This window comes from Mytilus edulis, chromosome 6, assembly GCF_963676685.1.
Source record: "Mytilus edulis chromosome 6, xbMytEdul2.2, whole genome shotgun sequence".
Lineage (NCBI taxonomy): Eukaryota > Metazoa > Mollusca > Bivalvia > Mytilida > Mytilidae > Mytilus > Mytilus edulis.
Window position 1 is genome coordinate 82,911,476 of NC_092349.1, and position 60,127 is coordinate 82,971,602.

The 60,127-nt window shown below is 34.3% G+C and overlaps 1 protein-coding gene across 1 annotated transcript; it reads right to left on the reverse strand.

Annotated features, from left to right (window-relative positions):
- Nucleotides 1–805: 805 nt before the first annotated feature.
- On the reverse strand, nt 806–52,759 carry LOC139528673 (argininosuccinate lyase-like). Its single transcript, XM_071324786.1, has 20 exons — nt 52,680–52,759; nt 50,945–50,997; nt 50,433–50,540; nt 43,814–43,900; nt 43,279–43,362; nt 37,531–37,685; nt 37,214–37,291; nt 36,607–36,684; nt 34,836–34,888; nt 32,250–32,312; nt 30,088–30,202; nt 27,003–27,087; nt 26,398–26,457; nt 24,817–24,900; nt 24,119–24,199; nt 23,462–23,568; nt 22,845–22,985; nt 7,454–7,703; nt 2,867–3,239; nt 806–1,062 (listed from the first exon to the last, which is right to left on the reverse strand). Exons 2-20 carry the CDS (start codon nt 50,966–50,968, stop codon nt 893–895), a joined length of 2,196 nt encoding a protein of 731 aa, XP_071180887.1. The 5' UTR covers nt 50,969–50,997; nt 52,680–52,759; the 3' UTR covers nt 806–892.
- Between the last annotated feature and the right edge of the window lie 7,368 nt (nt 52,760–60,127).

The following is a 60,127-nucleotide window of genomic DNA, read 5'->3' on the forward strand; positions in this document are numbered from 1 at the left end:
CAATCAAAATTCATCATAAAACTAAATTATAAATGTATTGGACAATAAGAACCTGACAAAATGATGGCAATATATCATAAATATACACCAATGTTTTCTTTGTAAAATGGTGAATTTCCAAACACTTGAATCAGACATGTATGATTACCAATATTGGGTGATAAACATGGAATAAAGATAATGCAATACATTTCTTCCTTTATATTTTTTTTAGATTCCTTTAAATTCTGATTATATAAAGACACTGTATATATCTTATTTATTGTAATATATTTCTCAAAATCATGAAAAATGCACTAAATTTGTCCATGCAACATTTTGCTTTGTTTGGGAAAGAAAGTATGAACCATGCTATAAATCATGAAATGAAATTATATACAACATACATAATTAGTGTATTATATTTGAAATATATATGATTAAAGTTTTATTCAAATTTTATCTCAATTGACTAGGATTGTCAGTTTTCTGGTGAAGGTAGGTGGTTTTCTCCTGTCATTCTGGCTTCCTTAACCAATAAAAACTGATTTTGTAAATGTAGTTTAAAATGGCAATAAAACACCAACAAACATATTATCTTCCAAATGTTATCAACAATATAAAAATCAGATTATTATTTTGTGCCAATTAGACTAGGCAAGAGTGCCTAAAAACAGACCAATATTTCTGAATAAGATAACTTAATCAACAATCATTCTAAAAATTATTTTCTTTAGTTCGGATGTTTAAGTTGAACTCAGGTCAGAGGTACATTTAAATATATCATTATTTATTACAGGGTACAGACAATAATAGCAAAATACTACATGTATGTAAGATTTTTCTAATTTTTTGGACGTTGACAAATACATACAAACATGTCTGCAAATAAATAATCTCAGCTTAGAATGCTTTACTTTCGTAAAATATTCTTCATTTGTTTATTCTGATTTTCTAGATTCAAGTTGAGTTTGTCCATCTGAGGATTAATTCTATCGTCTATTTGCTGATTCTGTCTCTCTATCTCATCTCCAAGTCCCATAGCAAGTCCTTTCAGTTTAGATATTCCATCTGACATTAAACCTTGAAAAAATAAAATGAAAATCATTTTTATAAAACTATGAAATATTACAATATTATGTTGTCAGAATCGTATAACATCATCAATTAAAGTCATATAATTACATTAGATGTATGTTTCATTATAATATTTTATTTTGATTGGCTAACTGCACATTACGTGTTATTCTGTAAGCAGTTGCATTGCTCAATACAACATTTCATTCATGATAATACGTGCTCCAACAATAAAGTGCACAGGTGAATTAAATAATAAAATATATAAAATTCGTGTTTTCATAATCATACATTGTAGCTAAAAAATGTAATTATAAGTATTGAATGTTTCTTTTTGTAACTTTATAGGGTTGTAAAAGCGTTGACCGTGCGTACATTTTTAGAATGAAGCGCTTCTGCGCTTCATACAAAATGTACTTCGGTCAACGCTTTTACACCCCAATAAATTTACAAAAAGAAGCATTCAATTCTTAAATGAAAATATTTTTCAGTGATTATAAATGTTATTAAAAAAATGCATTTAATCATTGCATCCATTACTTTATTAGTCCTCTGCAGCTGGGGATGTACTTTACATTTATTATGAACCCATGTCATTCATGTATAATCAACAAATAATATATCATTCAGTGCTTGTTTACCAGGTTATAATGCAATCATAACTAACTGGTTGTTATCTTGATAAACAATCCTCATAGCATCAAGGAAAAAGAATATAATAAGTGTCTTTTATCTTTTTTATCTATAGGTTGAACCCTGAACAGTTGGGGCAAATTTGGACATAATATTCAAGCTTGATACTATCTGAATTTGGACTGTGATTAAATCTTTGACATGATATAGGTTTCTGACACAACAAATGTCAAGATTTTACAAATCTGTTGTCCAATACTGAATGTACTGTGCAATTAAAGAATTCTTCTTAAAACTTTTCAAAAATTTGAAATATGAAAAATTTTGAAGAAAAAAAATTGGACCCAAACTTTGTGACCCATCCCCCCCCCCCCCTTTCCTTGGAGCCATTACCCCCACACTCGATCCCAGCCTTTTCTTTGTAATATGGAACCTTGTAGTACAGTTTTAGAGAGATCCGTACTGTTAAATACAAGTTATTGTCTGGAAACTAGAAAAATGCTTGTTTTTGGCCCCTAATTCCTGCATTAATTGGTCAATAACCCCAAACCTAATCCCAGCCTTCCTTGTAAGATATGGAACCTTGTGGTACAATGTCAGAGAGATCTATACACTTACACAATAGTTATTGTCCAGAAACTACAAAAATGCTTGTTTTTGGTCCCTTTTTGCCTTTAATTCCTAAAATATTGGCACCATAACCTTCAAGATGAATCCAAACCTTCTACTTGTGGTATTAAAAACATTGTGGTACAATTTCAGGGCAATTGAAATACTTATACACAAGTTATTATCCTGAAAGTAGAAAAATGCATGTTTTGGGCCCCTTTTTGACCCCTACACATGTAATTCCTTAACACTTTGGACCATCATCCCCAAAATCAATACCAACCTCCTTTTGTTGTATTGAACCTTCTTATTAAATTTAAAGAGATTCATTAACGTTTTCTAAAGTTATTGTCCGGAAACCAAATGTATCTTTGGAAGACGACACAGACAACATCATACCATTATAAGGTCCAAAAAAAATTTTTGCGGTTGTATAAAAACATCAGTGATCAGCTGCATGTATTCAGAATGATATTCTGAAATTAAATTTATTGCCACATGCATGTACAATGTACTAGTGCTAAGAACTAGTCAATCTATTTCTTAGAGACCTTTTTTTCTTCCTTACCCAAATTTTCATCTACTTCCTTTTCTCGATGACTGTTGGTAACGGGTTGAATCATTTGTTTTCTTGAACCAGACATAAATTGTTTATCAAGATCGTCATCTTCAAATGAACCAAACCCAGATGTGTCAACACGCTTTTTACTTTCATATTCATTTTTAGAATTATCCACTGTGTCCCTTAATTTACTTGGTCGTGGTTCAGGGCTACTACTAGCTTGTTGTTGATTGGCTTTTCTCCCTGACCACCAGTTCTTGACCCCACCAAATACACTTTTAATATTGTTTATGTGTTTTTGTGTAGCAGTCATTTCTTGGTTCATCTCTGTTGTCTTTCTTTCAATATTGTCTAATTGTTCACCTTGGCGCAAAAGTTCCTGAAAAATAAAATCAATACTAATCATACATGTCATAGTGTACATGTTTTACCCAATGATCATGATGTTACCATAATGCTATATACATGTATGGTTTACAGAGTTATTATCTGAATTGATTTTGTGAGGTAACAAGACAGTTGGACATCAAGACATTTCTGCATCTTATTCCAAAGACAACAGACCACTTTTAAGTTATGTCTTTCAATGGAAAAATTTGTAAATTATGGGATAGAGGTGCACACAAGTATCCCTGCAGTGTGCATCTTTATCAAAGTTCATCAAGCATCTGTGTGATCTCCATCATTCAGGATTAACTAGATATGAAATTTGTTCCATAGATTATGCATTGTCATGTAGATACTTTGATAATCCCAATTCTGTCAAGACAGCAGTGCTGATTATCAATTAAGTGAGAATGCTCCTTAATTAATCTCTGGAAATATTTTCACTAAAATTGAACTTTTTGCCTGAATTACATTGAACTCAAAAGTAGTCTATCTTGCATTGTTTCTCCATCAGGATTTTTTTTGGCTGACACAAATAGGCACTTGTGGGAAGGTGTCACAGCATAAATTATCATAGGCTTTGAAGACCTGATAATTATTTAAATTAAATGGGTGTAGTTTATTGAGTGCAAAACTAAAATTAAGAATGGAAATGGGGAATGTGCCAAAGAGACAACAACCTGACCATAGAAAAAAACAACAGCAGAAGGTCACTAACAGGTCTTCAATGTAGCGAGAAATTCCCGCACCCGGAGGCATCCTTCAGCTGGCCCCTAAACAAATATATACTAGTTCAGTGATAATGAACGCCATACTAATTTCCAAATTGTACACAAGAAATTAAATTAAAATAATACAAGACTAACAAAGGCCAGAGGCTCCTGACTTGGGACGGTATTGGGATCGTTCGCCCTGATTACATGTTCGCCCTAGGTTCGTTCGCACTGAGATTGTTCGCCCTGGTAATCCGTTCGCCCTGGGTTCGTTCGTCCTAGTTTGATATATTTGGTATATATTTGATAGTGAATAACAAGTGATCAATGTACAGCAGTCTGACTGTTTTTTTGGTATTTGTTTTGTTAATAGTAATTCAATTTAGTGCTTTCAAATATTCGTTTAGGAAATATATGTGTGCGAAGTGCAGTTCGGAATTGATCTTGTTATTATAACTGTTACTGAATATTTTTATATTGTTAAAATGTATCAATAAAGTTAAATATATAAATAACTTTAGAAGTCTTTAGTTTTTTCATGTCAAATACTTTGTAGTCTTTGAATTCACAGAAACTTAAGTTATCCTCGTAGCAGCAAGACAACATAATAACTTAGTCTTCAGTTGTTATACATTTAAAAATACAATGTAGTGCTGAAATTCACAAAAACTAATTTCCTAGTAACGTAATTACATACAGATACTAACTAAGTTCTCAATACCTCAAGTCACAATATCTTGTAGTCCTGAAATTTACAGGAACTTATAACCTAGTAGCAGCTAGCTGTAGACAACATAATACATCGTAAATATTCGTCGCAATTGTAGACTGACTTCAACATATTCAATTAAATACACACAACACAACACTAAACTAAAAAATAAAAGGCAGTGGCTATTTGACCGGCACCGGCTAAATAGCAAATTTGCTATTTGACCGGCACCGGCAAAATAGCAAATTTGCTATTTAGCCGGCAATGAATAAAACTTCATTGATGTAATAAGTAGAAAATAAAGAAGCTTAATAATAATTTAAAATCATTTTATCACAATATCAAGCATTAACAATACAGTACAATAAAAAATAATAATATTGAAGATGTGTAAAATCTATGGTTTAAATATCCTGCCATGCTATAAAAATAGTGTTATGTAAAACTACACCGTACATCTTAAAAAAGACAATATTAAAAGTTGTTTGCTACGAATTTCAAAAGGACACATGATTTAACATTTGCAATTGTTACAAAACCAATTCTTTGCCTTTGGAAGTTGTTTTAATCTAGCACAAGATAAATGTTGCCACTCCAAACAGGATTTAACATTTGCAATTGTTACAAAACCAATTCTTTGCCTTTGGAAGTTGTTTTAATCTAGCACAAGATAAATGTTGCCACTCCAAACAGGAACTTCACATTACACTGGCTTCCTTTGAATCTGCATCATGTGTGCATATGTTGCATATGTAGGTAGGGTTCTTTTTCTTCTCTTTATAAACGCTCTTAATAGCTTCTCATGCATCTTTTCGACAATAATTAAATCAATGTTTACAATAGCCCATTTGCCAATTACCGATTTGATTCTATTATGACACACTTTTTAAGACTTTTGTTTGTTTGTTTCTCTGTCCTATATTTTCTCCTATTTATCTGTTTATTTATTGTAACCCTGTCGTTTAATGTTATAATTAACCACGTAATTAACACTGCCATTAAAGCGGGAGGTTTGGCATGCCACAAAACCAGGTTCAACCCACCATTTTTTCATAAAATGCCCTGATTTCTTTGGAACTTTTCTTATGAAATGGCACACAATTGCTTTTTCGGGTACTCTTTTTTTGAAGACCGATGACAGTTTGGGTCAAACCTTTTGGCCTTCCACGTTTCTTCATATTTGGTGGAAGTGATATATGCGAAACACACGATCCACAAAGTTCAACTGGAATCCAATAGGTGTTCTTCTTGTTGAGCAGTATCTCGTTCTTCTTCTTGCGAAACTAGTTTTCGTGATTTTTCGAATATTTGAATATTATCAGTATCATTTTCTTTATTGTCTGTTACATTTATATCATCATCATGTAACAGAATTTGTGTCTCCCTGTGTTTTGTGCTTTGAGAAATTTTTCTCACTCTTTTTGGTGTACATATGATAGAGCACACTGCTGACTGGCAGTGGCGGATCCAGAAATTTTCATAAGTGGGGCCCACTGACTGACCTAAGAGGGGGCCCGCCCCAGTCACGCTTCAATGATTCCCTATATAAGCAACACATTTTTTTCCCAAAAAGGGGAGGAGGCCTGCCCCCCCCCCCCCCCTAAATCTGCCTCTGACTGGTATCATCAAATAATCTATGTGATGTCCTGACTGTGTTAATCTTCCAACGATCTGACACTGCTTCAACAAACAAATTTTCGTGATTAACTTCTCTTAGTTTGAGTATATGCCTACACGGGAGAAGCACACTTTGATGAAAGATACAAGAGTAACTTTTTGAATTGACCCTCATTTGGCCTTGGCTTGTTGTAGCTGTACATATAATCTCTCTTTCTGCTCCAGTTTTACTTCAGACCTGAGTGAAAACTGTTTCAGGATATATGCCGAAGCATATGGTGTCACCAACTCTTGATATCTATATTCAGGTGAATCATTCCGGAGAATGCTGAAACAGTCCTCTTTTGAAATATACCACTTGTCTTGAGGTCTCGTTCTGTTCGCAAAGAATTTAAGGCGATCAGAAAGTGTTCAGCAAAATCTGGTAATGTGGAGTAGTGATGTAGTACAGATTTTTTATAAATATTTTTTAGTAAAAAATATATTTAGTAATATTACATACAAATGTGTTTTCATGCTTTTAATTAATATTATAAAGTTATAAATTATTTATTTATGAACATCTTCAATAAAAAATTTTATTGTACTATATTTTTAATGCTTGATATTATGATAAAATGATTTTAAATTATTATTAATCTTTTTTATTCTCTATTAATCACATCAATGAACAGTTTTATTCAGTGCCGGCTAAATAGCAAATTTGCTATTTTGCCGGTGCCGGTCAAATAGCAAATTTGCTATTTAGCCGGTGCCGGTCAAATAGCCACTGCCAAAATAAAAATCGTAAATATTCGGCGAAATTGTAGACTGACTTCAACATATTCAATTAAATACACACAACAACACTTTACTAAAAAATAAAAATCATAAATATTCGGCGAAATTGTAGACTGACTTCAACATATTCAATTAAATACACACAACACAACACTATAATAAAAAATAAAAATCAGGGCGAACATACCTGGGGCGAACAGGTATCAGGGTGAACGGTCTCAGGGCGAAACGGAACTAGGGCGAACAGTAACTAGGGTGAATCGAAATCAGGGCGGAGGGACCCGGATTCACTTGGGACAGGCGCAAAAATACATGTATACTGCATTCAAAAACAAATTATTTCAAAGACGAGGAAGATGTTATGTTGTTCATGGTGTATGTTACCTCTCCAGTTGCAACCCCAATTCTTTCAGATTCATCTATAGACTGTAACATTCTTCGTGTAGATTCTAATTGTCTGTCTTCAGAGGCATGAATCTGTGTTAAAACTTCATTTCTCCTGTTTTCCGCGTCAGACTGAAAAGGATTTTGAGAAGATCCAGAATCATACCGCGATCCAAAATTTCCCTTATCGTCTTCTTCTGTAAAAAATGGATTTGAGCTGTTGTAACCAGCCATTTCTTTCCTTTGAGATTTGTTAAATTATGTATAATTTCTAATTTTACAACGTAAACACTGGGAAATCAGTGAATCATTTTTTCCTGATTGATTCTTTTTTGTTTTCCAAGCAGAAGAGCTAATTCTTCGGTTTAACATATTACCAAAAATAAATTTCAGCTAAAACGGAAAGGAAAGAATCATATATCTAGCTAGTAATGGATATAAATAAGGACATATCATCATGATGATTAATGATAATTTTGTTTTTCATTCCACCCTTAAATACTTAAAAATAGAGAATTAAACATGTTGCTGTATGATAAATAATATCTAAAATGATCCTCAATGTTCTATTTTTAACATACATGTTAAAATAAATTAACCGGCATCATGAGTAAATGAGATTTTAGATTTTAATGAAACATCTAAAGATGAACCTCGTTTCTTTGTTAACTTTTTATCATCACTGACATAAATAAATCTTGTCACATATTTTTATCTTTTAACAAGTGGACATCTTTAAAAATCAGTATTAATTTAAAGTTTTGCACCACAGCTGACCGTCAACTGTTGTAAATTTGTCAATTGAAAATAACTGTTTCCCTGATAAACTTAAAGAAGCCCAAGTGACCCCCGTCATAAAAAGAGTGACCCATTATTAAAACAAATTATAGACCAGTTAGTGTCTTACCCATATTTTCTAAAATCTTTGAAAAAATATATGAAATTCAATTAACTGATTATTTTGATAAAATATTTAATCCATTTTTTGTGTACATTTAGACGTGGACATGGATGTCAGTCTACACTCCACAGAGTGTTAGAAGACTGGCGTGAAGCTCTAGATAAAAACCAGTACATTGCAGCGGTATTAATGGATCTTTCTAAGGCTTTTGACTGCCTGCCTCACAATATTTTGCTAGATAAATTATCAGCATATGGTTTAACCCCCAATGCAGTTGCTCTTTTAAAGTCCTATTTATCTAATCGAAAACATCAAATTAAAGTCAACAATGTTCTGAGTGGTTGGGCTGCACATCCATAAAGGCGTATCGCAGGGTTCGATACTAGGCGTATCGCAGGGTTCGATACTAGGGCCAATGTTTTTTAACATATTCATAAATGATATTTTTCTTTTTGTTAAAAATGGTAGTTTATATAACTATGCAGATGACAATACTTTGTCTTTCTGTACTCCAGATTTCGATTCATTAATTTCAACTTTGAAATCTGATTCAAAAATACTTATTGAGTGGTTCAGGGTGAATAAAATGCAAGCAAATCCTGACAAATTTCAAGTTTTGGCTGTTGGCAAAAAGACCTTTGAAAAAATCCCATCTATACATATTCAAAATTTGAACCTTACATGTGAAAAAACAGTAAAATTATTAGGTATTGAAATATACTACCAGCTATATTTTGATGTTCATGATAGCTCAATCTGTAGGAAGGCATCACAGCAATTAAATGTTATAAAACGTTTAGGCTCAGTTTTGGATAGACTTAGTAAACTTACTATATTTCATACTTTGCTTCTTAGTAATTTTAATTTTTGCCCTTTGGCATGGCATTTTTGCACTGAGAAAAATTCCAAAAAACTAGAAAAGGTGCAGGAAAGAGCACTCCGTTTTGTATATATGAGGATTTTACCAGCTCCTACGAGGACCTCTTACTTAAAGCCAAGGTGCTCTCCTTGCAGATCAGACGGATAATTATAATTTTCCGCGTTTCGAAGTATAGAGGAAATTATTGTACTAACGGTTCTTTCAATATATGTATGGACACGTGATATTAATTGTAGTATCACGTGAATGGTCATTTTTTGGCGGGTTAATTTCCCTATCAGACCATTCTCTCGCCAACTTCGAACTGGTCAAGTTCAGATTTAATGTTGGTTCATTATTGTTTGATTTTTTCTTGTTTTTTGTACTATATATTGGTATTTTTGTTTGCTATTACACATTTTGATGATATTTTGTTTATGTAAAAATAAGCTAATTTTCAGTATTGTCCAAGTACACCTCTCGAGACGATCTTCCGAGCATTAGGGTTTGGACACAGGTTTCCATATCGACTAAGGTAACATGGTTGTTGGTTTTTCCTGGCCGGCGGGTTCGTTTATGACGGAGTCAATGTTTTCGTTTTGTATTGAAAGCATTGTTTATATATATATATATATTATTGAAAAATATTATGTTTGTTATGATAGATTATAATAAAATCCGGTGTCCTTCAAGTCTCGTGGGCGATCGGCAATTATAAATTGTGTTTGATATATTTATTGTTATATATAAGTATAGTTTGTACGAACAATGGCTCTAGAAACTTTTAAAATTATAAACAACATAGCTCCTGCGTGCTTACAAAATTTGGTGAATGTAAAAAAATCTAAATATTCTTTCAGGTATGTAAATATTCTTGAAATTCCACAGGTAAAGTTAACCCGTTACGGTAAAAAAAATTGGTTCAAATTTGCTGCTGCTACTTTATGGAACAGGCTTCCAAACCATTTCAGGACTGAAAACAGTTTTTCACATTTTAAAAGTCTTGTTTAGTCCTGGAACGGTTTGGAATGTCGCTGTTCTGCTTGCAGGTAATTCTTGAGCTGTTTATTTATTATTTATGCTGCTTTTGGTTGCTCTGGTCTAGCAGGTTTTTACTTCATTCGAAAATTTGTTGCATATTTTTATTGCATGCTGTGCCTATGAGATTTTCAACTTTGCATTACAGGTTGTTTTATATGTCGAAATGCACTGTTTTTATGTTATTTATATGTTTTTATATTCGGTCAAAAACTCCTTAGAGCTTGTGTTGCTTATTTGTACTTATGCCGAATAAAAATAAAGTTTTCTTATCTTATCTTATCTTATTTTATCCATTTTTGGAATTTTAAAATCTAATGTTTAAGCTCATGGCAGTATGATCTGTACAGTGTAAATACAAGTTTTACCGTTTATCCTTATTATATTTGTTTTACTAAAACAAAGTTACATATTTAAATCTAATAAAATTTTAATATTTTATAAAAAATACGCATTTTTAAAAAATATCTAAAACTAGTATATTTTTAATGCGGTGACCCTGCAAATATGGTGGACTATACACCTAGATATCTATCATGACTGATTTATAATTACAAGAGACATACTTTATGTCTGTTATTACTCAGTGGTTTATGAAAACTTGACTATCATGATGAAAACAACGTTTTAAAGAATTCTTGTGACGGACACTGTTATAGATCGTGTCAGTACCAAAATACTGACCACTAAACTGCTGAAACCAGCATGCAGCCATATCGAATCAGTGCTGTAAAAAAAAACCACAAAAAAACCATCTAATGAAGGAGCTCAAATAAGAATAGCCTGCCTTACAGACAGTAATAGAGATGAGTTGAGAAGAATTAGAAGGGAAGAACAACTCAAGAATAACGAAATCAAGAGAGCGAAATATAGAGCAAACTTCATCAAGAATCGATACAACTACACAAAAACACAGTTGGGTTGAGAAAGAACAGTACATCTGCATTGTAGTAAGGAAGAAGTAAAAAGTATCTGCATGAAACACACTCAAATAAAGAAAGATAGACACCTTTGTGAAATTGCTTAAGAGTGAGAGAAGAAGAAAAGCCAATAAAATTTGAAACAAAGGCACCAACATGGAAAGAAGTGTGTGGTAAAAAAGTCATGAACAGGACCAGCACCTGTATACAGTGATGTACAATAAAAAGGAATGTACAAAGGTACTTAGAAAACTATGGCAGTTATTTCGAACACTATGAAAGAAAAGGGCCATGACTGATAGCTAACAGAAGGCAGAAGGGTGCTTTGTACCAAAGAAAAAAGATTCGAAAGACTTTTCATAGATTAATAAAATTGAGATTGGAAATGGGGAATGTGTCAAAGAGACAACAACCCGACCATAGAAAAAACAACAGCAGAAGGTCACTAACAGGTCTTCAATGTAGCGAGACATTCCCGCACCCGGAGGCGTCCTTCAGCTGGCCCCTAAACAAATATATACTAGTTCAGTGATAATGAACGTCATACTAATTTCCGAATTGTACACAAGAAACTAAAATTAAAAAAAATACAAGACTAACAAAGGCCAGAGGCTCCTGACTTGGGACAGGCGCAAACATGCGGCGGGGTTTAACATGTTTATGAGATCTCAACCCTCCCCCTATACCTCTAGCCAATGTAGACAAGTAAATGCATAACAATGCGCACATTTAAAATTCAATTCAAGAGAAGTCCGAGTCTGATGTCAGAAGATGTAACCAAAGAAAATAAACAAAATGACAATAATAAATAAATAACAACAGACTACTAGCAGCAAGTTAACTGACATGCCAGCTCCAGACTTCAATTAAACTGATTGAAAGATTATGATTTCATCATATGAACATCAGGAACAATCCTTCCCATTAGGGGTTTAGTATCATACCATCATAACATATATGAGAAGAACATAACCCGTGTCATGCCAACAACTGGTTTTTTAATAAATGTGTTTAGTTCCGATGCAAAGACCCTATAAGTGAATCAATATTAACGCCAAAATAAGCAATCTTTAGTGACCTGACAACAGTATCGTAACTATATCCCTTCTTGATAAGTCTATTTAAAGGTTTTGTTAGTTTCTGAGGTGAATACAGACATTTCTGTGCTTTATAAAGAATATTTCCATAAAAAATTGGATGTGAAATACCTGAACGTATAAGAAGTCTGCATGTTGAGCTATATTTACGAATGATGTCCTTATACCGATGATAAAATTTAGTAAATGTTTTGACTAGTTTGTGATAGCGAAAACCCTAATTTTTCAGTAATACATAAATTTCTCTCGTTAAAATCTAAAACATTGTTACATACACGAGCGAATCGTACAAGTTGAGATATGTAAACACCGTAACATGGTGACAATGGAACGTCACCATCTAAAAATGGATAATTAACGATAGTAAATGAAAAATCATCTCTTTTATCATAAATTTTAGTATTAAGCTTTCCGTTAGTGATATAGATATCAAGATCGAGGAAAGGGCAGTGGTCATTGTTAGTATTAGCTTTATTTAAAGTAAGTTCAACAGGATACATTTCTTTAGTATACATACTATAGTCGTCATTATTGAGAGCCAAAATGTCATCCAAATATCTAAAAGTATTATTAAATTTGTTTATCAGATGTTGTTTCGATGGGTCTTTGCTGATTTTTGTCATAAATTGTAACTCATAGCAATACAAAAACAGGTCCGCAATAAGTGGTGTACAGTTAGTCCCCATTGGAATTCCAATAATCTGACGATATACGGAATCTCCAAAGCGAACAAAAATGTTATCTAGTAAAAATTCAAGGGCATATATAGTATCAAAGCATGTCCAATTGACATAGTTTTTTTGTTTATTGCTACTAAAAAATGACCTAAAAGAGTTTGAACATATATATTCACATTCTGACTTTTTAAATGCCCATTTAATGAGGTGGGTGAATTTTTTCTTAATGAGAATGTGAGGCAATGTGGTATACAGGGTAGAAAAATCAAAACTTTGAACAGATTCAAAATCACCAATATAAGCATGCAATTTATCAAGTACTTCCAACGAGTTCTTGACACTCCAAAAGTAATCAATTCCACTATTTTCGAAGGCCTTATTTGAACAATTTATTATCAGGTTTTTGATTGTACCAAGTGTACTGGTAAGAAGAATAGACAATTTAATAGTGGAACAATGGCTTGAAGACGAAATAAATCTATATTTGTAAGGTGTTTTGTGTAGCTTCGGAACCCAATACATAGTAGGGACTTTCATTGTATTCGGTTCTGCTTGTAAAGCGGTAGCTAAAAGTTTATGTTTGTTACAGATGTCGATTTCTGAAAATGGAGTCAGTTGGAATGTTGGTGAATTGGTAATTTCTTTTTTCAGAACCTCAATGTAAAATTTACGTCAAACAATAATAATATTATTAGCAGCTTTATCGGCCGGGACAAAAACAAATTCCTTGGCTAGTTCTTTTAGTTTATTCACTGTTGAGCGCACGTAGAGGGGGAAATCTACTCTGTATTGGCTAACAGGATGATGAAATATACAATTAAAGTAGATAATGGTTACATCAATTCATTTATGCAGAAAGGAGGCATTGCAGTTTTTTCAGGATGTGAAGTATCCTAACACAACTCATTCATGATGCGAAGACTGGAAAGAAGAATTTGACAATTGTATGATTAGACCTGGTACACACACATATGGATCAGTACCACACAGATTGATAGAAATGACAAAGAAGCACTACTGCATTCCAGTTCACATCAAGAAAATATTTCAAAAGTATGTTGGTGGAATATAGCTGCGATTTACTATAAATAATAAGACAGCATGGCAGAAGTTAGAGAAAGGATCAGTAACGTGTTGTACCACGGTGACCTCACTGATACTATTCATAATTATGATCATATAACAATGAAGGCAGCAGGAAGAGAAACAAGAGGTCTAAAGACAAATCCAGGGATTTTTCAACCAGCAACAAAAAGGTTCATGGATGACCTTATAGTAACAACGTCATCCTATAGTCAAGCAAGATGAGCACTGGAAGACGTATCCATTTGGGCCAGGATGAAATTTAAGTAAAGGAAGTGAAGATCAATGATACTCAGGAAGTATAACACTATTAAAAGTACCTTGGAAGTGTGGCCTTGAGGAACGATGAGAGCCCGTCGGAAGGGGACTATAAATGGCTGTATTTTTATCCATCTGATGAGTTAAGCCTTTTTCAACTGATTTTTATAGTTCGTTCTTATATATGTTGTACTGTTATATCACTGTCCCAGGTTAGGGAGAGGGTTGGGATCCCGCTAACATGTTTAACCCGCCACATTATGTGCCTGTCCCAAGTCAGGAGCCTGTAATTCAGTGGTTGTCGTTTGTTTATGTGTTACATATTTGTTTCTCGTTAATTTTTTTTATATAAATAAGGCCGTTTGTTTTCTCGTTTGAATTGTTTTACATTGTCTTATCGGGGCCTTTCATGGCTGACTATGCGGTATGGGCTTTGTTCATTGTTGAAGGCCGTACGGTGACCTATAGTTGTTAATGTACGTGTCATTTTGGTCTCTTGTGGACAGTTGTCTCATTGGCAATCATACCATATCTTCTTTTTTTAAATGACCTGTGTTAAGAGAGAGCAATATCTCTTGCACGTAAAAGACACCCTTGTAGATAATGAACAGGCTAAAGCCGCTACACGGTAGCACTCGCACCCCGTGGAAAGGGATCAATATAAGTTATTACTTGTTTCCCAATCCACTATACATAAATATGTTTAAAGTAAGTGTCTTAGAAAATTGTTTGGTGTCACCCTTAAAGACTATATCAATGTGAAGACAGTACAAACGCAGGTTGCAGAATGGCTAAAGAAGTTTAGATAAGAGTTGATTGCCTGGGAAGCTTAAGGCTTGGATATACCAACATGGATTGCTACCAAGAGTGACATGGCTTGTCATGATCTATGAAATGACAGCAACAACAGTCGAAGCTGTAGAAAGAAAAATAAACAGTCATCTCAGAAGATGGCTAGGATTCCACTAAGTTTTACAGCCATAGGTCTTTACAGTAAATCATCACAACTTTAGCTACTTTTAACATCAAATTTGGAGGAATACAAGGTATTTAGAGCAAATTTGTTAATATGAGGCAGGCATAACCTGTGAATGGGGACGAAGTCTGTATGTATTATCAGTAAGGCTGGAATTATACACATACGTACTACTGTAAACATATTTTATTAAAGAAATCATTATATATATATAGCTACAAGGGTAAAGACATAAATACGAAATATACAAAAGACCCCTCACAAAAGATTCAATAACTGGGATTAGGAAACAAGAGCAGAGCTCTTATATAAATCCGTCTCCCTAAAGCTCCCATACGTACTAGGTGAAAATGGTCAGCGAGACTGCAGTAGATCAAGCAGAAAATGTTCTTCATCACAAAGACATAGCGGGAAACACCAGTTCTGGTAGACAGTAATTAAGAATGAAACATTTCCAACAGTGGTCAAAGGAAACACCAACGGAGAAGAGCATCATGGTGCAGTCAGAAGTAAGACAAGAAGAACAACAACGAAGAGCAAAGGCATTAGACCTTAGCCGCAAAGGAACATGGATGAAGTTTAACTTGCCAGAAACAAAGATCACATGGGCAGAGTTATGGAGGATGGAACTATTCAGAATTTCATTCATGCTAAGGTCAGTCTACGATACACTTCATTCCCCTTCAAACTTACAGTGGGGAATGGTAATATATTTAGCTAGTAGAAGAACCAGGCTGCAAGTTTTGTGGTGAAAGAGTCACGATGGCACATATACTTTCAGGCTTTAAGGTTTTGCTGACACGGAGAAGATATCGATGCCGGCACGACAAGGTCCTAAAACATCTGGCAGAACAGTTCCTTGATATTGGGAAAAGGAAGAAGAAACCAACAATAACAGAGGCAAAGTAGATCCGATTCGTTAGAGAGAGGGGGATACTGGTCATACAACACAGTCACATGAGCACTTCATCTTGTACAAGGTTAGGGAACGGTACTTGAGGGCTGACATCGGCAAGAAGCTTGTTTTTCCTGAATGTGTACAGACAACCCTACGCCCAGACATTGTAGTATGGTCACAGAAGTCAAAGATAAAAGTTGCAATAGAACTGACATGAATTTATTGATAGAGGATTGGAACTGCTTCCAAGGAAGATATCTATGATGGCCGGTTAAGGCCATTTCGCGTTTTCGCCTTTCATGTTCTATACGGCAAAAAGGCGAAAACGCGAAAAGGCGAAAACGCGAAATGGCATTAACCGGCCACCATAGATATAAGACCGATGGTTCTTCTGTTACAAATGTAAATCACGCATTCGGAAATTTTACTGACGCTATCATGATGTGTGTGCATGACCGTTATGAAATCTTTTTCTATTGTGAATTCTACTTTTCAGCAGATCTTGACATCATTATTGTGTTTGGTGCACATGCACTAAATTTTTATTTTAAAGTATATAGGTAAAGAAATTTCAGAGACCAGTGCCTATGGATGAGTAGCACTAGACGATCTCCTTAACCTACCGGAGCACCTTAAACGTTCATACTTATCGAGGGATTAGTGTTGTTCAGTCTTTTGTAATTCTGTCTTTTAGTACCAGTATCTTCTGCATGCTTTTTTATGTGAAAAGATGCTTTTTCCGATATACATTGTTATTGATCGAACATTTAGTCGACGAAATGCATATTCACTAGAATGAAAACTTAATATGTTGATTATTGTATTACTTCAGTAGCGTGAAATCAATATTCATTTTTATTTTCTTTAGGGTTCATACAATATTAAGATCAACAATGTTCACGTTAAATATACCTACCATGTACAAGAGCTTAGGATAAGCTTCCATTGAATTTTAATCAAACCAATACAACAATTTGAGACAAAATGGATGTTTTTACGAATTTGTTATATCGATCTAAAGTCAGGATGCATGCTACCATCATCTTCTTCCAATCATGCCTGTTACAGCTATACACTCAATTTAGTAGAAAATGACACTAACGGCCTTCTTTTCATATAGGTATCAAAGCTTCTTTTCATATACGTATCAAAGCTTCTTTTCATATACGTATCAAAGCTTCTTTTCATATACGTATCAAAGCTTCTTTTCCATAAAAAAAGTGAGTTGTTTTGCAATATATACATAATTTTTGTTTACTAATAAATGTTTTTTGAACTCCAAGTTCAAATCTAATTTATATATTTTGTTCTTGAATTTTTATTCCATTGTGCATCGATTTATATCTAAGGTGTACAGAGGGTTGCTAAAATATCACATGCTTAATTATTTGTGGTAAAAACATATTTCTTGTCAGAACTCCTTCTAAGAATGTAGTTTAGCTCTTATATAACGTTTACAGATCTGACTTTTCTACTTTAATACTTCACTAGAACACACCCGCGATATCGCGGGCATTCAGAGGGTAGTTTAAAGTATGTAAAGTGTTGTTTGAAGAATTTTGTGAAATATTGAATGTCTGGAGAATTTCAGCAAAAGAATCATAAATCATAGGTTATTGGGGATAGGAAAATGTTTTTTTTAATCCCTCCTCCTTTATTTCCAAAATTCCCAATTTGTGGTTTTCTATCAATTTCAATATGAATATACATTTAGTATGTTATGAACATTTAAGTAAGGAGCCTGAAATTCAGTGGTTGTCGTTTGTTTATGTGTTACATATTTGATTTACGTTCATTTTTTGTACATAAATAAGGCCGCTAGTTTTCTCGTTTGAATTGTTTTACATTGTCATTTCGGTGCCTTTTAAAGCTGAGTATGCGGTATGGTCTTTGCTCGTTTTTGAAGGCCGTACGATGACCTATAGTTGTTAATTTCTGTGTCATTTTGGTCTCTTGTGGAGAGTTGTCAACATGGCAATCATACCACATCTTCTTTTTTTTTGTAATCAATGAATTTTGTAAAAGATTTAATTCAAAGGTATCAAAAGTGCACATGAATAATTTTAGCGCTTATCTGTATCTATATATAAATAAAGTGTATTTACTTTCAATTCTAAGTTTTCTAATCGATCCATGGTGGTCATTGATATAGTATACAGACCCTCTCTATTCAATAAACTCTGTGACCACCGTGGATAGTAAACTTGAAAATGATAGCAGATAGAATTCTGAAAATACACTTTATTCGTAGTATATGTATGTTCAAAGTATACAGAAAAACGCAAACCGGAAGTATAATCTGACTTAAAATTTTGTCCAATGACGGGACAATATCCGGATGCCCTTTTTCTCGTTTTTCTCCCAAAATAACTCAATCTGAATAATCATATGAATGGATGACAATTGCGACTATGCACTGTACCTATAGGACACAGAGGCGTGTTGATTAATTTATTGTGGAAAGAAGAGAAGCGACACCCAAAATGAGGTCTTCTCGTTTAATAGTATAGATGTTCACACATTATTAATAAAGAGGAATCGTGTAGTTAAAACCACTAGTTTGTCTCAGTTGTCAGTTATGTCATTTCTACTTTGTATACTCTATACTGCCAAACAAAGTTAATCACGAGAAATGTTGTGTTAAAAACTAATAGTTTGTCTCTGTAGACAGTTATGGCTTCTCTACTCTGAATACTACACTACCACACAATGTTAACAATGAGATATGCCGTAGTAAAAACTAATAGTTTGTCTCGGTTGACAGTTATGGCTTCTCTACTCTGAATACTGAACTACCACACAATGTTAACAACGAGAAATGCCGTAGTAAAAACTAATAGTTTGTCTCGGTTGACAGTTATGGCTTCTCTACTCTGAATACAACACTACCACACAATGTTAACAATGAGATATGCCGTAGTAAAAACTAATAGTTTGTCTCGGTTGACAGTTATGGCTTCTCTACTCTGAATACTACACTACCACTCAATGTTAACAACGAGAAATGCCGTAGTAAAAACCCTTAGTTTCTCTCGGTTGACAGTTATGGCTTCTCTACTCTTAATACTACACTACCACACAATGTTAACAACGAGAAATGCCGTAGTAAAAACCCTTAGTTTCTCTCGGTTGACAGTTATGGCTTCTCTACTCTGAATATTACACTACCACACTACCACACAATGTTAACAACGAGAAATGATGTAGTAAAAACCCTTAGTTTCTCTCGGTTGACAGTTATGGCTTCTCTACTCTGAATACTGAACTACCACACAATGTTAACGACGAGAAATGCCGTAGTAAAAACCCTTAGTTTCTCTCGGTTGACAGTTATGGCTTCTCTACTCTGAATACTACACTACCACACAATGTTAACAACGAGAAATGCCGTAGTAAAAACTAATAGTTTGTCTCGGTTGACAGTTATGGCTTCTCTACTCTGAATACAACACTACCACACAATGTTAACAATGAGATATGCCGTAGTAAAAACTAATAGTTTGTCTCGGTTGACAGTTATGGCTTCTCTACTCTGAATACTACACTACCACACAATGTTAACAACGAGAAATGTCGTAGTAAAAACCCTTAGTTTCTCTCGGTTGACAGTTATGGCTTCTCTACTCTGAATACTACACTACCACACAATGTTAACAACGAGAAATGCCGTAGTAAAAACTAATAGTTTGTCTCGGTTGACAGTTATGGCTTCTCTACTCTGAATACAACACTACCACATAATGTTTACAATGAGATATGCCGTAGTAAAAACTAATAGTTTGTCTTGGTTGACAGTTATGGCTTCTCTACTCTGAATACTACACTACCACACAATGTTAACAACGAGAAATGTCGTAGTAAAAACTAATAGTTTGTCTCGGTTGACAGTTATGGCTTCTCTACTCTGAATACTACACTACCACACAATGTTAACAACGAGAAATGCTGTGGTAAAAACCACAAGTTTCTCTCGGTTGAACGTTATATCTTATCCTCAATGAATACTACACTGCCACAAAATGTTCGTAGTGAAAAAATATTGTAGTTAATATCGCTAGTTTTGTCTGTTGGCAGTTTTGATAAAATCACTTTGGCTAGTTACAGTTTAAATATTAAAAAATCTTAAGACAAGACCAGACTGTCTTTGATAAGACATCAACTTACTGAATGTAACTGCAACAAATAACATTCAATACAAACAGTTGATTAGTGCACCATGTCATGTTTGGGTAAAACAAAGCACTAAATTAATTAACTTGTGCTCTGGTTACCTACTTTTGTGAAGACACTATACAAATCCCTTTTGACATAAACTTGTAGTAATAAAGATTGTAACATTTAATGCTGTTAATTGAGTGTAGAATGACAAATAAATATTCCTCAGAAATTTTTTTTTTTTCAGATCTGCACCTTATTCTAAACATGAAGTGAGTGGTACATCAACCCTAAAATACCAAAAGGACATCTAGAGGGCATATAAATAGCCATACATGTCTTTATTCATTAGCAAAATGGAAGTCAAGATACTAAGACTAATGGTATGACTTAGCACTACTGTACTAACATAAATTGGATTTACTAAATAATACTGTTTCTCTATAACCTCTGATTCATTAACTCTGGGCCTGAATATAAAACATTAAATTAGAAAAACTAACAATTGCACAAAATACTGTATCTGTGACAAGATAAAAAGTTAATTCTGTATCATTTTAAACATGATTTAAGTGTTCTAAAGATTAAACAAGAGGCATACCTGTGTCTGATTCACTCACCTGGTGAAATGTCCTAGTTCCAATTTCCGTGGATTTCGAGGGCACATGGAAAACACGAAGTAAAATATTCAACAAATTACAAATTTGCTGCAATATTATATGCAGTCTTCTGGAAAACATGAAATCAATTATCCACAAAAATTTGTATCAACAAAAATAAATGAATCCAAAGTATACGAATCACAAATGTAATCTATATTTTTTGAGATCACATCTGCATAAAAGATCAACATTTCAGGACAATCATCATCTTCAAGCAATTAAGATGTTATTTAAATTGTCTGTTATTAAGTATATATATGCCGACTCTAAATAAAATTTACTTACTTACTTAAGATAACAGTGAGAAACTGTAAATTTGTATTTTAAGGGAAATAACTCTATAACAGGTTGACTGGTATTTCTCTAATTTTCAGGGAGGATATTTCTTCTATTGCTGATCATATTGAAAAATACAAAAATAAACAGGAAGAAGGTGTCTGACAGATCATAGAAAACCTTACATTTCAACTGATCAAAGTCGAACTGCAAACCAAAGTTCTGTAGTACTTGACGGAAATAATTGTTAATAGCACAAAAACCCATGAGATGAGGATAATAACAATAATAAGAACCTATAGTAAAAGTCTTCAGTATTGAAATCTTTTTATTAGGTGAAATAAAAAAACAAGCAAAAGCACAAAAAATCAAGCAAAAAAAAATAAATGAAAACAGTGGAAAATATTCGTTATAAAAAAGAAGGAATACAAGCAAACCTTTTATTTTGTAAAAATAAAAAACAGAAGAAGAAAAAAGAACACGTTTGTTTCTAAAAACATCAATGGAGATTAAAATTAAAAAAATCTCTGTATTATGATAAAAAAATAACACAAGCAAATGTAAAACAACATAAAAAAATCTAACCACATCTAAAATTTGAATACCGGTAAATGATTTGCTTTTACAAAATTTTAACAATAATACTATCTATTTAACATATAAAAATAAACAATTTAAATTATCACATTATTAAATTCACTAACAATTACTAAAGCAATCAAATGAAACTAAAAAATGATCTGGAATCAGGACTAGATCAGTATATTTTAAAGAGACGCACAGATCATAGCACCATTTGATATTTTCTTAACCTGTTATTAGTTTAAATACCCTATTAGTGTGTACAAATGAAGTAATGTTAATTATTCCTTAAGTAGACCAAAAAACCAATACTGTAAAGTGAAATAGCTTCTTAAGTGTTTAATATCACCAATTTTAGGTCAATTTAAAGATTTTGATAAAAGTTTGTGTACAATTATGGCTCCCTGCACCATGATTGAAAATTAAAAAAATAATGCATGTATATGTTATCTAAACAGGGGTCATTATAAAATCAGACATTAGGTTATATTATATAAAGAATGTGAATAGTGGCCCTTGTTGGAAGAGTGTCATGCTATTTGCATGGTAAAGAAATCTTCAAAAACTCTTAGGGATTTTGAATAGACACTTATCAAGGTAAAGTTTTTCCCTCTAACCAACCATGTTTTCTTACCATTGATGAGCTAATATATATCAAAAAGTAATATTGTTCTTATTTTCAAAAATAGAAATTCATTAAAAAGGGAATAAGGAATTAATATTGAAGATACAAAAAATTCACTAATAAATACAGGTAAGACAAAACATGAATGTTTAGCAGATCAATCATTTTTAAATGTCAAAGCTAAGAGAAAAAGCACAACAAATATGCTCTAGAATATATAATTTCACAAATCTAAAATAAAATATGTGCAGAGTTTCAAAATATTTGTGATGTTTGTAAATCAATTTAGTACTGATTACATATCTATCCATCCTTCATCAACAGCAAAAGTGTTTATAAATGGATGGAACATACTACTTTTTCCAGCTCTTATCAGTTTTTTAAACTGCTTTGTCTTTGAGGAACTGTTGTATATTATTGATTTGTTGTAGAACACTACTCCTTCCAGTTCCACCATAAACAGAATACTGATCCACAGAGTTTTCATAGTTCCATACTTCTAATATATCATCCTCAAACTTCTCACTGAAATAATGAAAATGTAAAAAATGTACACAAAAAATAAACTAAACAAAAGCAGCTGCAAACATTTAAATAATAAAATCAATAAAGTCAAATTAAAGTTGTCATATATAGTTTTCAAAAGGTGATGATCTGATTGTATTGAACACCAAACATTTGCATAGGACCAACACAAATGAATAAAACTGTTATATTCTTGACTTGGTACAGGCATGTAGAAAATGGTGGATCAAGGGGGTCTCATTAGGGGGTTCTGATCCCGGTTCCCTTTTACTGCTTTGTCAGATTCCCTTATCCCGCTTACGCTATGTATGTAAGCAACTCTCCTTTTTTTGTAATTTCCCGTGTCCCGCTAGACTTCATTTCCTGTTTTCAGGGCAGACTTTCTCGTATCATGCTTACAAAAAATCGGCAATCCAGCGTCACACTTAGACCCCAATGAGACCCACGATCAACAGCATATATAATTAGATGAGTACCTGACAGATTTAAAATCTTCCAGAGTTAATTCTGACAGCAGGCACTGCTTTTTCTCAGCTAATGCTACACATGATCCTGATTGTCCGTGAGCTTCTCTGAATGGTATCTAAAATTCATAAATCAAATAATATTTTAATTATACATACTAAATCTGATTAGCACATACAAATAATAATCAAATCAAATTTAATTTAAAATTGACCAGGATAACCTTTGTTTTCTTAAATCTGGGTAATATTGAAGTAACTTTGTTGAAGTTAACGGAAATTAAACATCATTAAGTCTGGTGTCAAAGCTGATATAAAGAAAAATGTGTGCTTTGAATTTTCTATCTTAAATAAAATAGACAGTGGCGGATCCGGGGGGGGGTCTGGGAGTTGGAACCCCCTCCCTCTTTACTCTGGGTTGGGAACACCCCCCCCCCCCCCCTTTTTAAAATGGCTGGATCCGCCCCTGATCTAGAAGTAGTTTAGGTAGGTATAAAATTTATGTATTTTTAATGTTTGATATGATTTACTAACTAACACATTGGTAATATGAGACAGTATGGTGGTTTCAAATTAAACCATTATGTTATAACAAAGTCCTTGAAACCCTTGGAATAAAAAATAAGCTAACAATCAACTTAGTAGAAATAAATCGTGTGACAACCTTACCCCTTTTCTGACAAGATAATAAGCTATATCTGTAGCTAACATATCAGGACTCAAAGCAGCCTTCATTTTTTCTTTGTCAATCTATAAGAAAACAAGGTATTGTAAATTTTCTTGAATGGCACACAGTACTGGGACATGTTGATCACTTCAATTATATCAATCATTTCATGTCAACATTATCAATCCAACTGAAATGTCTGTACGAATAACTTTCCCTTGAATATCTTTAGTATTGACTAGTTTGCTACTGATCCCAAAGCTTTCATAATTTAGTTATCAGAAAGTTGATGATCAATAAATCTGAAAACTAATCACAAAGTAAAACATATTCACATGAAGCTTGATAACAAGTTTCTGAAATAACATGCTTGTAGTTCCCTAGAAAATATGACAGACGTTCCATACATGACCATTATGTGTTCCAATATGTAAGTACCATAATTAGTAAACAGGAAATTGAAGACTGATGAATTTATGACCACACTGTAAGTATTGTTCCATAAAAACATACATAGGACCCAAGGAAGACACTCTGTAATCTATGGGTGGATGATTTTATAGTGGATGTGTAAAAGAAGTTCTCAAACAACCTCTATAAGTATAATTAGTTCCACATTTTCAAAGTGCCTTCTGTGGGTACTATGTATAATTTTAATGAAACAGCCCTAATAATATTCAAATATATATAAGAATATTACCATTAATGTTGACATGACTCCAGTAGCCACTTGTAGTATTCCTGTTAAAGTATCATATACATCAAACATGGCTTCTTTATCCTCCTGTAAATAGAGATAATATGGTCACAGGTATCGGTGCATTCAAGATTTACCCAAACTTATTTGTAATCTGCATCTGTATTGACTCATAAATGACACACTCACTTAATCAAAGATGCATTTTATTAACAAATGTTAGATACAACTGAGAAAAAAATAAAAAAAAGTTATTTAATTCCAATAAAAAATGTTGTCTTTAACAACATCAGCAACTGGTATAGTTAATGTCAAGTATTTTAATTCATAATGTATATGTCTGTAATCCTGAGAATGTAAAGATCTTTGGAAATTACCGTGCATTACTGTGTATTATCAATGTTTTTAGACTCCTGACATTTTACATCTTTAAATATTGTATTACACATGTATTTATTGCAGCCCTCAAAGTAGCTTCTGAAATGTAGTGGCCAACTGGTTACCAGACATAAAAATTTAGTGGCCAACTCAAGATTTCAGTGGCCAGGAAATAATTTCAGGTCGCCTACATTTTTTTCTAGCTAAAGAGGGCCCTCATGGGGTTTTTGATTATGTGATTACTTGGCCGTTTTTTTAATGATTATTTGATTATTAAGCCAAATATTTAATGATTATTTGATTACCTAGGACTGTATTTTTAGTTTATGATTATTTGATTACTAAAGATAAGCAAATATTTAATGATTATGTGATTATATTGGCAAAAAAATGGTGATTATTTGATTACTAGGACCCCCCCATGAGGGGCCTCGCTAAACAACCCTTGCTAAATAAAAATATTATTTTTTTGTTCTGCAACGTTTAGCGGTTGTCCGAAGCCTAGTCAAAAAAAATCTCATTAGACATTTGCAGAAGCACTGGTGATTGCCCCATAGGTCAAGTGAACATCTGAAATTGTTTGCGAAATTGTAGCTGTTATTCTATTGAATCTATGTCGTAGACAATGAAAACAAGTTACAAAATTGTCGCCTACCTTGTTTCATCTGTTTACTGACGAAATTGAGAACGAGGCTCGACCATGTGCTTTCAATAAACACAATCTTCAAATGCTAATGGGTTTCTTTCTAGTGGCACATAATAGTCGAGTTGTGACTGAGAGCAAAATACTAAAATAGATGGATCTGTGCCATTTTTAGTCAATGCATACAAATAACCTACAAATTGCCTGATGCAATAAAGCGTTGATAAGATCAACCTTCAATCTAAAAGGCGCTTGAAAAACAGTACAACATTTGTGTAACTGTCAAGCGCTCAGACGATTTATTAAAACCCAACTCTGATCAGGGCAAATTTCGGAAAAATGTCTGGTCGCCAGATGTTCAATATTCTTATAGCCCAAATGGCGACCAGATATGAATTTTTGGTCGCCAATCAGGTTTTAAAGTCGCCTAGGCGACCATTTCAGTAGACTACACTTAGGGCTGTATTGTTGAATATTGTATGTTGCCTTATGATGGCTTTTGGCAATTTGTGTTGTCAGGTGGCTGCCATATATACCCCACATCTCTTTTTATTCGTTCTAACCTGTAAATCCTTGTTGTAAGTACTAGGAACTCCTTTCAAGGTCATCATAAAACCTGTACACTGTAAGTATATCAAATACATGTTATTAATTTGTATATTAAACACATAAAATGCAGTCTTTGGTAAAATAGCAAAACAATTTGCAAATGCTCAAATATCTATTACTAGTACATACATCTAACAGAGAAAACCAGCTAAATTAAGAGTTAATTTCAACGTTAATAAATGTAGTTCAGACACCAAGTTGAGGAAAAAAATGTCAAATATAATATTGTTGCTATCATCTTTTGGAAAAGCCAACTGATTCAAAGTATCTTGTTCATATTTTCTTATTATAATCTAAGAAAAAGCTTTGTAAAGCCTCTAGATGCCATGCTATGAGAACAAATTTTGCTCATAAATTGTCAATTTAACATTCATTTATATCATGTATATGGTACAGAAACTTGTTTATTGTTGAATCTGTTGTAAGTTCACCTCTAAATGTTTGGTTTTTTTTTAATTTGTTGCGTTGTTGAATTGTTGTCTATTTCATAACTACCCTGCTTGTATTTTAAATATCTCAAATTTCTCAGTCACAAAGGTTACTATAATTGTTTACTTACCCTACCATACATATGACCAGCTTTTCCACGAATTAATTCCAAACTATCAGCATTCTTTTTCTGGGGCATTAGACTACTGCCAGTGCTGAAAATAAGTGACATATTTGTAAATATTCAATACAAATATTGTTTCTTATATTATTTAACTCAAGTATTATCTTTTCTTAAAAAAAAATATTTTTCAATTTAACAATGACTAGCACTAGAAAAACTGATTGAGAAATCGTAAACGTCTATTTCACTTTTCGATGCATTCAAAAGCAAAATGTGGCAGAACTAGTGTGACAAGTTTTTAAATGTAAAAAAAAAGTCAAAATTACTCTGAAATACACCAATTTAGAATACCAATCCAGTTTAAGTGATGCCTGATGGGGATCTAAAAAGTTCATGATATATTAATAAGTCTAAATATAAACAGCTGCGCCATGAGCGCCCGACGTCTTGTGTGGAAGTTTTATGCAATATTCATAAATAGTTTCTGACATACATGTCAACCTCTGACAATGGGAAATCATGTCATGACATGACATGACATGTCAAAAAGCGTGTGAAAACGCGTGACGTAGATGCGGACTTGTTAATATGAATGTGGTAATGTTCATAATTTCATAAAAATTTGTGAATATAAAAAAACAATATATATTCTACTGTAAACTTTTATTGTATTAAACAGTGGTCTGTTATGTTGCTTTTAAAGCACCACCACTAGGCACATATTAAAAAAAACTGCCAGTTTCAAGTTTAGTTACATTTATTTGATAACAGCTAGCACACAATACAAATGTAACATAGTCAAGTTCTGATCAGAATTCAGTGTCAATTTCTTTATAATTGAAAAGGCTCTCCCACAGTAGGAATTGATATTTGACTAAATTAGCTTCATCAAGATTTGAAAGAATGTCATAATGTTGTTGTTTTTTTTGGCAATGTAAAATGTCATCTATTATCTCTGCCATAGCTCTCATTGCTATTGCCTGGTTAAAACTGGGTAGTTCATCAGAAGAAAGCTGGTACTATGAGAGCTGAGCCAACAGTTCTGTGATATTTTTATCCCCATGGCCTGTAGAAATTTGTTGCCGTGTTGGCTAGATTTGAAACTGAAATTGAAAAAGAAAAATGTTTTATAAAGTTGATTTCCATTACAGATAAACATGTTAAATGCTTATTCAAATAGCTACATTGTATTTCTCCCCTCACATGTATTATTTTTTTATCATTGCAACATAGAATGCACAAATTATGCGTTACTTGTCATTCGATCATTTAAACTCGAACTCCAAAATATAATTTATAAATCTTGAATCTTGCCGTACACATCGTTTTGGCTTAACAATCGACACTTTAGACGACGGTACAGGCCCTGAAAGTGACCTCTTTCTGTGCACATATCCCCTATAAAGTGAATTTGACAGAAAGTCAAAAAATCGTTAAAGCTAATCACAAACTACTTACCATTTACTGTTTGTCCATATAGAAAAATAAACAATATTGCAGCCAAATTTTCGGTATTTATCGCCGAATAAGGAAAAAACCTGAGAATAGCGATATCACTAACGACCAAAAAATGAAAAGAACGAAAAAGCGTGTAATTGCGTGTAAAGTGGTGAGAAGCGTGTACACGCCATGTGATAAAATCCTCGCGTGTAAACCGTTGAAAAAGCGTGTATTACACGCGAATATCATGTCACTTGACATGTATGGTTTCTGAGGAAGTTTTAAGCAATAACCATTTATTGTTTTTGAGACACGGCGGGACATGTGAAACCCCCCCCCCCCCCCCCCACCCTGTTTTTTTTTTACAAATATCACTAAAATAAAATTTTGAATCAAACCAGAAAGTATACAGATCTTTAAATTAGTATAACAAAGAAGTGTGTACAGTTTCAAGCAATAATCATAAATTGTTTTTGAGATACGGCGCGACATGTAAAAAAAACCCTCCCCTTTTTTACAAAATACTCAATAACTCAAAAATGAAATTTTGAGTCATCACCAAAAAGTATACAGATCTTTAGATTAATATAAAAAAGAAGTGTGTAAAGTTTTAAGCAATAATCATAAATCGTTTTTGAGATACGGCACGACATGTAAAAAAACCCTCCCCCTTTTTAAAAAAATACTCAATAACTCAAAAATGAAATTTTGAATCATCACCAAAAAGTATACAGATCTTTAGATTAATATAACAAAGAAGTGTGTAAAGTTTTAAGCAATAATCATAAATCGTTTTTGAGATACGGCGCGACATGTAAAAAAAACCCTCCCCCTTTTTTACAAAATACTCAAAAACTCAAAAATGAAATTTTGAATCATCACCAAAAAGTATACAGATATTAAGATTAATATTACTAAGAAGTGTGTAAAGTTTTAAGCAATAATCAAGAAATGTTTTTGAGATACGGTGCGACATGTGAAAAAAAACACACCCCTGTTTTAGTTACAAAGTGCCGTAACTCAAAAAGTTTAAATCTTATTTTCTCCAAAAAGTATACAGATCATTTGACCATCATAAGAAACAACTATATTAAGTTTCATGAAATTTGAATAAGTCGTTCTCAAGTTACGGTGCGACATGTTTACGCCGGCCAGACAGACGGACGGACGGACACCGGACATTTGTATACCATAATACGTCCCGTCAAAATTTTGACGGGCGTATAAAAAAGATATTGGATCACAACACCTAGGTACAAAACCTATGGTGCACTGTAAATCTCTTATCATGTAAATTAAGAATAAATAATAAAAGGTAGTGTGTCTGAACCATTTTTTAGATATTTAAAAAATATGTATGCTAAGGTTGAGGCATGACCCAAAAGGTCAAACCATGCACTGAAAAGCTATGAGAAACAAGAATATATATTGTGTTAGGGTAAACATGCAAATTTTCCTATAACAATTCTTAGATGCATTATCCATATGTCCAAAAACTGAGGCCATCATCAATGGTAACATTGTCTTTGGTAGATACACACATTATGTATCAAGTCTATATCAAATGATACATAAGTTATGGACACACACAAAATTATAGTCCAAAGTTCCCCTGTGACAACAGTTCTACACAATCAACAAAATAACTTACCTGTAAGCATCAGACAGCTGTACGTAACTAAACTCTTTAGTACTATAGAGTATCAAATCTTCAGCCCACCTACTCAGGTGTACACTTAACAAAGAACCCCAGAATAAAAACTCAGCTGAAAAATACAATGCAGTGTTAAGTTTATTTCAGAATTTTTAAAGAAAGAAACCCTTGGGACCTCTTTCTTATGAAGGTTTAATATCATGCTTGTTTAATGTCAAATTTTTAGCAGTGAAAACGTTTTGCTGAAAAATCACAACTTTCGGAAATACTTTTTTTGTAACAATTTGCACTAAAATTGATTTATTAATGGTATAAGATGCTATTCCAAAATGGAATATACTATTACCAGGTTTGAAGAGTTTAAATTGTATGTAGTTCAAGAGGCCCTCCTTTTGCATACCTGTCAACTCACCCGTTTTTTGCGGGTGACACCCGTTATTTTCACCTCTCACCCGGGAGTTTTTCTTTACCCGGCGGGTCCCGGGAATTTCTAACATTACCCGTTTCACCCGGATTTCTGACCGGAATTGTTTCCGGTATTTAGAAGTAATACGACCTTCGGTTTTATCGGTCTTTTTCAATGTAACCAAAAGTCAAAATGTAGGACTGTTTACCTGAGCTACGTAACGATATGAAGAGACAACACAGCTACAAGATGAGTTCAGTGACTATCAGTTGACCCCATTAGATGAACTTCCACTTTGCACTTCCCCTGAAACTGACATTGGTACATTTTGGGGAGAAATGTCCAAGTTGCATGACATTTTTCTTAACAAGCCAAGATTTTTTGTTTTGTCAAAACTTGCTAAAACATTACTGGTTTTGCCAAACAGCAATGCAGACAGTGAGAGGGCATTTTCTTTAGTAAAGAAAATAGCTACAGAGTTTAGGGCTGATCTTAATAAGGATACACTGTGTGCTCTTCTTTCTTGTAAAATGAATACACATTTGCATTGCTATGAACTGAAACCAAGTGCAGTTCTTTTAAAGAATGCTAAGTCTGCTACTATGGAATATAACAATAGTCTGAAATAAACTTGTATACATGTTCTAACTGTTTCATATACATATTGACTATATTGACTATATAAATTATATGTAAACATATTTTTGTTCTTCAATTGAGCCCGCAAAATGTCGTACGCGTTATGACCTGAGATTTTTTTTCTCAATGCAGGTCATGACCTGACTTTTCATTTTCAGAGGTTGACAGGTATGCTTTTGGCTTCCATACACAGCAACTAATTAAAATCAACAGAGTCTCAATTACAAATGTCAATTTTTTATGACAATACAAACAAACAAATTATAGTCTATCACTAATGTGGATTTGGGCTTTGCTCATTTTTGAAGAGACCAAATGACCAATCGTTTTTAATTTCTGTGTCATTTGGTCTCTTGTGGAGAGTTGTCTCATAGGTAATCATTCCACATCTTCTTATTTGATATTTTTAAGGGCATACGATACAGTTACAGGGGAGGTAATGACATTGCTAAATTAAATTGTTATTTTCAAGACGTCAAACTATGACTTATTGGGAAAAGATTCAGTTTTCAACAGATTTTTATCATTCAAACTTATTTAACTTGAAAATGAGTTCATGGACCCCTCTTTTTTAAAATGTCATTTGGTTTGATTACGCGAGAAGATTATGTGTGCCAATTTTCATGGAAACGTAAATAGTTTAATTTTTTTTTAATTGATAAATATACAGCAAAAAATTATGTTTTTTTTCTACATTCATCATGTTCATGAACATTTAAAAATATGAGTCATTTCTGAATACAAAATGTATAAATTTTTAGGACACTTATAAAATACAGAAATTACAAATTATTTAACAAAAAAACAATTTGTGTTTATCTTTTAAAATAAAAAAGTTATGTCTTTCTTTCGAAAGCGAAAATACGGCTACAAATCCGAATTTTGAGCAAATATACAAAATTTCAACCTCATTTTTCTCAAAAGGTAGCACATGAAGGTATATTTTTTATTACATATTTGATTTAATCAGGTAAAAAATAGTCTATATGGAAAATTTTATCAAAATGTAAATACAGGATCAAAACTGTATCATATGCCCTTAAGGTAACACTTTGCACAAAATTTAATTTTCTATCATTAAAGGACAGTAGTAATTTGTTAAATAAATACAAACCAACAAAGTCTCTGTCACTAACTGCATCCATACTGTTTCCTGACACTTCCTTAAAGTCAAGTTCTGTAAAAAAATGTTTAATTGCTGTAACTATTATCATTTTATCTATTTAATCATCTGATTTCATGAAAGACTAATAGTATACCAAGGAGAAATACTAAAGAGAAAGTATTATCTTTCGATTTAATCTTATAGGATAGCAATATAATGGAATTTCACAATTAATCAAAGTTAAAAATTTCAACTTTAAAAATTAAAGAACCTTAGTGAGCACGCTCACATACCCCACGTCCCCACATTGTCATTGGAGAAATTAAATAAGTGTAAGAAAAAAAAATTGTATAAGAAAAAATATTGAATAATAATTTCCTGTCAATATGCACATCAACATAGTATGTCCTTATTATCTACAAAATTTCATGAAATTCTGTTGTGTAGTTTCAGAGGAGTTGAGATGACAAACTGTTGCAGAAGTACATTGAAGCAAATAAGTTCAAAGGGGCATAACTCCTAGAAAAATAAAATTGAATCGTAATTTCCTGTCGATATGCACATCTACATAGTATGTCCTTATTATCTACAAATGTTCATGAAATTCTGTTGTGTGGTTTCAGAGGAGTTGAGATGACAAACTGTTGAAGTAGTACCTTAAAGCAAATAAGTTCAAAGAGATGTAACTCCTAGAAAAAAAATTGAATCATAATTTCCTGTCGATATGCACATCTACATAGTATGTCCTTATTATCTTAAAAGGTTTTATGAAATTCTGTTGTGTAGTTTCAGAGGAGTTGCGATGACAAACTGTTGCAGTAGTACAATAAAGTAAATAAGTTCAAAGGGGGGTAACTCCTAGAAAAAAAATTGAATCGTAATTTCCTGTCGATATGCACAACTACATAGTATGTCCTTTTCATCTGAAAAGGTTTCGTGAAATTCTGTTGTGTGGTTTGAGAGGAGTTGCAATGACAAGAAACAGGACTGACGGACGGACGGGTCAAAAACATTATACCCTCCGCAACTTCGTTGCATGGGGTATAATAACAAGAATGTGTCCCCAGTATAAGGATGCTCCATCCGCACTATCATTTTAAATGTTCAGTGGACCGTGAAAATGGAGGAAAATCTCTAATTTGGCATTAAAATTAGAAAGATGACATCATAGGGAACATGTGTACTAAGTTTGAAGTTGATTGGACTTCTACTACTTCATCAAAAACAACCTTGATCAAAAACTTAAAACCTGAATCGGGACGAACTGACGGACGAACAGACGCACAGACCAGTAAACATAATGCCCATAAATGGGGCATAAAAATTATTTATTAACAATTCAATATAATAGTATTAATGTATTAATGTATCGTTGCCTCAAGGCCATTACAACCATCCTTAGCCATTATTAATACCTCGGGCATGTTACAGGGCCAATATGAAAAAGTCCATATATTGATACTTTTATTAACCAACTAAGGCAACTTCATTCAAGAACAATCTTCGAGTCTCGGATCCAAAATTATACAGCTAACCACAAATCTACAACAGGACCAATGCAGAAAAAGCCAGTTTTATAACATTTCTATTAAATGGTTTTATTTCTTTGATTAAACAAAGAGTAAGAAACTTATTGTGAAGAAGATACTGGAATTTCATAGCTGAACTTGTCTTTTCGCATTCACGATGGAATTTTGGTCAACATTGTAACTGTCAGATGTAATTTCTGATTTCTCATCCATTTATCTATTATATAATATCATTATGCTATTAAAATTCATTTCATCTAGCAAATATAAAGTAGCTGGGAAGAATAAATCAGACAGTTTAACTATTCTTAATCTTTGTTTTGTGTAGTCTGCAACAATCGGAACTACTCTGCCTTTCTGGTTGCACAAAGAAATAAATTTACGTTATTGTACAGCATAGCAAGAATGGCCGAGTAGTTACGATTGTAGTCTGCATGAGGATTGAACAACGGAAATGAAACAGTGATAATAATGGAAAGTCGTACTCGAAAAAAGGCTGTGAAATATTTCCGTTTCAAGTCATAACAAAACACTGAACATCATTTAAACTTGTTTTTATGATATTAAGTTTTAAAATTTTTAAAAAAAATTGTCACACTTATTTAAAGAAATAAACGACATTTTGAATTAATCGATGTCCTGTTTCATCTGTACATAATGCATGACTGTGATTTCGTAATGCACAGGTGTGATTTCTTAATGCACAGGTGTGATTTCGTAATGCATGACTGAGATTTCGTAATGACTGGCTGTAGCAATTTCTCCATTCATGATGACCAGTTGTTGACATTTTCCTTTTATAAAGCATGGGCATTTCTATACATATTGTAGTAAGTTGGTTAATAATAAGTTTTAAAACCCACTTAAATTAATATTTTCCAGTGATATGTTGAATGTGAAAAGTCTGGGGGAAAAAAATCAAAATCAAAGGAAAATTTGTCAACACCTACCTTATTGGCAAATCTCTAATAATCAGGCAAGTTGACAAACATGACACAATCAAGTTTGCTTTGAATTGTTATTTAACATTTATATATGATTTGGTGCATTACATTAAGACTGTTACCTTGTGCAAGAAATGGTCTGTCAATGTTAAATGGGTTACCAGCCAGAGCACCACTGTTAGAAACACAACATGCATTATTAAACACACAATTTGTTAATCAAATACAAACATAACATGATTAATCATACAAAAACATAACATGATTAATCATACAAAAACATAACATGATTAATCATACAAAAACATAACATGATTAATCATACAAAAACATAATGTGATTACAGTAAATTCAGAAATTAGTGTGACGCTTTTATTTATGTGAAAAAATGCAACAGTAGTTATTTTCCTTCAAAAGATTTATACAATCACATTAATTTTCGTGATTTTGCAATAATGAATGCATGCACACCTAATACAGAATTTAAAGTAATATAATATAAATAGAGTCTCTCGAGAGCCTTTGTCGCTCACCTGTATTTACTAATGCTTTGCAAATCATGTAAAATTAGGTTAAAACATAATTAATAGTATAAGATATTATCAGATACTATCAGGACTATAATGATATCTAAGATAAAAACCATAAACTTCTAAATTTCCTTAAAATAACCAATTCAGGGACAGCAACCCAAAAACGGGTTGTTGAATTTGTCTGAAAATTTGTGGGCAGATAGATCTTAATCTGATGAACATTTTTACCCCATGTCAGATTTGTCGGACATCTTGGTCGGGGTCATCAGACACATTTTTAACACTAGATACCCTAGTGATGATTGTGGCAAAGTTTGGTTAAATTTGGCCCAGTAGTTTCAGAGGAGAATATTTTTGTAAAAGATAAAAAAATTTACAACAAATTGTTAAAAATTGACTATAAAGGGCAATAACTCCTTAAGGGGTCGACCCAGAATTTTGGTCATGTTGACTTATTCGTAGATTTTACTTTGCTGAACATTATTGCTGAATACAGTTTATTTCTATCTATAATAATATTCAAGATAATAACCAAAAACTGCAAAATTTCTTTAAATTACCAAATTCAGGGGCAGCAACCGAACAACGGGTTGTGGGATTTGTCTGAAAATGTGTAGGCAGATAGATCTTAATGTGATAAACATTTTAACCTTGTCAGATTTGCTATAAATGCTTTAGTTTCTGAAATATAAGCCAAAAACTGCATTTTACCCCTATGTTCTATTTTTAGCCACGTAAGCCTTCTTGGTTGGCAGACGGGGTCATCAGACACATTTTTCAAACTAGATACCCTAGTGATGATTGTGGCCAAGTTTGGTTAAATTTGGTCCAATAGTTCAGAGGAGAAGATTTTGGTAAAAGTTAACAGACGACGACGACGGATGATGGACGCAAAGTGATGAGAAAAGCTTACTTGACCTTTCAGGTCAGGTGTAAAAATAAAATGATCAATATGATGAATATATAAATGTCGTTAGTTAAGGGACAACATCAAAAGTTCAATTAGTATGTGGGTGGGGTTAAAATCGCTGCAAGTTTTGTTATTATTTTATGGAACTTGCAAGTAACATTAACACAATTAATATATATTAGTGTTAATACAAGACTTTTGTTTTTAGCATTTTTGTAGTTAACTTTTTTTTAAATGTGTAAAATAACAGCACCATTGATTAATATGACTTGGAACACAAAAAATGATGCTTTACATAGACAAACTTTGACATATGATGCTGCATTTTCCCAAAACTTACATCATATATACATATTTAGTATAATAACAATGGTCAATATTTTAAAAACAACATGTTAGTAACCAATGCAAACACACACTATTATAATACAGGTAACATCATTACAGTACCTTCCTAATGGTAAAACACTAGCTCTGTCTGTCAGCTGTTCTAGTCTTTCTACATCTCTTTTCAACATCCAGGTATAACTAGAAAGACATACAAACAAGAATGCATACATTGTTGTGTTAGCATAGTCACATGTATATACCTAGCTGCAAAACAAGAGCGAATTTGCAGAGCTATGGGTTATTTCTTCGTAAAAAAATAGAATTTCCATATGTTTTAAATAGGATCTATATGGAGCTCTGAGGTCCACACATTGTCAACAAACCGAATAAGGACCACAAGAGCTTCAGTTATTTAGCTGGTTTATACCTTACTCAATTTCAAGTTTAAAGTAACTGAATGTGTGTGAATGTAATCTTAACCAAATTGATTAACAGTTTTGGTAAGAATAAACAACTCTTTCTGAGGCAACAATGGACTTTTCACAATGTCATCAAAATCATGATAAATGATGAGACCCTTTTTACTTGTAGTATTATTTGAGTATTAGATCATTAAACATAGTAATACACATTTCCATTTTAGTCTTATATAATTATTCAGTTGTCCTTATCCATTTGGTAATTTCTTTATGGGCATAAAAAAAACTACAAATCATAAGGCTTGTACCTTAGTAACCAATGGCTCCATCTGATTGGCTGAGCTCTTTGTAAATGTGTATATCCTGGTAACAATACATCTATTTCACTGTCAAAATAAATAGAAGTAGAACGAATTATTTTGTTTTCACTTCGATTCATTTTAATTTTTTTTAACATGTTTAATTTGTTTAAATGCTAACATTAATTTAAAGAAAACAAGAAAAACTATTTTTAAATTTCTAAATCAAGAAACATTGCAAAAATTTCAAGTAATGCTTTCTAACAATAGAAAAGTATTAAGGAGACTGAAATGATACATATGTATATAATACTTTAATAACTTACTTCTTTGCCCTTTCAACAAAAACAGAAATCAGCTGCATGAGTAATGTTTTCATTGATTTAGATGCATCCGATAACCATAGTCTCATATCTGTAGCCACCTGGTCATTACGGCTCCGTCCTGTGTGTAGCTTCCCAGCCACTGGACCAATTAACTCCTACAAAACACTTTACAGTTTACATTTACACCTAGTCATTACGGCTCCGTCCTGTGTGTAGCTTCCCAGCCACTGGACCAATTAACTCCTACAAAACACTTTACAGTTTACATTTACACCTAGTCATTACGGCTCCGTCCTGTGTGTAGCTTCCCAGCCACTGGACCAATTAACTCCTACAAAACACTTTACAGTTTACATTTACACCTTGTCATTACGGCTCCGTCCTGTGTGTAGCTTCCCAGCCACTGGACCAATTAACTCCTACAAAACACTTTACAGTTTACATTTACACCTGGTCATTACGGCTCCGTCCTGTGTGTAGCTTCCCAGCCACTGGACCAATTAACTCCTACAAAACACTTTACAGTTTACATTTACACCTGGTCATTACGGCTCCGTCCTGTGTGTAGCTTCCCAGCCACTGGACCAATTAACTCCTACAAAACACTTTACAGTTTACATTTACACCTTGTCATTACGGCTCCGTCCTGTGTGTAGCTTCCCAGCCACTGGACCAATTAACTCCTACAAAACACTTAATAGTTTACATTTACACCTAGTCATTACGGCTCCGTCCTGTGTGTAGCTTCCCAGCCACTGGACCAATTAACTCCTACAAAACACTTAATAGTTTACATTTACACCTTGTCATTACGGCTCCGTCCTGTGTGTAGCTTCCCAGCCACTGGACCAATTAACTCCTACAAAACACTTTACAGTTTACATTTACACCTAGTCATTACGGCTCCGTCCTGTGTGTAGCTTCCCAGCCACTGGACCAATTAACTCCTACAAAACACTTAATAGTTTACATTTACACCTAGTCATTACGGCTCCGTCCTGTGTGTAGCTTCCCAGCCACTGGACCAATTAACTCCTACAAAACACTTAATAGTTTACATTTACACCTTGTCATTACGGCTCCGTCCTGTGTGTAGCTTCCCAGCCACTGGACCAATTAACTCCTACAAAACACTTTACAGTTTACATTTACACCTAGTCATTACGGCTCCGTCCTGTGTGTAGCTTCCCAGCCACTGGACCAATTAACTCCTACAAAACACTTTACAGTTTACATTTACACCTTGTCATTACGGCTCCGTCCTGTGTGTAGCTTCCCAGCCACTGGACCAATTAACTCCTACAAAACACTTCACAGTTTACATTTACACCTAGTCATTACGGCTCCGTCCTGTGTGTAGCTTCCCAGCCACTGGACCAATTAACTCCTACAAAACACTTAATAGTTTACATTTACACCTTGTCATTACGGCTCCGTCCTGTGTGTAGCTTCCCAGCCACTGGACCAATTAACTCCTACAAAACACTTTACAGTTTACATTTACACCTAGTCATTACGGCTCCGTCCTGTGTGTAGCTTCCCAGCCACTGGACCAATTAACTCCTACAAAACACTTTACAGTTTACATTTACACCTTGTCATTACGGCTCCGTCCTGTGTGTAGCTTCCCAGCCACTGGACCAATTAACTCCTACAAAACACTTCACAGTTTACATTTACACCTAGTCATTACGGCTCCGTCCTGTGTGTAGCTTCCCAGCCACTGGACCAATTAACTCCTACAAAACACTTAACAGTTTACATTTACACCTGGTCATTACGGCTCCGTCCTGTGTGTAGCTTCCCAGCCACTGGACCAATTAACTCCTACAAAACACTTAATAGTTTACATTTACACCTTGTCATTACGGCTCCGTCCTGTGTGTAGCTTCCCAGCCACTGGACCAATTAACTCCTACAAAACACTTTACAGTTTACATTTACACCTAGTCATTACGGCTCCGTCCTGTGTGTAGCTTCCCAGCCACTGGACCAATTAACTCCTACAAAACACTTTACAGTTTACATTTACACCTTGTCATTACGGCTCCGTCCTGTGTGTAGCTTCCCAGCCACTGGACCAATTAACTCCTACAAAACACTTCACAGTTTACATTTACACCTAGTCATTACGGCTCCGTCCTGTGTGTAGCTTCCCAGCCACTGGACCAATTAACTCCTACAAAACACTTAACAGTTTACATTTACACCTGGTCATTACGGCTCCGTCCTGTGTGTAGCTTCCCAGCCACTGGACCAATTAACTCCTACAAAACACTTAATAGTTTACATTTACACCTTGTCATTACGGCTCCGTCCTGTGTGTAGCTTCCCAGCCACTGGACCAATTAACTCCTACAAAACACTTTACAGTTTACATTTACACCTAGTCATTACGGCTCCGTCCTGTGTGTAGCTTCCCAGCCACTGGACCAATTAACTCCTACAAAACACTTAATAGTTTACATTTACACCTTGTCATTACGGCTCCGTCCTGTGTGTAGCTTCCCAGCCACTGGACCAATTAACTCCTACAAAACACTTCACAGTTTACATTTACACCTAGTCATTACGGCTCCGTCCTGTGTGTAGCTTCCCAGCCACTGGACCAATTAACTCCTACAAAACACTTAACAGTTTACATTTACACCTGGTCATTACGGCTCCGTCCTGTGTGTAGCTTCCCAGCCACTGGACCAATTAACTCCTACAAAACACTTAATAGTTTACATTTACACCTTGTCATTACGGCTCCGTCCTGTGTGTAGCTTCCCAGCCACTGGACCAATTAACTCCTACAAAACACTTTACAGTTTACATTTACACCTAGTCATTACGGCTCCGTCCTGTGTGTAGCTTCCCAGCCACTGGACCAATTAACTCCTACAAAACACTTAATAGTTTACATTTACACCTTGTCATTACGGCTCCGTCCTGTGTGTAGCTTCCCAGCCACTGGACCAATTAACTCCTACAAAACACTTAATAGTTTACATTTACACCTGGTCATTACGGCTCCGTCCTGTGTGTAGCTTACCAGCCACTGGACCAATTAACTCCTACAAAACACTTAATAGTTTACATTTACACCTTGTCATTACGGCTCCGTCCTGTGTGTAGCTTCCCAGCCACTGGACCAATTAACTCCTACAAAACACTTTACAGTTTACATTTACACCTAGTCATTACGGCTCCGTCCTGTGTGTAGCTTCCCAGCCACTGGACCAATTAACTCCTACAAAACACTTTACAGTTTACATTTAAACCTTGTCATTACGGCTCCGTCCTGTGTGTAGCTTCCCAGCCACTGGACCAATTAACTCCTACAAAACACTTAATAGTTTACATTTACACCTGGTCATTACGGCTCCGTCCTGTGTGTAGCTTCCCAGCCACTGGACCAATTAACTCCTACAAAACACTTTACAGTTTACATTTACACCTAGTCATTACGGCTCCGTCCTGTGTGTAGCTTCCCAGCCACTGGACCAATTAACTCCTACAAAACACTTAATAGTTTACATTTACACCTAGTCATTACGGCTCCGTCCTGTGTGTAGCTTCCCAGCCACTGGACCAATTAACTCCTACAAAACACTTAATAGTTTACATTTACACCTTGTCATTACGGCTCCGTCCTGTGTGTAGCTTCCCAGCCACTGGACCAATTAACTCCTACAAAACACTTTACAGTTTACATTTACACCTAGTCATTACGGCTCCGTCCTGTGTGTAGCTTCCCAGCCACTGGACCAATTAACTCCTACAAAACACTTAATAGTTTACATTTACACCTGGTCATTACGGCTCCGTCCTGTGTGTAGCTTACCAGCCACTGGACCAATTAACTCCTACAAAACACTTTACAGTTTACATTTACACCTTGTCATTACGGCTCCGTCCTGTGTGTAGCTTCCCAGCCACTGGACCAATTAACTCCTACAAAACACTTAATAGTTTACATTTACACCTAGTCATTACGGCTCCGTCCTGTGTGTAGCTTCCCAGCCACTGGACCAATTAACTCCTACAAAACACTTTACAGTTTACATTTACACCTTGTCATTACGGCTCCGTCCTGTGTGTAGCTTCCCAGCCACTGGACCAATTAACTCCTACAAAACACTTTACAGTTTACATTTACACCTAGTCATTACGGCTCCGTCCTGTGGGTAGCTTCCCAGCCACTGGACCAATTAACTCCTACAAAACACTTTACAGTTTACATTTACACCTTGTCATTACGACTCCGTCCTGTGCGTAGCTTACCAGCCACTGGACCAATTAACTCCTACAAAACACTTTACAGTTTACATTTACACCTTGTCATTACGGCTCCGTCCTGTGTGTAGCTTCCCAGCCACTGGACCAATTAACTCCTACAAAACACTTAATAGTTTACATTTACACCTGGTCATTACGGCTCCGTCCTGTGTGTAGCTTCCCAGCCACTGGACCAATTAACTCCTACAAAACACTTTACAGTTTACATTTACACCTTGTCATTACGGCTCCGTCCTGTGTGTAGCTTCCCAGCCACTGGACCAATTAACTCCTACAAAACACTTTACAGTTTACATTTACACCTAGTCATTACGGCTCCGTCCTGTGTGTAGCTTCCCAGCCACTGGACCAATTAACTCCTACAAAACACTTTACAGTTTACATTTACACCTAGTCATTACGGCTCCGTCCTGTGTGTAGCTTCCCAGCCACTGGACCAATTAACTCCTACAAAACACTTAACAGTTTACATTTACACCTTGTCATTACGGCTCCGTCCTGTGTGTAGCTTCCCAGCCACTGGACCAATTAACTCCTACAAAACACTTAATAGTTTACATTTACACCTGGTCATTACGGCTCCGTCCTGTGTGTAGCTTCCCAGCCACTGGACCAATTAACTCCTACAAAACACTTAATAGTTTACATTTACACCTTGTCATTACGGCTCCGTCCTGTGTGTAGCTTCCCAGCCACTGGACCAATTAACTCCTACAAAACACTTTACAGTTTACATTTACACCTAGTCATTACGGCTCCGTCCTGTGTGTAGCTTCCCAGCCACTGGACCAATTAACTCCTACAAAACACTTTACAGTTTACATTTAAACCTTGTCATTACGGCTCCGTCCTGTGTGTAGCTTCCCAGCCACTGGACCAATTAACTCCTACAAAACACTTAATAGTTTACATTTACACCTGGTCATTACGGCTCCGTCCTGTGTGTAGCTTCCCAGCCACTGGACCAATTAACTTCTACAAAACACTTAATAGTTTACATTTACACCTGGTCATTACGGCTCCGTCCTGTGTGTAGCTTCCCAGCCACTGGACCAATTAACTCCTACAAAACACTTTACAGTTTACATTTACACCTTGTCATTACATCTCCATTAAATGTGTAGCTTCCCAGTGACCAGACCTTATCATTTCTTGCAAAACAACTTTATTGTTTAGATTGACAAATATCTATTTGCTACCTAATTATAGATATTGGGAGACTATTCACTATTTATTCTCTAACTCTCCCAAGTCCCTGCATCAATTATTTCAAATTTTAAAATCTTGCTAAGATGCCTCTTTACAGGAGTTGCCACCCATGGATATATGTAAATACTACACACATATACTGTAACAAGTCTGTCATTACAGGAGTTACCACCCATGGATATATGTAAATACTACACACATGTACTGTAACAAGTCTGTCATTACTGATTGCAGTGAATGTATATGATAGACTACCTTTAACATCCTTTCATTTGCTGTATGTATATCTTCATCACCTGGTTTTACGACGAAGCTTCCATCTTCCCACTTACTGTATACCTATCATAAATATACATAGATTCATTTAAAAAATAATTTATAACATTTACAATTACTTTGCTACCAACCTACATGCTTATTACAGCTCTGCTCTCGTGTGAGTAATTCATAAACGTTTATAATTGACTAAAAAAAAAAATTCAATTGAGTTAACTGCTGTTGGCATGGTTAGCAAAACATTTCAGTTAAATTAAGACAAACTGATTTACTCTACTTCCATTTGAATTTGAGAATAATAGAACAAATATTGATTTGGTATACTTTCTTTTTTCCTCTTTACCTATCTTCTGTTTAACTACCACAACTAAAGGGTATTTTTTTGGTAATTTATTTTTATCTTATCTGAAAATACTCCTGTTGAACTACAACAACTACATTATCAAATTAAGATATCTACATTAATAATCTGGAGACAGTTGCTATTATTTACTACATGCATAAATAACTGAACCTGTTCTAATCCTTTGTGGATGAGGTCTCTTTCTGTCTCTGAAAGTAGTCCTGCTTTACATGTAGCTTTCACATAAGCCATGCTACCCTAAAACGGTATGAATAGGGTTATAATATATACAACTTTTTTCATCTGTAAACTTTACACAACAGACTCAAAACACTTGGTCTATGGATAAAAAGATATATGCAGAATAATATACATATATATGTGACTGCAATGTAAGTACATGTATTTAACATTATTTACAACTGGCAAAAAAAGCTGATCTGCAAGAATACCAATACATAAATTAGATTGTTAGCTTTTCCCAGTTGATTTGTTTTACAGTTGTTATTTCAGCACCTTTTATAGGTATGTGCTATGGGCTTTGCTATTTGTTGAAGGCCATAGGGTAATCTGTAGTTGTTAATTTCCGTGTCATTTGGTCTCTTGTGAAGAGTTGTCTCATTGGCAAGCATACCACAGCTTCTTTTTTACATCTACTTGGCCCTGTACATCATGATACTGTATTATAAACCTAGGTAAATCTGACAAGAAAAGGAATCATTTCACAAAGAATTGCCATATTAAAAGCCTAGTTGAACAAGTGGTCTATGTAAGACACAGTGCAGAGTTAACATTGCCACCATGTCAAAGTAGCATACTTTATACAGGTGGACCACTTATTTTAGTGTTCACAAATTATAAGTTTCATTTTTACCTGTATCATGTGTATGTAAAATTCCTTAAAACCTTGGAGTCATGTTTCCATGAAAAACCAGATGCTCCGCAGGGTGCAGCTTTATACGACCGCAGAAGTTGAACCCTGAACGGTTGGGGCAAGTATGGACACAACATTCAAGCTGGATTCAGCTCTAAATTTGGATTGTGATTAAATAGTTGACACAGCATAGGTTTCTGACACAGAATGAATGTGGTCTAATGAACTTAAAAAGTAAAATATTTTTTTGCCTTTGAGCATTTCACTTTGCTGTTGAATATTAATCCTCTCAAAAAAATGTTTGAAGAAATTTTCTTTTTATTTATGATATCTGAGATGAGAAAAAATTTACCCCCCCCCTTTTTTTTCACATCCCCCTTTCCCTTTTTCCAAAACTAATCTCAATTCAAATTTCTAATGGAGTTTGCAACAATAACAACTCATTTAAATACATCATAAAATATTAAAATGTAAAATAAAGTGCTTGTTAGGCCAACTAAAATTAATTAGTAGATTTTCATCCAAATTTTTGAAAAAAATGGGGCGGGTGGGAGGATTTTATTTTTTAAATTTTATTTCATATGAAACCTTCTGGTCACGTGTTATTCATATATGCAAGTGTAATAATAAGCTTATATCATGCAAATACATCCATAAGGTGTCTTGTATAAGACAATAACAATCAAAACCAAGAAGTAACCAAAGACTCATAAAACCAAAAGACATTTACATCAACAGTTACAAATAATAAGTAGGAAACAACACGAACTCCACTAAAAACCAGGAGTGAAATCAGGTGCTCCGGAAGGGTAAGCATTTCCTGCACCGTATACGGCACCCGTCATGTTATTTCTTTGTTCAGTTTGGTAATGATGGAAGGTTATTATGACTGAGGAAGAATATCACTGAGATATGATTTCTGACACACTTTTGTCATAATGGCCAATCAGCTCATGATGGCGACCATAAAATTGCTTGAGTGATGACCTTAATTTGATTGATTCATAGCCCTGTCTTAGCAACTTTTGAGAAAGCAGTATTCCTCGTTCAACAAAATCAACGTACTTTGAGCTAGCTCTAGAGTAAAGTATCAATTGAGACACATATACTCCATATGCTGGTGCCGCTTTTTCAAATTCGTAAATATATATCTCTGATTGGCAATCACTGTTATTCATGTAATTGCCGCTTTAGAAACCTATTTTATAGTAAACAGCAGAAATGTGGAGAATGCTCTCTTCAGTTGGACTACCTACATCAAATGTATTATGCTTTCTAAGCAATGTTTTGTTGTCCTAATAAAATGAAGCTAATGCATTGGTATGCAACACGAGTACGATAAGTACAGATTAAAATGAAAACTCAAACAGTGTTTAAATAATAGGGTTGGTCCTTAGTATGCAAGATGCAAATATAATTACAATGTAAAACATAAAGTTGTTTAATGACTCTATCGTGGGTATTGTGACAGAGAATGTTTGCTGTTTTTCTACAAAAAACGAAAGGCATGGCTAAATCTAAGAGCTTGCTATAAATTAATAAATGCGTATGTTTGTCGATTTTCTGAACTCAATATACGGTCACCAATCTAAAAAGTTCATGCTTGTGTCAATTTTTTTATTCCAGTCAAATGTGTTCCACGATTCTTACGCTTTTGGGTTTCATTCACAGTTCAAATTTCTTGACACAAAGTCATTGTATAAATAAATAAAATAAATCCAAGGTGTTTTATTCACAAACATTTGTGTCATGTTGCGTTCTTGGACACACAGCGTATTATTACTCGTAACCCGAATATTTCATGCCCTTCTCGTAATCAATCTCTATTCTCGGTAAATGATGTTGTCATCATAGATCAGAATATATCGACTTAATGATTTCAGTTAGAATACTCTGAGAAATTTGAAACAGGAAGTTTTACATGAAGCGAAATTATCGACGGTTACCGGTAACGGAAATGAATAAAATCCGGAAATCATAATTTTTTCAAAAATAAAAAAAATCAGGGCGGGCGGGGATGAAAATCTATCAATTAATTTTAATTGGCCTTATCACTGAATGGTAAAGATTGTTTTAATTTATCAATTGGTAGTAAAAGTGAATATACATTGTATTTTGTATAAAACAATGACTAAAGTTGATTCAACTACTATTCTGGACAAAGAAAGATAACTCCAATTGAAAATTTCTTGCTATTGCACAATATTGTGCAATTAGATATTTCTTACTATTGCGCAATACTGTGCAATTGAAAATATTTGCTATTGCACAATACTGTGCAATTGAAGATTTCTTGCTATTGCGCAATAGCAAATTTCTTGCTATTGCACAATACTGTGCAATTGAAGATTTCTTGCTATTGCTGAATACTGTGCAATTGAAAATTTCTTGCTATTGCACAATCTTAATATAATAATTTTGGATCCTGATTTGAACCAACTTGAAAACTGGGCCCATAATCAAAATCTAAGTACATGTTTAGATTCAGCATATCAAAAAAGCCCAAGAATTCAGTTTTTGTTAAAATCAAACTTAGTTTAATTTTGGATCCTTTGGACTTTAATGTAGACCAATTTGAAAACGGGACCAAAAATTAAGAATCTACATACACAGTTAGATTTGGCATATGGACCATAATTTGCTTTTCGGCTCGTTTCCTATAACTATAGAAAAGTGATAAAAATGTGTATTACTGTAAGAAAAGTTGTAACTACATCTAAAGATGCCTTTATTTTTATCAACATACAAGTGTATGCTACTCTTCCCTAGAAAAAAATTGAAATTAACAAATTTTAAAGATTATAAATACGACCGTATTTTTGTGTCGTTTCTCGCGTTACTTTTCGCTTCCGAAGTGCATAACGCCGACTGATTTATAGATAATCGTCACCGGCAAATTCGTAACTTTTGCTTTCAAATAATAAAGAACATCGACCAATAAGAATAGTCCGAAGAAAATGCCGAGAACTATAAGTATTTCTGTAGCAGGTGTAAGAACACTAGCGTTACTTTGGTTTCCAATTTCGTAACGCAAATTTTAGATGATGTAATCTGCTTTGTTGTAATAGAATTCTTTATAACAATATACAAATATGAACTCTCGCGAGATGTTCAAACAGGTAAATCAGAGATGATTTACATTCTAGTTTTGTTCTTTGTAATAATTAAGTTAGAAAATGACGTTATCGTTATGCATTACATTTCAAACGAAACAGATGTCCAGTTATTTCCTTTTTTTTTATTAAAATTGTTTTTGTCGTTAAGTTCTAATCATTTCCGGTCATATGTGAAACATGTGACTAACATGTGATCACGCCCTTACAGCCGGATGTATGAAATACTAGGTATAAACATTGTTTTTGTTTCCAACGGGATGTTAGCAAACATAATCTGTAGACTTGTTTCGTCTTGTTTAAAAAAGGAAAATACAATTTTCAAAGAGATTGCGCGGGGGGGTCTATTATTTTTCCTTTGTGCATAATGTTACATACGATCTTGTGTGAAAATAAATGCCCAATGACTTGACAAATCGATTTCAGATTTGACAGACGTTATAACACACTTTGTTTCCTGATAACGATGTAAAGGGTCCTTGGAAAATTCAATAGACATTACGTCTCTTATCATTGTGCCGATGCTCATTCGATTGATTTTGCTTCAGCAGTAAATATTATTGGACATTTTAGGTGAATAAAGATAATTTAATAAAAAATACATGTTAATATACCGTTACACTTGGAATGTACAAAGTTGGTATCTTTGTCACAATTTTTAATTATTTTTTTTTTATTCTATTCTGCAAAAACTTTTCAGAAACGCAATAAACTTGTCACAGGAGAAGTAAACTTTTACCATGCATGACTTGAAAGGAAGTACTTTATTGATTTTAGCCCACTAAAGTAGGTTAAAATGTGGAAACCATGTAGATGGTGTACAGGTCACAAATATCACATGGTGCCTATTTTAAAGATTTTAATTCCAAGTTAAAAGTTTTTTTCTTTACTGGATTTAAAGAATTTTACATTGCCAATGATTTGGAATAAATTGTATATAACTGGAATTTCAAAACCAAATATAATTACATTTTTTTGGCTAAAACATCAAGATACAACGATTATGGTATCCTGTATCAATGAAGAAAATATGGAAATTTCTGAATAAATTGTACTAATTGTTTTCAAAACAAGCACATATTTAGTAGTTTTATAATACTGTTACATTTAAGATGGATTTTAAGAAAAAGTATACTGTTCAGATTATTTTAAGCAGATTTGGCAATAAAATAAAACTAAAAAAATGCTTTCGGTTTCTTATGGTTTCCTGTCGCGTTTAAAAAAAACTTTAATTTAACATTGAAAATAGATTTTAAATATTAACATGAAGCAAGTAACACTAGTAATGGTGTTCATTTATGTCTTTTGAAATATATTGTGCAAAATAAAGAAAATAAAGATTGGTTTCCTGTTTGGTTTCCTGTCACGTAAACGGTGAATCAAAATGTATTATTTTTTTCTTGAAAAACTCAATTGTTCCATTAATACTATTCTAACACCAACACAACCCACAGAATAAAAGTTAAAGTTTTAGAACTTATAAAAAAGGATACAAAAAGAAACCAAAGGCCGAATACCAAATTATGGTCCATATCAAAGAACCCCAATTATTCAATTTTTGATGAAATCTAACAAAGTTTAATTTTGGACCCCAATTTGGACCAACTTGAAAACTGGGCCAATAATCAAAAATCTAAGTACATTTTTAGATTCAGCATATCAAAGAACCCCAAGGATTCAATTTTTGTTAAAATCAAACTAAGTTTAATTTTGGACTCTTTGGACCTTAATGTAGACCAATTTGAAAACGGGACCAAAAATTAAGAATCTACATACACAGTTAGATTCAGCATATCAAAGAACCCCAATTATTAAATTTTTGATGAAATCAAACAAAGTTCAATTTTGGACCCTTTGGGCCCCTTTTTCTAAACTGTTGGGACCAAAATTCCCAAAATCAAACCCAACCTTCCTTTTATGGTCATAAAACTTGTGTTTAAATTTCATAGATTTCTATTTACTTATACTAAAGTAATGGTGCGAAAACCAAGAATTATGCTTATTTTAGGCCCCTTTTTGGCCCCTAATTCCTAAACTGATGGGACCTCAACTCCCAAAATCAATCCCAACCTTCCTTTTGTGGTCATAAACCTTGTGTTTAAATTTCATAGATTTCTATTTACTTATACTAAAGTTATTGTGCGAAAACCAAGAATAATGCTTATTTGGGCCCTTTTTTGGCCCCTAATTCCTAAACTGTTAGAACCAAAACTCCCAAAATCAATCCCAACCTTCCTTTTGTGGTCATACACCTTGTGTCAAAATTTCATAGATTTCTATTTACTTAAACTAAAGTTATAGTGCGAAAACCAAGAAAATGCTTATTTGGGCCCTTTTTGGCCCCTAATTCCTAAAATGCTGGAACCGAAACTCCCAAAATCAATCCCAACCTTCCTTTTGTGGTCATAAACCTTGTGTTAAAATTTCATAGATTTCTATTCACTTTTACTAAAGTTAGAGTGCCAAAACTCTAAGAATTCGGACGATGACGACGACGACGACGCCAACGTGATACCAATATACGACCAAAAAATTTTCAATTTTTGCGGTCGTATAAAAATGTTCCAATCTATAAAATTTGAAACTCCAAATGAATTTAAAATAACTCTCTCAATTTGGTTTCATGGAATGAAATTAATAACAAATAAACCAGACATAATCTTACGGAAAAGCAAAATAGAATAGAAACTGAGATCAGTTGAGGTTTGAAATTCAAAATAAAATATCACTATTTCATGTATAATTTCCTCCCTGTAAAACCAAAGAGTGCTGTCCTTAGCCTCCTGTCCCAGAGTGTCCCTACCTTTATATCTGCTTGCCACATTCTTTTATCATATGATATTGAGGCATTAAATTTCTCCATGATAGGATCAGTGGCTCCAGTAAACCTGCCACCCCATAACTTGTTACCCTGGAAACAAAATAATACATTGTATAAACAACAGTTCTATCTGCACTTTTTCTCTCTCTCACTTGTCTAAATTATCATCACCATAAAAATGCTGAATAAGTGTAATTTGATATTCTTTTTATCTTTATTAGGTATTAAATCAATTTGCATACACTTCAAATTTTATATTTTTTATTTTACCAAGGACTCTTATATTTACAGGTTTCTATTTTGAAACTTTAAACAATTTTGAAAGTGAAATGAGGCAATATTTAAAATTCAAAGTTCCCGGGATATCTAATGTACTTTAGATATTTTCAAGTTCTATATTTCATTACCTCATAACATTAGGAATTAAAAGCTTTCTACATGTGTTTTCCCCCTTTTACATAATACAATTTATTGTACATGTATGAATAACATACCTCTGTCATTGTTTTGTCTGCCATAGCTTCACAACAGTCTCAAATCACAATTGCTGAAAATATTTGTTTTAGCTATTATATACTATACATTTTATGATATAATATATACATGTACTATCATTTAATTTCACATAAATGTCCAACTTATGCTTTTTCATTATAGTCTTAACTTTATGACAGTTAAAACAGTGTTAGCTTATCAAATTAAAAGATATCTAAGGGGACGACCATTTGATATTCTGGGGGGGAGGGGGGAGGAGGATTTTGAAAAATAAATAACTCAGCCTTGATAATCACAAAAATAAATGTTTTGTTCTGTGGTAGTTTGAAAATAAATTACCTGACTTGCAATGTATTGAAAATAAATAACTCAGCAGGTCTAATCAAAAGTATAAGATGGCACCAGATTCTTCATAAATTCATCTTTTTTCCCAAAACAAATCGGGAAACACTTCCCAATTTTTTTAATAACAAAAGTATAAATATTATTTAAATATACTTGAATTGTCTGAAAATTAGTTTCATTTAATTTGAGGTATATTGTCTCAGGAAACCTTACCTCACTTTTATTTTAACAGGGCCGTAACTACATTGAGGCAAATGCCTCATGTAGGAAATTTCAAAACCAAACGCTTGTCTCTATATTAAATTGTGTTCACGGCGAGTGCCTGGCAAGAAGCAAGTTCTGTTTAACCTCAGAGGTAGCACTGATTTTTTTGGATCAATGCTTCTTATTTATTTGTCTTTTGTTCATTGATTGCCCTTCTGTATATATTCTGTTAGTGTTGCATTCCTTTTGTAATCTAGTAATTTTGTTATGAACTTGATTATGAGTTTTAAAAAAACCAGCAGCCACAGACTTAACTATGTGAATTCCATTTTTGTTATATCATGCACATTGGTCTTTTGATGTTGTCCCTAGAAACTTAAGTCTTACACTGAATTTATACATTTTGCTTTGAGACCAAAATATTGTCAAAATTATTAAAACAAAACTTGCATTTTCAGATTAAGAAAGGGTCTTCGGAACACCCAGAAAGCATGATTTTGCATCATTTGTTCATAATAGCTTCTAAGATTAATTTCTGCAGAGGATGATGATTAATTCTCATTAAATGGTACATAATGACTTGACTATACATGTATTATTTATATTAAACAAATCATTTAAAAATTGTATGTTTTCGAATATCATAAAATATATAGTTGTGAAAATGAATAACCAGTCCCTTGCTTAAATGAAAATGAAAAATCTTGCTTCAATAGTGAAATTACACTGCTGAAAAATTTGGGTCATGAGTTTTAAAGTAAAGTAGTGATTTGTTCCAGCTGAAAAAGGTTACAAACTAGTACTTGTCATGAGCTGTCAAAAGGATTAACATAAAATTGTCCATATGCTTTGAGTTAGAGCTGATGAAGTTTTCTATATTTTTTTATATAATTTGTACCAAAAGTAGTACACCACACTATAAAAAATATTATCATGGTTATTGAGAAAGAACAGGTGAGATTTTTAAATTTTTGTTTTATGTCTATTAAAAAGTGAAAGTGGAACAGGATGGAAATTGAAATTTTCAAGTGCGAGCCATAGTGACCTACGATCGAGCAAGGATTTGTATTTTTACTATACAAATCCTTGGATCGAGTAAAAATGTGCTCTTATTTAATGGGATTTATGGTGCTGGGACCCTGCGAATGCCCATCCAAGTTAAATCTACATTTATTTATAACCTACATGTATTTCCAATGCTCTGTCTTTTCCCGCAAAATTTTTATAGAGTTATTGTTCTTTCTCAGGGGACGCAATCAATAATCAGATATATACAATTTATGTCCTACAGGCCCCGGTTTTGTGTTATTAAGGTCTTCAAAATATTCCTACTGCAGTAAAGGCGATCTTTAGATCTATTAAAAACCACTAATGGATATAAACATATAAACATGTAAACTCAACTTATACAAAGTAGCAATATAATACCAACATAAACAAAACACATGCAATACACCTGAGTGAAAACCAAAGCAGCACATCATGATATACATAAATACAATACATACAAAAAGAAAATTTTCAAAAAAACTAAGCTCGTACAAGAACTATAGCAATGACTTGATTTGGCATTGCAAGCAAGTGAGGCTTCAATACAAAGCAGTCAAATGAGCCAAAGGTAATGCCGCAGTAAGCAACTCAGTCAGAAAAAAAAACTTGAGTATTGCCGGAGTATAATTACAAGGATTTGTATATTAAGAACTTAGTATGACTATATAAATACTTGATTATTATAAATCTTAAAAAGCTAAACATTGCTAAAAAGAACATTTTTCTGCCCCACCTACGATAGTAGAGGGGCATTATGTTTTCTGGTCTGTGCGTCCGTTCGTCTGTCTGTTCGTTCGTCCGTCTGTCCCGCTTCAGGTTAAAGTTTTTGGTCAAGGTAGTTTTTGATGAAGTTGAAGTCCAATCAACTTGAAACTTAGTACACATGTTCCCTATGATATTATCTTTCTAATTTTAATGCCTAATTATATTTTTTATCCAATTTCATGGTCCATTGAACATGGAAAATGATAGTGCGAGTGGGGCATCCGTGTACTTTGGACACAATCTTGTTTATATTATTATTCTGTAATTATGTTGATCGAGCCCTAAACCTAACCCTAACCAGGCTCGGATCCAGAGGGGGGTTTCCGGGGGTTGGAACCCCCCTTTTTTTGGACGATCAATGCATTTGAATGGGGACATGTAATTGGAACCCCCCCTTTGTCCTGGGTTAGGAACCCCCCCCCTTTTTAAAATGGCTGGATCCGCCCCTGCTAACGTACACTAAACATAAACGTAACCCTAACAAATAATAAAATATTATTAAAAACAAGAATGTGTCCAAAGTACACGGATGCCCCACTCGCACTATCCTTTTCCATGTTCCATGGACCGTGAAATTGGGTAATAATCTAATTTGGTATTAAAATTAGAAAGATTATACTATAGGGAACATATGTACTAAGTTTCAAGTTGATTGGACTTCAATCAAAAACTACCTCGACCAAAAACTTTAACCTGAAACTCCCACTTTCATTTTCTATGTTTAGTGGACCGTGAAATTTGGGTCAAAAGTCTAATTTGGCTTCAAAATTAAAAAGATTATATCATAAGCAACAAGTTTACTAAGTTTCAAGTTGATTGGACTTCAGCTTCACCAAAAACTACCTTGACCAAAAACTTTAGCCTGAAACTCCCACTTTCATTTTCTATGTTCAGTGGACCGTGAAATTGGGGTCAAAAGTCTAATTTGGCTTTAAAATTAGAAAGATCATATCATAAGCAACAAATCTACTAAGTTTCAAGTTGATTGGACTTCAGCTTCATCAAAAACTACCTTGACCAAAAATTTTAACCTGAACGGACGGACGCACGGACGGACGCACGGACGGACGCACAGACGAACGGAGCCACAGACCAGAAAACATAATGCCCCTCTACTATCGTAGGTGGGGCATAATAAGCCACTTAAAAACTCACGGTTTAAGTCAATGACTTGATTAACAGGCAGCCGGTGAAGAAACTCATTGCCATGCATGCTACCAAATATTTGTGTATATACATGTCGATTTTCAGGGGGAAAACACGAAGTAGACATACAGTTTTGAAATGACTAAAACAGAAAAAGCTAACAGTCATCTTGCCTCATTTGGTCAGGAGTTCCATTTTCTCTCTCTCATGCTATAAGTTCTTTTGCTGTACCTAAGAATGTTTCAACATTGTCTCTGGCACAACATTGACGCAGCAAAGGTATTCAAATAAAGAATTTCTCATTGTGGAAGAAATCATTGAACTTGTCGAATTTTCCTAGAAAACACATATGTGCATGTGTCTGTCTTCATAAATCGGGAAATGTTACACTAAAGTTTAACTTTCAACCACAAAAATTATTATAATCAGATTCGGTCAAAAGTTTTACCACTACTATAGTATAAGGTATATATTCTATTTCGTGTAGGTATAATGGGACAAACTCATCTTGTTTAGAAATGGAAATGCAAAAACGAAGTTTACTTCGGGAACACAGAAAAAACTAAATATGTAAATTTTGAATATAAATTTAAATCCAAGTTTAACGCTACATACCGTTACATTTATATACCTACACATCTATGATACAATAATATACAATAACCTATACATACCCTTAACAGTCACCGTGAAGGTATCCGTTCAATATATTATTTCTGGCATCAAACGAGATCAATACTCTTTGGCAGTTTTATTGGAGTGTTTGTTTGCATCAGTCCAATAAAATACCCATAGATTTTCTGATATTGGATTTAACATATGGTCTCCACGTTAAACTAATACTTTAAGACAAACATGCCGCGACAAAAGTGTTTGCAATAGGGTTTGGTATTCCGTCCTCTCTTAATTCCCCCCCCCCCCCTCAGTTTTGCAAACATCAATGTCATGACATGTGTTATTGTGTAGCGCTGCTGTTGATAATGCTTTGTATATCAGTGCAACTTAACCTTTGACTAATTTATGGTTCAGGAGACGGCATAATTAACGTGACAAGAACGACTAATTTATGGTTCAGGAGACGGCATAATTAACGTGACAAGAACGACTAATTTATGGTTCAGGAGACGGCATAATTAACGTGACAAGAACGACTAATTTATGGTTCAGGAGACGGCATAATTAACGTGACAAGAACGACTAATTTATGGTTCAGGAGACGGCATAATTAACGTGACAAGAACGACTAATTTATGGTTCAGGAGACGGCATAATTAACGTGACAAGAACGACTAATTTATGGTTCAGGAGACGGCATAATTAACGTGACAAGAACGAGTTAAATTAGTTTTATTAAAATGATTCTGAAAATGTTTGCCTTTTTTTCTTCTTCGAATATTGTTGGATACAATTTAAATTAGATGTAATCTAAGAATGCGGTTTATTACTTATGGCGTCAAACGGAGAAAGGACATGTGAAGTTTGCCCCCTGAATGTTTTCACACCAGAGCCATTTATTATTTAAAACAGAGAAAACTCACAGAATCACGAATGCCCTTAAATACTTTGAGATCCTAAAACTGTAACCAAAATTTATATGCCATATCACAATCATGAATGAATGAAGATTCCAACTGCAAAGGTCTGCAAAAAGGTGTAACGCTAAAAAGATGGCAGTCATATATCATAGATTAGTATTTCAATTTATTTATGCAATTCCTGATCTTTATTTTTGACACTGAAGCTTGGAAATGTGATGAAAGAGGAAACTTTAATATTCTACTCGATTTTCTGCCTGAAAGAGAAGACATTAACTTGAGTTTTTGTAATTTAAAACAACTTTGTATTAAAACGTATAAAACTGGCAATGATGTTTTAATATTGTCTACAATTGCCATGTGAAGTGCTGCATAGCATTTTTCTATTGTCTGAGATTTATCTTAACATGTTGATTATCCTTTTTTTTTCTTCATTAGATTCAGCTTCAAATGATGAAATAAAGGTTAATGGAGTTGTCAGTTTATTTTCATTCTATGAGTTTGACTGTCCGTCAGGTAGCTTTCGCCCCTCTCTTTAGGTATTAAAGAGTATTTTAAGTTTGAAACATATATTGGCGCTTCGAACATGAAACATCCCCTTCCCTGTTGTTTCTTTGAAACGTCTTTATTATTTCAGCTTATTTCCATGTATTCAAAATGGGATGATTCAAAATGCCAACACAATCCTAAAATCTTATAAACTTCTTAGCATATGGTAAAAGTGTTTATAAGTTTAACAGTATTTGGTAAGGTCGATGCAAAGTTTGATAAGCAAAATTTAACATAAGTAATATTTCACTTGCACAACTGATGTTTGCTAAATTGAAATATAGTTGACATTTATCTATAGTAATTGAGAAAATAATAAAATCATGAAAATGTAATATTTAGTTTTATAAGTTACTTAATCATGAATGTGATGCCAAGGGCAACTTGCAGTTACGTACGGACCGCTCAAAGTGTTGCCGATCACTATGAATAAGGATTCTTAACGTGCAGAGAGCGTGACACTCTCTCTATGTACACATATTGACCACATGTGGCTGCAGAGAACATGACATTCTCTCTATGTATACATATTGACCACACGTGGCTGCAGAGAGCGTGACATTCTCTCTACGTACACATATTGACCACACGTGGCTGCAGAGAGCGTGACACTCTCTCTATGTACACATATTGACCACACGTGGCTGCAGAGAGCATGACATTCTCTCTACGTATACATATTGACCACACGTGGCTGCAGAGAGCGTGACATTCTCTCTACGTACACATATTGACCACACGTGGCTGCAGAGAGCGTGACACTCTCTCTATGTACACATATTGACCACACATGGCTGCAGAGAACGTGACACTCTCTCTATGTCCCCATACTGACCACACGTGGCTGTAGAGAGCGTGACACTCTGTCTACGTACACATATTGACCACACGTGGCTGCAGAGAGCGTGACACTCTCTACGTACACATATTGACCACACGTGGCTGCAGAGAGCGTGACACTCTATCTACGTACACATATTGACCACACGTGGCTGCAGAGAGCGTGACACTCTCTCTACGTACACATATTGACCACACGTGGCTGCAGAGAACGTGACACTCTCTCTATGTCCCCATACTGACCACACGTGACTGCAGAGAGCGTGACACTCTCTCTATGTACACATATTGACCACACATGGCTGCAGAGAACGTGACACTCTCTCTACGTACACATATTGACCACATGTGGCTGCAGAGAGCGTGACACTCTCTCTATGTACACATATTGACCACACGTGGCTGCAGAGAGCGTGACACTCTCTCTATGTACACATATTGACCACACATGGCTGCAGAGAGCGTGACACTCTCTCTATGTACACATATTGACCACACGTGGCTGCAGAGAACGTGACACTCTCTCTATGTCCCCATACTGACCACACGTGACTGCAGAGAGCGTGACACTCTCTCTATGTACACATATTGACCACACATGGCTGCAGAGAACGTGACACTCTCTCTACGTACACATATTGACCACATGTGGCTGCAGAGAGCGTGACACTCTCTCTATGTACACATATTGACCACACGTGGCTGCAGAGAGCGTGACACTCTCTCTATGTACACATATTGACCACACGTGGCTGCAGAGAACGTGACACTCTCTCTACGTACACATATTGACCACACGTGGCTGCAGAGAGCGTGACCCTCTCTCTATGTCCCCATATTGACCACACGTGGCTGCAGAGAGCGTGACACTCTCTCTACGTCCCCATACTGACCACACGTGGCTGCAGAGAGCGTGACACTCTCTCTATATCCCCATACTGACCACACGTGACTGCAGAGAGTGTGACACTCTCTCTACGTACACATATTGACCACACGTGACTGCAGAGAGCGTGACACTCTCTCTACGTACACATATTGACCACACGTGGCTGCAGAGAACGTGACACTCTCTCTACGTACACATATTGACCACACGTGGCTGCAGAGAGCGTGACACTCTCTCTATGTCCCCATACTGACCACACGTGACTGCAGAGAGCGTGACACTCTCTCTACGTCCCCATACTGACCACACGTGGCTGCAGAGAACGGGACATTCTATGTCCCCATACTGACCACACGTGACTGCAGAGAGCGTGACACTCTCTCTACGTACACATATTGACCACACATGGCTGCAGAGAACGGGACATTCTCTCTATGTCCCCATACTGACCACACGTGGATGTAGTCTAGAGAGCGTGACATTCTCTCTATGTCCCCATTCTGACTACAAGTGGCTGCAAATTGTACATACTGCAGCCAAACGGACGATCACCTTTATCAAAGGTGATACTGGTGCGCTGCTTGTCGGAAGAAGCTAGACTAATGATTGACTATAATTCTATACCATAAGTCAACCCTCGGGTTACATGGTAATTGAAGCTATAATGTATCTGAGTTCTAGATACATGTTTCTTAGTACATAAACCAGATCATTTAACTTTGACATACATTTCAAATATATGTTCAGTACCGTAAGGGCAAACATATATGGCATTTGATGTCATGAAAGCAACAAGCATGAAAAGAAAAAGAAAAAACACTCGACAAATTTGCCATATATAGAATGTAAGGTAAACTAGGATCATGTGAAGGCGTAGGCATCAACTATTTGCCACTAGATAAAAACACACAAGCATGTAAAGGCATACGCATCAAATGTTTGCCACTGGACGTTCATATGATACTTTTCTAAAAGTAAGAGATGTCAACAGTGCAAGACAGATTATGTGCAGCAATAGGATATAGTAGTAACAACTGGTAAACATTCACAAGATTCAATGAAACAAAACTTAAGCTGAAATACATAATGGAATAAGAAAAGAACATGTTCATGACTGACTGAACCTATTAGTAACATGGCAGGATCCAACAGTAGAATAGGAATTGCCTTCACTTTCTTGAGAACATAAGTTCAACTCAATCTAGTATTTGTTTGTGTTAAGAGAGACAGACGGTACTAAATGGATATCAAACGCGTAATTAAAAAATGTTGGCAATGCAATAGCGAAAAATTCTCAATAAACCAACATCATTTCACAACATAGAAAAGTTAAGAAGTAGCAAAGCAAACCACCTAAAAACAGGGGCGATCTCGTGTTCTGGAAGAATAAGCAGATCCTGGACTGCACGTGGCATCCATCTAGAAGATCGTGTAAATACAGTCACACCCTGTGATAATTCAAATTCCGTAGTCCACTTTCGCGGAAAAGGATACATATTTAATGTTTCAAACAATTAGAACAGATCTGTCATTATCTGTGAAAATAATACTTTAAAACAATCAAACAAACTTGAAATGGTGTCTGTAAAACCTTTGGAGGGATAATTTTAACTTCACCACTTGAACCTCTTGGTTAAATAGCTTCCTTGTTAGGAGCAGTTCTAGATCAAGGAAATCATAAAAGGAAATAAAAGCCTGAGAATATCATATCAACTGAGAGATATATGGTAAATATGCAGGCTCTGATGGACTGCTGCTTCATATAAATGGAAGGAGCAGAGTGCTGCTTCATAGAAATGGAAAGTTCACAATTGGGAAACTGAAATCATCTCTTCTGTCCTAAAGTTATTATTCTCATC

Coding starts and splice junctions, on each gene's coding strand:
- LOC139528673 (XM_071324786.1), bottom strand. CDS start 50,968: ATGGCAGACAAAACAATGACAGAG. Junction 36,685..37,213: donor TGGAGCCATTGGTTACTAAG/GTACAAGCCTTA, acceptor ATGTCTTTCTAG/TTATACCTGGATGTTGAAAA. Junction 1,063..2,866: donor GGAAGTAGATGAAAATTTGG/GTAAGGAAGAAA, acceptor TATTTTTTCAAG/GTTTAATGTCAGATGGAATA.